Source organism: Lactuca serriola, chromosome 6, assembly GCF_051521515.1.
Source record: "Lactuca serriola cultivar US96UC23 chromosome 6, Lser_US96UC23_V15, whole genome shotgun sequence".
Lineage (NCBI taxonomy): Eukaryota > Viridiplantae > Streptophyta > Magnoliopsida > Asterales > Asteraceae > Lactuca > Lactuca serriola.
Window position 1 is genome coordinate 191813269 of NC_136413.1, and position 72089 is coordinate 191885357.

General features: G+C 38.3%; 1 protein-coding gene and 1 pseudogene across 1 annotated transcript; one reads left to right on the forward strand and one right to left on the reverse strand.

Annotated features, from left to right (window-relative positions):
• Positions 1 to 7939: 7939 nt before the first annotated feature.
• LOC145059314 (uncharacterized) lies at positions 7940 to 13334 on the reverse strand. Its single transcript, XM_079007169.1, has 11 exons — positions 13150 to 13334; positions 12934 to 13037; positions 12700 to 12783; positions 12461 to 12577; positions 11075 to 11386; positions 10646 to 10998; positions 10464 to 10563; positions 10310 to 10369; positions 9941 to 10024; positions 9732 to 9848; positions 7940 to 8398 (listed from the first exon to the last, which is right to left on the reverse strand). The coding sequence occupies exons 2-11, from the start codon at positions 12991 to 12993 to the stop codon at positions 8093 to 8095; spliced, it is 1593 nt and encodes a 530-aa protein (XP_078863295.1). The 5' UTR covers positions 12994 to 13037; positions 13150 to 13334; the 3' UTR covers positions 7940 to 8092.
• Positions 13335 to 35714: 22380 nt separating this feature from the next.
• LOC145060512 (dolichyl-diphosphooligosaccharide--protein glycosyltransferase subunit STT3A-like) lies at positions 35715 to 37764 on the forward strand (annotated as a pseudogene).
• The last annotated feature ends 34325 nt before the right edge of the window (positions 37765 to 72089 follow it).

The following is a 72089-nucleotide window of genomic DNA, read 5'->3' on the forward strand; positions in this document are numbered from 1 at the left end:
CGTTTGATTGGGATTCCGCACCATCAAACGGATTTGATTGATACACAGGGAAATTAGGGACTTACACCACCCCATAGCCTTATAACTGTCCTCATTGATGTATTCAGGCGCTAGAGTTCATAAAAATGGAGTCTTGGTTGTCAAGACCTTTCTATTTAAGAGATATGTGGATTTTTATGGTTAATAAGTGAGATTATATGAGATCTATACTTATACAATCGTGATGGGGCTTAAGTTCACCAACTTTATGTTATACGAGACTTTATTTGACCAAGATCTGAGACGGTAGCCTTTGTCTTAATGAGTTAAGACTAATAGAGTGGAATAAGCAAGACTGGGACGTACGTTGAGCGTACTCCCAGTGACCCGCAACGTAGCACTAAGCCACCCTCGGTGCATGCATGGCTAGACGTACGCCTATCATAGTGAGACGCACGCCCAACGTACGCGCCGTGTGCTGATCCTCTCGTTGACTTTTAGGGTTTCGAGAAAATCTGGACTTTTGAGGGGCAAAAGGGTCTTTTTACCCTCTTGGGACTTAGTACAGAAGTTGACCTAACATTATGGGATATTAATGTCATGTGTTAATTGGTGGGAATTGTGACATATGTTAGGCGGGGATTAGATTAGCAAGTCGGGTGCATGAGTTGCTTACTCTAGTTGCGAGGTGAGTCTTCTCACTATACTTACCTTGAGTGGTAATTTTTATGTGTGACCAGAGGGTCTTATGTGCATGAGCTGTGTAATGAGATATCCTGCTATTTTCTTTGTGCTATGCTTTCTGGGTATTATATTGAGATGTTGAGTTGAGGGACCGGAGGGTCCATCTGAGTTGTAGGACCGGAGGGTCCCACTGAGACACATTGACCGGAGGGTCTTACTGAGTTATATCCTCGAGTGGTTGATGAGTTGTATGTAGTATTTTGGGGAACTCACTAAGCTTCGGGCTTACCGTGTTATGTGTTATGTGTTTAAGGTTTTCTTAGAATCGCGGGAAGGCACCGGCTCGATTGTACACACGAGAGAAGGAGTTGTGATTTGAGGATCCTGGATTATTATTATTAAAAATATTGAGTTGTGTTTTGTAAATAAATTAAAAGGAATTTTCGTGAAACGTGATATGAGAATTGTGTGATTTTTTAAAAGAAAATGTTGTTTGAAAATTTACGGTGTTACAGGCCACAACATCAGGTGTTGCGCAGACCTCCTCTGCTGTCCGCTGAAAGGCTCTCCCTCGAACCCTTAGTACCTCGGCCTTCACTGGCCGGCTCTCTGTAGATCGTATAGCAATAGTGGCAGATCCCTGTGCTGATCCCTGTAGCATCTGTGGGCACCCGACCTTCCGATGGCCAGTCTGGTTGCAGTGAAAACAAACTGCAAACCCCTTACGGAAATACCTCGTGATATGCCTCTTTTTGCCACACTTGTAGCAAACACCCGCTCGACACACCCGCCCATGACTCTTGCCGCACTTCCCACAAGTGCGGCCCTTCTAGCCTCCAGATCACAAATCAGCGGGCTTTGCCTGCTTGGTTGCCGACCGAGACTGAGCCGGTCACCAATCCCTCCCCTAAGACTCTTCCTCCTCCCTATCCTCAGTCTCCATCTCAATCTCCCTCTTTCAGTCATTTACATGAAGCTTAGCAAATGACCGATAAGTCGAGTTCGCCACGAAATCTCGAATATCACTCATCAGAATGCTCAAATATCGGCTCATACGTGCCTGCTCGGTAGACACGTGCTCAGGGCAGAACATCGCTCTCTCATCGAACATCCTCGTGATCATTGTCACTGACTCTGTCCTCTACTTGAGGGACAGAAACTCCTGGGCCAACCGTTCCCTCTCCACCGAGGGAACATACTCATCTCGAAACATTACGGTAAACCTCTCCCATGACTCTGCAGTGAGCTCTGCAGAAGTGTAACTGGTTGTCACAAACTTCCACCATTCCTTCGCCCCCAAGCGAAGCTTGTTCAGCGTGAACCATAGCCTCAAATGTTCCAGACAGGAACATGTGTACAAACACCCCTCGATGTCAGAGATCCATCTCATCGTGGTAATCAGATTCTGACTTAGACTGCTTACCGATCGGGTGCATCCAGTAGTATGGGCCCAATACTACCTTCCACACCACATCTGTATTCACCTCATGTCCTCCTCCTAGGATCCCAGATTACAAGGACTCTATATCTCGCCAAACACATACTATGCTTATAAGCTTATTTCTGCTACATACTCATACTCAAAGCAAATCACAGTTAGTAGTAACTCACAGGCTAAGGCATCACAGATCAGGCCACTCTAGTCCTAAAATATGAAATACCTAGCCTACTCTCTAGCATGCATAGCATATCTCATAACACAAAAAGTAAGGGTATTTTGGGAAAAGCACCGTTCGGGCATTGGCTGATTGTACACACTGCTCTTTCGCATTTTTCTCTTAGAAACTCTTACTCGTTTTTAGAAAAATCGTTTCTCTTGAATGTTTTTTTTTCAAATCCTCAGTTTGAGTCCAGACATACATGAAGGTGCATCTGAATCTCTCAAACCAAGGCTCTGATACCAACTTGTTAAATTTTCAAACCAAAATTTTCATTTTTCCAAACACAATAAAACACATGTCACATTTCTCCAAAAACCTCAAGTATCAAATATCAGTACATTTTTCAAAAATCGTTTATCACGAATCCAGGATCCAAAATAAATATAACTCCAGCTCAGATGTGTGTGTGCAATCAAGTCGGTGCCTTCCTGCGATCCTCGAAAGTACCTGAAACACATAACACATAACACGGTAAGCACGAAGCTTAGTGAGTTCCCCAAAATACCACATACAACACATTAGCCACTTGAGGCTATAACTCTGTAAGACCTTCCGGTCTGTGTGTCTCAATGGACCCTCCAGTCACATGGCTTGCTAGACCTTTTGGTCCGGTCTCAGTGAGGAACCTCTGGTCTCACAGCTCGTTGGACCCTCCGGTCCGGTCTCGGTAACACATAACATATCATATATATATATATATATATATATATATATATATATATATATATATATATCACACAAGCAAATGCACAACTCATGTAAGCACATAAGACCCTCTGGTCACACATAATTACCACTCTAAGTAAAGTACAGTCAGATGACTTACCTATTAAGCTAGCAAGTAAAAATCTCGTACTCGAAATCCTCGATCTAGCCTCTGCCTACCACATAGGATAATTATCTCTAATTAATACTCTACTAGAACTCAAATACATTAAAAGTTGCTCTCTCTTTCACTCTAGCCCTAGGAATGGGTAAAAGACAATTTTCACCCTCCCTAATCTCAATTGCTCCATTTGACCAAAGCTTAAAGTCAATAGAAGTCAAACTTGAGTCAACAACCCTAGTTGACCTGACTCGCCAAGTATACTCGAGCGACTCATCGAGTCCCAACGTTCCTCAATAGTCTCTTGAAAGACCACCTCGTCGAGTTAAACCCTAACTCGTCGAGCTATTGCATGGTCCATCTCATCGGGACAAACCCTAACCGGCTCGTCGATTTGGCTCATCACTCGGCGAGTCCATTTAGACTCAATTGTATTCAGACGATTTTAAGGTACAAAACTCCCTCACACCGTAGATCTAAGCTCTTAAGGCTTGAAAAACACGTAAAGCCACGAGCTTTACGTTCATGCATGGCACATTAGGGCTAGAAATGCCAAGAACATGCTTGAGAAGGAGTTTCTCATTCAAGGAGCTAACATGGCTGAATAAAGCAGGGGACTTTTGACTCAAGGGACCTCACAAGTTCCAGATTTGATGTCTAACTCTAAAAAGGTTTTCAAAACCTTCAAAGTCCCAAAATAAGATGGAAGTCAAGCCGTAACTCTAAAATCATGATATCTACTCATACTAATGGAAAAGATACGAACTTTTACCTTAAACAGAAGCTCCTTTATGTTTAGCAGCATATCTAACAGCCTCTTTCACGATCCTTGCTTGAAATCCTCCTCTTCACAACCAAAAATGCACCAAGGTTCTCAAATAATGACTCAATACTCTCTCAAAAGCTTAAGGGGTGATTAGGGTTTCTCTTCGTGAAGGGAAGCAGATGAGGAGCCGCAAATGAATCTATAAGTATCCTTATATAGGCCCCAAACCCGGGGAGTTAGGGTTTCCACTCACAGTGCCTACTCAGTGAGTCGACTCTCAGACTCGTCGAGTAGATCATTAAACCCACATGGCCACACCCGCCTCTACTTGTCGAGTTGTAGCACCAACTCGTCGAGTAGATCAATAAACCTCAAAAATAAATAATTATAATAATATACCATGGAATCCGGATGTTACATGAGGGAGACTAGTACTATGGGCTCGGTAGTATTTCAGATATGAGTTGAGGCAGACTTGTACTGTGGGCTTGGTGGCAATCTAGATGTGAGTTTTGGGCCCGGAAGGCAATCTAGACTCACACTGTGGGTCCAGGGGTAATCCAGTCTGTAAAGGTGTGGACCAGTACATGCCATTATTTGTATATGTGTTATGTGAAGTGTATCGGTATTTTGGGGTAACTCACTAAGCCTCGGACATACAGTTTTCAGTTTATTGTTTCAGGTACATCAGGGGATCGAGGAAAGGCAAAGGCATGATCGTACAACTCCTCATATTTATGTTTATGTTTCTGGGATACTCTAATATTATACATTTTGAAAACAAGTTTTGTAATGATCAATGGATTTGAAATGTTTTTAAAAGTTTAAATTTGGCATGATTTTTATGGATGTTACAAATATGATTTTATATGTGTTTACTTTCTGATTTTGGGATTCAAAACTCTTTTTCTTTGTGTTAGACTAAATGAATCCCTGAAATTACGAATTAATTGCATTTCGGATTATTTTTTTTCTTATTCAATTTATTATGGTTTCTTGATAAAAGATTCTTATGTGTTCAAGTTTCAATCTTTTATGTTTATTGTTGAGCATTGTTAGGTTTAGATGAACAATCTAGCTTGATGTGCTTGAAGTATTTTTGTCTAACCAAAGTACCTAAAGAGAATCGTTTTCAGTCAGTTTTATCGAGATTAGTTGTTTATTTAATTGAGAATTTTAGAATCATAATCCCCCACTTTTATTTCTTTATGTTATTTAGTGTAACTTATAATCATAAATTTCAAATTAATTCACTACCATTCCCCAAGTGTTCGGCATCTAGTCTTACAACAACTATACTATTGCACGATTAGGTTTACTGCCTAGTGCGTGTATTAGTCCGGTTGCGATAAAATCAGTTTCATAAATTTAAAACTTGAACAATTAATATTAATATATATATATATATATATATATATATATATATATATATATATATATATATATATAATACATCAATAATCATCGGAGAGGAGAATGTATCAGGATGTGGAGATTTCACTATGCGATTATGCTCTTTATTCATTGATCATTCTTCAAGAGTTAGCATGGACCGCATCTCCAAGAATGTCAAAAAGGGTTTTTGGTGGCGGATCGTTGTAACAATGTGAGCAAATTTCGAAGACAAGCTACTTAAAGCATAGATGATAAGACTTCGTTCATTAACCGGGGAAACAAATATTTGCAAGCAAGTTAGATATAGATTTAATCTTAGTGCAGTATTCCATGACAGTTGAGTCTCCAATGGCTAGAAAGCAAAGTTTAATCCAGTTCCATGGCTTTGCTTTCTTTATTCTAATGAAAGAGATCTTCGATAGCTTTCCAGACATTGGTAACAGTGACATCGGGTACACGAATGGATTGAAGGACCAATTAAGTAAGAGTCCCATATAACCATTGTTTGACTATGTTGTCAACCTTTTCCCATGACGCATCCGCAGGCTGTTTTGATGAAGACGAAGATGACCCATCTAGGTGGTCATACATAGAGTACCCAATGCAATGAGTTTTGAACAGTACTTTCCAAGAATCGTAATTTAACCGATCAAGATTGAGCGAGAGGGGAATGTAAGATTTGATGTTCATTATTCCATAGATCTTATCTCAGGGGTCAGAGAAATGAGTGGAAGAACATGAGACTAACATGATGGTTGAACAAAAGACGATGATAAAGATGAACAAGAAAGAAGAAGCTTCGAAAAAAATGATTAGGGGTAGTCGACAGGATCGACAAGCTAGGGTTAGCATATATTGCTCAATACCATGTTGACATAATTAATTCCCATGAATCAAGCTTAGGCCATGCATTCCAATATAAATATATATATATATATATATATATATATATATATACACACACACACACACACACATACATACATAAGATACAATATGGGCTTATTATGAGTACATGGGCTGAATACAAATAATCCTAACTAACAATATGGGCTACATAACACATACAAAGATATGCTAACACCATTTTTTTAGCATTTCCCCAAAGTCAATGTCTATTCATCATGATTACCGTGATACAAAAGAAGATTTCGACCCAATAATTTATTTTTGATTGATTGATCCTTATTCGACACTAGAAGTTTCTTGATTTTCCCCCAATAACCAAATACTTTTGTATGTAAACAGTATACTTGATTCCATCCATCATGATGTGGTTCTGTACATCTTTCCTTCTTATTTGTAATCTCCTCCAATAATGGTATAAATTAATGTGATCATTTACATTCTATTTGATTTGTGCCAAGTTAATCACACTATTACGATTAACGTGAGAGTAGAGGTTTTGCACAAGGGATATTAATATCCAAATTGATAACGATAGTGCTTGTTAAATGATGATTTTTATACTGATTTTGGATTTTGAACGGAGAAGGATTAGTGTTTGTTAAAACAAGAAGGGAAAATGACTCTTGAGAGTAACTAACTGTTGCGTTTGTTCTCATTTGGTCCTTTTCCTTTTTTTGTACTCAATATATCATCGAACTTTATGTTTGTATTCACCATAACCCTTTTGACCAACTTTTGACCTGTGATAGCCAATCAAAGGGTAATAGTGAACACAAACAACAAGTTCGATGGTATATTGAGTACAAAAAAAAAAAGGAAAGGGACCAGATGAGAACAAACAGTTGGTTACCCGCTTGATTCATTTTCCCTTTACTCGTTTACAGCAAATCCTACGTCATCTCCTACTGATATTAATGACTTTATGAGATTCATTCTTGCTTCTCTTCAAAACATAACCCACGAAAGAACATTATTCATTCATGTACAACTTTGTAATGCACTTGAATATTTATTGGGAGAATCTTGACTAAGCAGGTGCATTTCATGACTACATTTAAATTTCCAATCAAATGATTTATTGTATCATGGATTCTAGACAAGTCTACAAACTAGTGGAATCACAAGTGCTGTGATTTTTGAGTTTACTTAGCTTTAAGATCGAATTAATGAGATAAGATACAACATCAATATGTACAATATCATGCAGCTTTTGCAGACACATCACCATAATATACCTTGAGGTAAACGTTTATGTTGATAAATATACATCTCATACACAATCATATCCTTTTGCAGAGAGGTGTTGACAGCTAACTACAGTAAGCATAGCATATATCATGTTTTAATGAAGTTACCCCTCCGAAACGCTCTTCATATACGTTGTGGCTAAAGAAGGTTACAGTCTTTGATAACTTTGCAACTTTAATTTCATTTTAACTTTTCGGGGAAAATGACTCAGGATGGTAATCAACTGTTGAGTTTGTTCTCATTTGGTCCCTTTCCTTTTTTTTTCCTACTGAATATACCATCGAACTTGTTGTTTATGTTCACTATAACCCTTTGACCAGCTATCACCGGTCAAAAGTCGGTCAAAAGGGTTATAGTGAACACAAAAACAAGTTTGATGGTATATTGAATACAAAAAAAAAAATCAAATGAAAACAAATGTAACACTTAGTTACCTTCAAGAGTTATTTTCCCAAAAAAAAAAAAGGAAAATCAAATCAATAATGTCACCTTTTATTAATCGGAAGCTTTTAAGGATAACCATGTACGCTTTATGAAATCAGTAATGTTGCATTTTATATCCTTCCACTTTCTATTAAATTATCTATACAAATATGTAACTCAAAAAAACTCTAACAAAAGGTTTTATTTGTACAAAAGGTACCTAAATCGAAACTCATAAGGGCTAACTTTAACATAATTTGAAATGGGTTCACTAAATGTTCTTTCTACGGACTTGATTGCTACTTGACCAATATCACTTGGTAATTGAAGGCATACCCAATCAAGAAATGACTCCATGTCTTTAGCAAAATCAAGCATATACCAATCCAACAGTTTTGGTATTGATAACAGGTTCTTTGATGTTGAAATCCCAACAGCAGCCTGTAAGTAATCTCTTTTTGCAACTTCAAGTTCTTTTTCAACTTCTGAACCACTATACACTCTTACCTTCATTTTAGAAAATCAAGAAAAGTATATTAAATAATGAACCTTACCCATTATTACGTTTTTCCAACAGTTAATAATACAGTTAGCTATTCAAGTGTTTTGCATTATTGGAAATTAAAGATGTTGTTTTATGTCATTTTTATTAACCACTTATTACTTAGTACATGTTTTTTAATTTTTAATTTTTTAATTTTTTATTATTTTTTTTGTATGATTAACCACCTTCATTCAATAATATCTCATTTTAGTATCCTCTTTATGTTTGAAGAGGGAATGTTTATTATTTTTTACTAATTACTTTATTTTATTAAATATCTAACTATATTTTATACAATCTCCAAATCAAATATTGAATTCATAACAGTAGGAGTGTTCTTTGAATGGATCATTTCGATCCAATCCAATTAACTAAATTCCAATTGTTTTCGGTTTTCAAAATATGGATCCGGATAATACAAATTAAATTCAAATCCGATCCGATCTGATCAAAAATCTCAATTTGGTTGGATCGGTTTTTATAATTTGATTTTAAAAAATCAAAACATTTTAAAATGACATATAATTATAATATTATCCAATTTTTACAAAAATAGCAAATACAAATTATTTAGATGTGATTTGAAATTTATAAACAACTACTAAGAAGATATATTATTGTTTAATATTTAATAGATAAAAAACTTTTGAAGAAAAAATCATATTAATGTTTTATCAGGTGAAACTTTTTGAATTTATTTGTAAAACTAAATTATATAACTAATAAATAAATATAGAAATTTTAAAATAAATAAATAAATAAATGTTATTCAGTTTTTTTTGGACTATTCGGTTACTATATTATAAATCAAAACCAATTCGAAATTCAAAATAATAATTCAGTTTTATTGAAAACCAATCCAAAAATTTAAATATCTAAACCAAATAATCAAATCGAAATTGTCAAATTGGACAATTCGGTTTTATCCAAATTGTGAACGACGTGTATAACAGCTATATAATATTACATATCATCGCAAGTTGTGCGAGGAGATAAAGTCAAAAACTTTAAATCTGTATTTAGTATTACTTTTTTCTAGTTTTCCATTTAATATATTTAATTATTTAATTGTTGTTGTCAAGTAATATCTTTTTTTTATTATATGACTCACATGTACTTAAAACATGACAATTTAACTATATAAGGACAATTTATAAATCATTTTATTTTATATAGATAAAAATAAATTAGTTAATTTGGAAACAAAAGCTATTGAAAAAGGTAAAGATTTATGATAATACGTTTTGTTAAATAAAGTGAATGTATATATATACTGATGAAGCATTGATAACTTACAGCAGGTGATGACCAACTACCACAAGACAATGCAAATGTCACTAGTGGTTCAGACAACTCCAAACCAGATATGTTTCTTGCAGTTTCTTCATTGTTCTTGAAACCTTTTTCAAAACCCTGAACAAATTAAACATGTAATTAATTGCAAATACATTAGCTTTTTTCATGCCACGAACATGAAAACATGAAAGATGCAACAGTTGACTTACATGATTTGCATGATATGGTAATCGCAGTATGAAATGCTCGATGCTAAATGCATTTAAAAGATGGCCTCCAACATTTATTGTTGCCTGATCATGAGAATGATACTCTTATTCATTATGGGGAAAAATGAAAGATATAGCAACATACTTCGGTTATAAAATTCTATTTTTTGTGTTATCCTTATTAATGAATTGCAGTGTGAAAATTATTAATGCATGATATAGAAACATATTTTCATGTATTTGTATATTATAGCGTCCAATTTTCTTTCTTTCGAGTTACAACATTAAACTTTCATTTTCTTCTATAGAAGGCACTTTAGTGTGAAAAATCTAAAAAGTTATAATGTTGTATTTTAGATTTGTTATTACCTCCTGCATTAATCGAACAATCCTCTCGGGTGTCTCTGGTATTCCATGGTCAAGAAACGCCTGATAGTTTAATGCACCAGAGATAATGAATTGATTTTATAAACTTGTAGATTACAAATAAATGAAATAAAGAAAATTAAGAAAATTTTAATACATTCATCATGCACGAATTATATGTATTGATCCAGAAAGCAAGCTTCTCTTGATGTGTAAGGCTTGCTAAGTTAACCAACTCAAGTTTCCCTAGCAGGACCCTAAAAAATCAAAAAATAACATCAAATATTGATTTATATTTTGTACTATGAAAATAAAAAAGAATAACTATCAAGTATTTACTTTAGTCTTTGAGCTAGGAACGTAGAGATTGTAGTACGGTTTTTATTAATAGTAGTTGCTTCAACTTCGTATAAATACTTATATGGACCTATATCTGTGTTCTCAAATTCATAAAAGATACCATAAGGATCTTTAAAATCCATTGCCCATGGATTCTCACATGATTGTAATGAAGGTAGCATTTCTGCCATTCTCAAGGGCGAAGTTGAGCTCATTCGTGCAAAAACAAACATTAAACATTTCAGGATACTTTCTGAAATCTTATTTGGACTATCATCTCCCAATATTCCCTTTTCTTGAATATAAAAACTACTTTTTCCCACATCTCCACTCTCTATCCCTTTACCTTCAAACTACCAAAAAAAAATTCCATATAAAAAGCTTAAATTGAAACCAAATTCACTATCAATACGATAAATTAACACTTACACGTTGTTTTTGTGGACTTGGACATTTTTCTGCTGAAATATGTTTGTGTAGAGATCGTTTTAATAAAGCTTTGACCCTTTCGGTTTTTGGATTTGGGGATTTCTTAGTAATGGGTGTTGATACATTGGTTTCAATTTTACGATCTCTTGCATGGCAATTTTCTTGAAAATCAGTTAAGTTTTCAAGATTCCTATTAAAGAAAGAAACGTAGATAGCTTCTTCATATAAATCTTGTCTAAATTGAACCATCTGGTGTTCTAGCCTAACAACTTCTTCTTCCAAAACAGCCACTTCAGCTAGGAGCTCCAACGTCTGCAAACATCCATGCATTGTTAGAAGCATTAAATAATAGTGCAATCACATTTGCATGAGTCCTAAATAAGTTGTGTATGTTAGAATTCTAAATGTAATATGGACTTGATGTTCGTGTACATGTTAGGGGTTGTTTCTTTTTCTTGATCGGCTTAATGGGCTAAGTACTTAATCAAGACAACTATGAATGGTTGTTTTTTTTATTTAATCCAGATAGAATGACTAAATAGGTTAAGCCAAAAAAATTTGGCTTAATGTGTTAACACACTAACCCTTTATCTATGTGTCTTTCTTCTCTTTTCATCAACAACAATACTCTTCTCAAGTTAAAATTGAAGAATATTATGAATCTTTATTTGGAACGTAAGCCTTATCCAAGATCATTACACATTATCTACCTATGGACCAAAAAAAATAGTTCCTTACTCTAATTGTGGGTCGGTAATATTATGATTATAGCCGGTACATCAAAGGTGGGTCATTTCATCCACTTATTTATTTATTTATTTATAATTTTTATAAAAGATTACATAGAAATATAAACTATGAATTATCTTAAATATTTGACCAACTTATTTATTTATTTATTTATTTATTACTTTTATAAAAGATTATATAGAAATATAAACTATGAACTACCTTAAATATTTTTAAACGAACCACCTAAATGTTTTTGACAAAAAAATATATATTTATAAATCAAAATTTTTAAAGCTTATCTTTTATTTCTTTTTTATCGGTTTTATTTAAATAGTAAACATATGGTTTTCCATTCTATTAGACTACTTATGCTTAATTACCAATTGGTCCATACACAATCTTGATGGACATTTATATGGATCTCAACCAACTGTTAAAATGTAGTGTAGATCACAGTAAACAACATAGACTTTCATTTCATTTTTAATTTGTTCATTGAAAAATAGTAACTAAAACAATCCACCATCACAAAACCATTATCAAAGTCATTCAACCACATCTTTTACGATTTTTTCTAATAAAAAATTACCCAAAATAATAATTAAAATGAAAATTGGACTACTATGAACATCGAAGGGGAAAAAGGTGTCCTACCAGTGGAGGGAGATACGGAGGAAGGCGAGGAAGAGCCCCTAACGGGCGGGTTAGAGCCCGTTCTAAAGCACTATGAACATTTTGTTCATGTTTAAGCCTCTTTTTAAGCTTTTCTACCTGAAAAAGGAATTGATATATTATATATAATTAAATATAATTGCACTAAATGAGAGAACGTCAAGACACCTCAACTAATACCAACAAACATAAATAAAAAGTCAAAGGTGACAGCAATGTACTTCTTGTTGCAATGCCATTTTTGTCCCTTTCCCAGAACCTTCACCACTTTTTCTACTCTTCTGAGTCTCTATTTGCATATCAACCTTTTCCAAAATGCATCAAAGTTAATGACAAAGATTTTCATAAGCACCTCATGTGCATTAGATTTAAGATGATTAGGTTCTTCACACAACTAGTTCGTAAAAATGAATTCTGAAATCTAATCGAGCTGGCAAAGCAAAGAGTTCTATTACCTTAGAATCTTTGAGTGAAGTTGTCTTGGATTGTGGATTAGCCTTTAAACTGATATTCATCTTAACATTTACAGATGCTTACAGCAATTTAACACAAATGAATGCTGCAACATGGGATGAAATACGAAGGTTCGAAGAAACAAAATCAATCTATCAGCAAAGAGAAAAAAGAACAACATTAACTGAGATTAATGTGAGAAAAAAGGTGAATGAGACCTGAGCTTTTCTTCTATCGTTGTCGGTTTCATTGTGTCTGGTGATATTAACTTCAACTACGTACTCTGTAATCAAATCGACAAATTACACGCGGGAACAAAAGCTGAAAGATGTAGTTCTTATCTCTGAGCAAGTCGATCTTTACCGACAGAGTGCTTGCCTCGATTATTGTCCATGGGGTCCTTCTTGCTTCCTGATTGAGCTCTGGTTTATTAAAACGAAGAACGTGAATGCATATAAAAGATTTTATAATGGAACAACGTGGCTGCTTCTCTTTTTATAATGCAAGTATCACCTCTTTCTATATCTTGGTTCAGATATATTAATATTAGGCTAAACTATAGATTTTACTAGAGGTGGCAATCGTGTCGTGTCGTGTTGGGTTCGTGTCGTGTGGTGTCGAAACACTAAATGGGTTGAAAGTGATCGACCCTAACCCGACCCATTTAATTAACGTGTCGTGTTGTATCAACCCGTTTATTTTCGTGTCGGGTTTCGGGTTAGGGCTATGCCTTGAAATATGTCGTGTCATGTGAGGTTAAAAGATTGAGCATGTTGAAAAAGTAAAAGTTGGATAGGCGGAAAGAAAAACTAATAGTTTGAAAGCAGAATAGATGAAGTCATAGTAAGTTCATATGACAAAATTAAAAGACTGAGAGTTGGGGAGGCGGATGATAAGGTCATGAGGATGTGAGAGTGGTAAAAGAGACTGGGTAGTTTGGGAGAGAGTGGAAAAACTGAAATGATGTCTTGATCTAGACGGCTAAATCATTTCAATGTTACAAAACAATTCAATTCAAAGGTTTTATTTTTCTTATGGTTTTGGTTTTGTATCTTTCTAGATTATTTAAATAATTCAAAAAACATGTATATAAATAAACGGGTCATTTTCGAGTCATATTTGAGTTGAAATTCTCAACCCTAACCTTACCCATTTAACTTTCGTGTCGTGTCGTGTCAACCCGTTTATTTAAACAGGTTGAAATATATTACCCAAACCCGTTTATTTCGTGTCGGATTCGTGTCGAGTTTCGTATCGTGTTATTTTTTGCCACCTCTAAATTTTACATATATTGTATGCTCAAAATTATCGACATAGTATCTCCAAAGTGTTAGAAAAAAAAAGTGTAAAAATAGGGTGTAGTAATAATTAAATATTTGGATAAATTGAGAATCTTGTAGTCATTTTCTTGAAATTATTTGATTTTATGTCGGTTAACACAAATACTTTCGTAAAATAATCCAAAGCAGAAGATCTATAACCAAGTATTATGTTCGTATAGGTATTGTTTGTATTCTTAGGAATGTCAAATGTGGAGTATACCGAGTACCCATAATAACCATAAAATAAGGATGACGAAAGTATGATTTTTTAGAATTTAATTTCCGTTAAGGCCGTCAATATTAATTTTCCAAAGCTCATGATCTTTTAAGGTCTCTTCCATATTTAAGCTAACAAATTCAAAGTTCAGGGCATCTTCTTCGGACTCCAACCCTTCCAAGCAAAACCCTAGCCTACATGAAGAATTTAGAGCTTGTTCCTTTAGGTTAAAGCTTATTTCTTGGATTTTGGTGGAGCTTGAGAAAGAAGGAAGTCACAAGGAAATAAGGGAGAAAAGTGCAAGCTTGGATCCATCATCGTCTTCAGAAATCTGAGTTGTTGAGTGCAATGTCCGCAAATTCTAAGTAAAAAATATGTCGGTAACATGCGATGGGTCCCGCTTAACACATTCATCCGGCCCCGCTCAGTACAAATCTGTTAGTAACATGTGATGGGTCCCGCCTAACACATTCATCCGGCTTCGCCTGGTATACATACAAACACATACAATACATGCAAGACTCACACAGGCAGCTAGCATCCCTTAATCATAATCAATGGGCCGACATTGGTGCCTTTGACCCGTAAATACTATGAGGAGACTCACCTTTATTTGATGCCAAAAATTCACACTCGAGCTGCTGCTACCATAACTTCTCACACAAATCCAAGATCAATCCTAATCAATAATTAGGGTAAGTGGTAACTGATGGGTTTTGGTCATAAGAACATCCTATGTGCTCATACAAACCCTAATGCTTGGATCTAGGTTTCTCTATTGTACATGCAATTTATCCAAGACTATAAACCCTAGATCTAGAATATGATAATCAATATAACATATAATTAGTGTTTAGATCATACCTTGATTGTTATGTAGCAATAACAATCTCAAATCCTTCTTGTATTGACTTTAGAAAGCTTAGAGTCACAAATGTCACTCCTCTAATGGTTCACAAACACCAAGAACAAGAGGATGAAGAAGATAAGAGAAGGAGGCTGACCAAAACATGTGGAAACCCTAGAAGGAAGCTTGTCCACGTTTTTGGGGCATAAGGGCTCTATATATAGTGAGGCTATTAGGGTTATCTAACAAGGAAACCCTAATTTGGATGCTTAAGCCCTCAGCAACCCATGGACTCCTTTCCTTACAGGCCTTTGTAAAGCCCGAAAACGGATCTACCAATGATCAAAGACAAATAACAGAAGCAAAAGATGAAACAATAAGCAAATAACAAACAAACCAAGCTTGCATACGCCTTAAAGCAATAAAATGTCAGATACAACTTGAAGAAAACACAAAGGCATCAACAACCTTTAAAGTCTGACACAATGCCCTATTTATAGACCTGACTTACAACCGTGAGGTGTTTACGGCCGCAAGGAGTTTACGGCCGTAAACACATAACAACCGTAAATCGGTTTTTCCTACACAATCACTACCACTAACTAGTATGCCTAGACCAAACCATTACACAGGGTCTTTCAATCTCCCCCTTGGTTTGGACTAGCTCGAACCCATTCCTTTGTTAACAATCATCACGTCCATCTGGCCCATCCCTCCATTCCACATTCTCTTGCTTAGAATCTCCGCGACCATTGTTGTGTACACCTTGGCTCCTTCCTCGTATATGTCTTCAACAACCTTAATTTGAAAGTTGCTAAGATAATGAATATCCCACTTCTTGAATTGCAGCAAGTCTCTACGGTCATACAAACGGATACACCCATTTTTAAGTTTTATGACCGCTCCAGAAGTATTTTCATCATAGACCCAACATTTTAAAGAACTAAGAGATCCATCTTGATAGCCCTGAGGAATTGGAAATCGCTTGACCTGCTTCGTAGGAGGCCACATAACCACCTGTAATGGCTTGTCGGTAGATTCTTCAAAGACATCTGGATGTTCAAAGATAACTGACTCTACCGTCGGCATCGATGGAAAACCTTTCTTAACTTGATCATCCAGAAAGTGCTTAAACTGTGTAACCTGAGGATTATTCAAGAGATTGATAAACGGAGCTTGTGACAACTCCGTTAGATCAATTCTTGTTAAATACCTAAAAGCATAGACATCCTTGTACAGTTCTGAATTACCACTCTTATGAATGATAATCCACAGTCTGAGAGGGTCATGAAATCCCCATGCAGCCACTCCGGATCTATCTCCAAATGTGTCTCGAAATCAAACAACTTCAAGATCAGTGACCTTTATTAAGGGTTCACCCCGAGATGCATTTCGAGTAGTATTCCGTTTAAACAATAATTTTCCTCTCTGAACATCGTCTTCTTGACCTCGTCGGATAATCTCTTGAATATACGGAGCCACTGGAGGATCAACTGTAACACGTTCAGTAGTACCAGAAGACTGACGGACCGGCAAGTCTACTGGAAAAGCCTGCACGTGAAGATTAATTCTCTATTCTTCAACAGTCGTCTGATATCTATCACCAAGATCAACCTCCAGTTTCTTCTTCAACTCAAAATAGCTCGAAGTCAGCAGATTAAAATGATCTTGTAAATCGGAGATCTGCTTGCTTTTCAGCTTCTTATCCTTCTTGAGTTCAGCTAGTTGTCCGCCAAGACTAGACTTATCTGATTGTAGCTTGGATACTTGCATACGAAGATCGACATTCTCGGCACGAAGCTCTGCCACCTGAATATTGAGTTCAATGTTTTTCTGGCTAAGAACCGAAATTTCTTTCTGCAGACCAGTAAGAGTAAGATTATCACCCCTAGCACCCCCTTCATCAATAGAGACACCCTTTCCTCGAGGACCAGGTGACAAAAGTTGTTCTTCTGCCATGTGTAGCACCAGCCTTTCGGAAGCAGCATTCCGATTAAATCTAGGAACCGAGAAACTGGGTGGTGCTGAGGGACCAGCAACATCAAATGTTGAACTAGGACCAGTAAGAAACATCTTTGTAGTGGTGAGTCTTGTAGTAGTAGCAGTGATAGGTGGGGTAGGAAGACCGCTAACCAAACTTGCGATCAGTTCAAATTGTCTTGCATCAAGTCTTCTTCTTTTAGATTGTGGTTGGTCAGCTTCTGGAGAAAACACACTCACAAACGGTTCGGAAGTAGGAGAAACAGACACAGGAGGGGAACATCCCATAACCATCTCCATAGGAATAGAAGTCGACACAATTTGCTTGGAAGTAGGAGTTCGCGTTTCAAACGTCTCGCTCGATTTCCTTGTCTCGGTTGTTTGTAAAACAACATCATCGACATTGTGGAAAATTGTGTCAAGATTTTCATGAGACACAATATTGGCACTGCTTGTCAAAGAAGCGGCTATATCATCACGATCAAAACCAGTTAGGTCAAGATCATCAAAAGAATCATTTCGCTCTTCACCGACATTCATCTCTCCACCAGCTTGATCTTCACTTAACTCTTGCTCACGTTCTGAGACAATTTGAGCTTTGGTAGTTGGTGAGTCTTCTTTCTCGGTTTCTTCATCTTCGGACACATCTATAACAATGTTGGTTGGAGTTGACTTTTTAGCAGATGTCTGCTCCGAGGAAGTTTGCTTGGACGACTCATATGACTCTGGTGGTTAATCCAGTTCAATAAACTTGCCGAACTTTTCCAAAGGATATAGTCCTTGAAATATAACTTTGCCTTTTCTATTCTGTTTGATGAGTCCCACAGTGTGCGGACCCAAGGACTTCATATACAACGTCTCTCCCGTCCTCCTCGCTTCAGGAAACTGAATGTTAATAAACATTTGCACAAAACGGGGATACAACAGGAAAGTATCCCGAGTAGAAGCTCTGATGTTGATAACAAATTCCTCAAGAATGAACTTTGAGAAATTAAAGCGAAACCCTGCAGCAAGAGATACCAAAGCACAAGTTGTGCGTTGAGAAATCTCATCTGCCCCAGACCTCCTTCCCGAGATGCAGCTTACAAAAACATGGGCCAAGAACCTCAAGTATGGATGTAACAACTTTTTCAGCGTCGGCGGAAAGGTTCCCTCGTAACTCATTCTTCGTAGAACTCTTTGAGCATTCTCGATTCCAATCTCTTTCGGGAAGCTGGGTTGATCATCAATTAACAATGCTTCACGAACAAAGCCTTCATTAACAACAATCTCTCGACCCTGTACTTTCGCCTTCACTGTAAAATTACCGTCATTATCCATGTGTGTCTGTGAAGTCGCCCAAAACTCGCATATTAAATTTTGATAGACCACCGGATTAACTGTGATTGCGGATGCTAAGCAGCATTCACGCAATCGATGAATCATTGATCGCATATCCGAATGAACAACCGGAGGATCCGCGAGTACAATTGCTAAGTTGTGCATATCTACAAAATTTAGATTCGCCATTGTCTGCACTCAAACACAACTGTAAGAAACCTTAAAAAAATTTATTTTGACCCAAAAAAAATATTCTAATTAAAATATGACCAAAATAAAATTTCATTCTATAAAAACGAGTGATAACATCAAGTTCACTGCCAAGAAATTAAAGGAAATCGCGACATATAATTTTAAATAAAAGGAACTGGAAAAATTTGTTCTTGGGCCGTAAACTCGAGGTTTACGACCTAAGAATTGTTTTTGAAAATCAACCCACGATATTACTTTAATTATTTTATTTGAAACGTAAGCAGTAAACACATGGTTCCTGGGCCGTAAACTCGGAGTTTACGGCCTAAGAACCTTCAGCCGAAAAACCACCAAAAATCGATCCTACACTACGAGTTAACGCACAAGACTTGAAAATTCGTAAATGTAAAAATCAATAGTACCAATATAAATTAAAAACAAGTCCAAAATTCGAGTGCTTGGAGTTTACGGCCTAAGCTTACGGCCGTAAGCTCCGACGAATCGTTTTTCGTGATTTCTGGCATAATGACACGGTGAAACACGAAACAAATTACATATTTATGATCTAGAAGTGATTACCTTTGTGATGATGTATACATTTTTCCGAAAATTAACAAAAAAATTTGAGCCTTTGAGAGGGTTTGAGAAGTGGTTTGCGGCCGGAATCTCATGAATGAGGAGATTCCGGCAGCGAACTCTCTTTTACCCTTTCTTACCTTCCCTTACCCTCTTACCTGATAACTACCCAGTATTTCCAACTTCCAACAATTAAAATTAAATTAAAAAAATTTTTGAGGATTAATTTAATTTTGAAAATAAAAATAAAATAAAATAAAACCTAACAAAATACAATTTAAATGCTAGAAAGATAAAACGAAATAAGAATAAAACTAAAACAGTAAAAATAATAAAAATAAAATTAAAAATTAAAAATAACATTTTAAGAAATTAAAAAAAATTAAAAAATAAAATTGAGAAAAAAATATTTTAACTAAAAATAATTTTACACAACAAAACTTAACCACTATAACTTCTGTGATGCTTGGATCAAAGTTGTTGGACGGCCTTATTCCACTTGTCGGTACCCTTATCTTCACATCTTTGTCTGACCGATTGCCAGTATTGTGGTCCACTTAAACACGAAAGATTTGTGACAGATTTTGACATTTTACCAATGACATGATTCAGGCATATATCTAATTGTAAATTTCTGTAATTATGATAACTCCTAAATCTTAAATAAATTCACCTTATGACCATTCAACTAACTACAACCAGGGATATTGTTGTCCACCTAAATCGAGCAACGAGATCTACAGACAATTTGTGTGAGTTCAATTTTAAGTTTACTGGAACGTGTTTCCCGCTTCCTGATATGCCCCATCCATCAACAACTTCCAGAGTACTCCTTACACCGGGTGAGCAGACAACCATTCAGAGAGAGAAGAGACTCAGAATTCTATTGCTAACTACTTCAGAGGGGTTGAGAAGAAGAAGGTTGCATATGCTGTGTACCAGGTCGGATTAGAAGTCACGCAAAGGAGACAACATATGGCTAACAGATAAGAAGTATTTCACACACACACACACACACACACACACACACACACACATATATATATATATATATATATATATATATATATATATAGCCTACAGAGAAATAGAGTTGCATATGTTGTGTACCAGGTCGGATTAGAAGTCACGCAAATGAGACAACATATGGCTAACAGACGGAAAGAAAGAAAATGATATTCTACAGACCTAATTTATCAGAATTTACCAGTCGCCCCATCCAACCGGAATTAAGGACAGAATCCGCACAACAAGGAAAAGTTAAGCCACGGTTCCAAGTACGGGTTCAATTAATGTGACTGGTAGATTCTCATGTATATCTCCCTGCTCAACCTATCCGAGCGTCATGACATCAGGTTAAACGAATCTAACTAGGTCAAAGTTCGTCAAGTCCTTAAATTCATTAGGTTCAACTTTCTTAGTCAAGTCCATTTAAAATCTTTCGTGCCTACCATCACATCGAGTACAGAGCGTAGACGATTCAACTTAGGTACGTTACGCCAATTCAGGTTGCCCTTTATCACTTGTTAATTTCATTTCCCATCACAGTACTTACAACCGAAGTTGTCAATAATAAATTTTAAAAATACTGAACAGAAATGACACTATTTTTGGATTTTTTTTATTTTTTTATTTTTTTTGTTGTTTTTGGATTTTTATTTCTCCCCCTAAATTTGTGCATGGGTGAGAATACGAAACAAAATAATGCGCAAATTTTAAACTATCCTAAAACAAAAAATGAAAATGTAAACTAAGAAAACCAAAAATAAATTGAGAAAAGAAAAATAAAAAGAAAAAAACTTAATCCTCAAAACGTATCATTTTCAGAAATCCGACAAGCACATCGAAACGAGCTTTGTTAAATGGCTTTGTGAACAAGTCTGCCACATTGTTATCAGTGTGGACTTGTTCGATTCGAATTAAAGATCGTTCATAAAAGTCTCTGATAAAGTGAATTTTAATGTCGATGTGCTTGGTTTTAGAGTGTTGGACTGGGTTTTTAGCTATTTGAATTGCCGCTTCATTATCACAATAGATAGGGGTTTCGAAGTAATTCAAACCGTAGTCCAACAGCTGATGATGGATCCAGATAACTTGAGAACAACAAGCTGATGCAGCAACGTATTCCGCCTCTGCTGTTGAAGTCGAGACAGTGTGCTGTTTCTTGCATTGTCATGAAACTAATCTGTCACCTAGGTATTGACATCCTCCTGAAGTTGATTTCCTATCAAGCTCACAGCCTCCATAATTACTGTCAGTAAAAGCATAAAGATCAAATTCAGAATTCTTCGGATACCAAAGACCTAATTTAGGGCTTCCTTTGATATACCGAAAAATTCTTTTAACAGCAATAACATGAGAAAGTTTAGGATTAGCCTGATATCGTGCGCATTGACAGATTACAAACATAATGTCAGGTCGACTTGCAGTAAGATACATCAGCAATCCGATCTTCGATCGATAGAGAGTTTGATCTACGGACTCGCCTTCAGGATCTGGAGTCATGAGAGGTCGTTCAGCCATCGGTGTAGAAGCAGATTTAGCATCGTGAAGCGCAAACTTCTCAAGAATATCCTCCACCTACTTGGCTTGATGTAGCAGGATTCCGGTTGAATTCTGTTTAACCTGAAGCCCCAAAAACATGGTCATTTCTCCCAACGAACTCATTTCAAATTTTTTCTTCATTACACTTTCGAACTCCTTGCAAAGGTTTTTGGCTAGTTGATCCAAAGATTATGTCATCGATGTATATTTGTACGAGTATCTGGTCCTTGTCGACATGCTTTATGAACAGTGTTTGATCGATAGTGCCGCGAGTGTAACCATGTTCGAGCAAATGCTTTGTAAGGGTTGCATACCATGCTCTAGGAGCTTGATGCAGCCCATATAACGCTTTGTCCAACTTGTAGACATGATTAGGATACTTCGAGTCGACAAACCCTGGAGGTTGATCAACATAGATTTCTTCCTTCGCCTTGCCATACAAGAAGGCAGTCTTGACATCCATTTGAAAAACAGTAAAGTTCATATACAAAGCATACGCTAGGAAGATACGAATAGCCTCCAGGCGAGCTACTGGAGCATAAACTTCAGTGTAGTCAAGACCCTCGACTTGTCGAAACCCACGAATTACCAGTCTAGCTTTTTTTCGCACAATAACCCCTGAATCGTCCTGCTTGTTACGATAGATCCATTGTGTGTCAAGAGACTTTTTGCCCTTCGGTAACTCAAATAACTTCTAAACACCAAGTTTTTCAAATTGGTGCAATTCCTCATGCATTGCATCCACCCAGCTAGGTTCGTTTAGAGCCATTTCTACATTCTTGGGTTCAATTTGAGAAATAAAGCAAGAGTACAGACATTCATTTACGTCCCCACTCTAACTTCTAGTTTTAACACCATCATCTAGCTGGCCAATGACATTTTCGATCGGATGATCGTGCTGAACTCATGAAGGTAATTCTTGGCTGATATCATTTAGAGAAACAGGAAGAGTGTGAATGTTGATACCTCCTTCATTTGCTAGTTGGGCAGCACCAGATGGTTCTGTGACATACTCATCTACAATAAGATCAGGAAAGAGTAATTCCATAAATGTTGAGGAGACAGTGGAAGCATCGTTTGGAATGAATTCTTTCTCTATAGATATATGAGGTGTCTTTCCAGCATCAAAAGAATAAGTATGGACTGATTTAGGACTATCACTGGAGGAGTAGAAAAAGACTCTTCCGAGAATGTAGAAGAAGACTCCCCCTCAGGTGCAGCAGAAGGCTCCCCCTCAGATGCAGCAGGAGATCCTCCCTTATGCGAACCATAGGTCTCTCCCTCAAGTGAAGCTTTGGCTTTTCCTTTTGATGAAGCAGAGGATTTAGATACAGGCTTGTACACGACTTCTTCGTCTTCATCTTCAGAGATACTCTTCCAACGCGAACCAGTTCTAGATACATCATTTGAATACACGTTTAAGGATTTGAAAAGTGACGTATAATCAAACAACCAATCTGGACCCACTCTTGCGTCTGTCTCATTCTCTTCCAACCAACGCACGTCATAGGATTCCACAATCTGTTTGGTTTTCTTATTGTAGACTCTATAAGCGGTGCGAGCAGCATACCCTACAAAATAGCAGTCATCGGCTTTGGCATTAAACTTCGGGTTGGCATCTAGGTGAAGAAGGGTGCAAGGACAACTAAATACTCGGAAATGACTGACTGACGGCTTGTGTCCATAGTAAATTTCATACGGAGTTTTCATTTGAGCTTTGTTGATAAGCACTCGATTCTGAACATAACAGGCAGTGTTTATCGCCTCCGCCTAAAAGAAAACAGGCAGCTTTGAGTCACACAACATCGTTCTTGCAGCGTCTTTGAGTGTTCTATTCCGCCTTTCAGCAACACCATTTTGTTGAGGTGTATGAGCTGAATTAAATTGACGCAGGATACCCTTTTCAGCGCAGAAGTGATTGAGAACAGAATTCTTAAACTCTGTTCCATTATCGGTACGAAGCGCCTTCACCCTATGATTGGTCTGATTCTCAACAAGTACAATGAACTTCTTGATCAATTCAGTGACGCCAGCTTTGTTGGATAGAAAGAAAACCCACGTAAATCGAGAGAAATCGTCAATCTCAACTAAACAGTAAGAACTTATGTTGATGCTTAGCACGTTCACTGGACCAAACAAATCCATGTGAAGTAATTGAAGAACCTGACTAATTGAGTTAACCTGTTTTGGCAAGTGCGGCTTTCGATGATGCTTTCCTTGAGCGCACGACACACACTTTTCAAACGTAATAAAGTCCTTGACGGGCAACCCACGGACCATCTCATTCTTGGCAAGACGGTTTAGATTCTTGGCGTTGGCATGACCTAATCTTCGGTGCCACAGCATTGCAGTTTGCTCGGAGATTTTGGAGAATAAACAAGTAACTTGTTCTGGGAGATTGCTATTCATATCAATGATATAGGCGTTCCCATCCCTTTTTGATTTTACGAGAATCCATTCTTTTGGAATGACAAAGCCTGGCTTTAATATCATGCATTCTTTGTCAGTGAAATGCGTAGAATAGCCCTTGTCACAGATCTGAGAAACGCTTAACAGACTGTGTTTCAACTCGGGAGCGAAATTCACGTTTTCGAAACTTAGAACTGCATTTGACACGGTTTCCCTTTGAGTGATTTTCCTTCCATCCCCACCCGCAAAAGAGACATATCCCCCATTAAATGATTGAATGTTGTGCAGTTGGGCGATATCTCCCGTCATATGCCGGGAACAGCTGCTGTCGACGAACCAAGGTCTAACGACATTTCCCCGCAACTGTCCCTGCAAGATGTGCGTGTTTAATTAGATTTGGGCACCCAGGTCATGATCTTCCTGGGTGATCCTGATGCCTTTTCAGATTTATCATATTTAAAATTTTCTGAGGACACAAATGATGTATTGGGAGTAGGTTTGGGCAACCATTTATAATTAGGTTTTCTAAGTGTCCCAGTTGATTTAGTCATTGAGTGTTTGACAGTCTACTCAAAATATGTGTGACTTCTACCAGAGTTGGTTGAAGATCCACTGCTGCTTCGTGACGAGCTTGACCTTGGCTTGGCTTTGCTCGTTTTCGGCAGACTGTCTGGGACAGGGTGATTAAAAACCTTTTTATGTCTTTGAAAAACAGCCCGTTTTCTATTTTGTTCATCTTCCCAATCATCATTTCGAGAACGACTTCTAGAGGAGTTTCTATTTAAAGACCTTCCTCTGAACTCGTTCTCCCCTCTTGGAAGGCTATAACTCACAAACATACGATTTAGACAATTTCTAGCAATATGACCACTAGTGCCACAATTAAAACAAATCTGCTTGTTATTTTTAGAACTTGTACTGCATTGATCATATTTGTTTTCCCTATCTGCACCCTTGCTTTTCTCACAAGAACAAGCAACATTATTAGGTTGAGAAGAAAGTGAGGGTGCGTTAGATGGGGAGGGTTGTGAAACTAGCGGTGTTTCAATCTTTATCACAAACATTAAAATTTTGAACCACAAAGTTCAAACCAGACTTCTTCAAAACATTCAAACTAGTGTCAGAAGTCATAAAAACACCATCACAAAAAACATTGTCTTTAGAAATATTAAAAAACGTATTGTCTTTATTAAAAACTAAAGCTTCAGATTTAGACTCGATTTTATTATCAGAAACACATCCTTCAACTTCGTTCTTTGACTGATTCAAGGATTGATCTACATGAGAAGTAGAAATGTTAGTACTTTCAACATTAATAAATCCTGCCGAAATAAAACCGGAGCGCTTTCCATAAACCATAAATGATTCATTGGCAATCTCTTCTTTGGACAAAGGCTTGGACACGTATGAATGATTGAAAAGAGGGGGTACATGGTTATACCCTAGACCTTTCGATTGATTCCTTTTAAACTGCATGCTTTGGTCTATCATGTTTGCAACCACCTCACTTGAGAAATCATATTTTCTTACATCAAGTTTGGCGGTTTCAAACTTTCCTTTCAAAGATTCAACTTCAGCCACTAGCTCATCATTTTGTTTGACTACATAATCATAGTTTTCACATTTGTTACTATAGTCTTCCTGGAGTCTCCTAAAGTCCTTAATTTTCGATTCCAGTTGAGCTTTAAGTGGTTTTTGTCCTTTTCGAAGTTGATACCCTTCATATCTAAGGTCTTCTACGTCTCTTATTAATTTTTCATTAAGTTCACAAAGAATCCTAAGATTTTCTACTTCATTGCCTAATGTCTCAATTTTGTCATGTAGAGCTTTTACATAATCTATACAAGCCTTAGAGCATGATGGGAGACTTATCTTGGACGAATTAGGTTCATGAGAAGAGGATACCATCAAAGAAAACTGTAGCTCCATCACATTGTCTTCTGCTGCTACAATCCCTGCTGGAGCATCATCCCTTACCTGTGCCAGATGAGCATTTTCAGGTCCAGATAAGTTGAGAGCTTGTATTTCATCATCCCAGTCGAAAGATTGCGCAACCATAGCCTTTTCATTGTTTTCTTGACCACTACTTCGGCTGTTCCCAACTGCAACCATCGTTCTGTCATTATTAACTCTTCTATCGGGATGTGGGCAATCACGAGCAAAATGCCCTGGCTCGTGGCAATTGAAGCACCGAAGTTTTCCCTTGTTGAATCGAACCTTCTTATCAGCGCTCATTCCCCAATTATTCTTCCCTATCTTTTTGGCAAACTGTTTTGCCCTACATACTGTCATGGCAATTTGCCATGTGATGTCCATTTCCTCAACGTCCTCCAGATGGATTTGATCAAGATCTGCAAAAGACAATTGAGGTGGAAGCTCCCTAGCTACAAGTACATTGTAGCAATTAACTAGCCCTGCTGCAAAGACAAGGTTTTCATCACCCTCCTTTCCTTTTGAAAAAAGGCCACATTTGAAGATGGAGCGGTTTGAGTAGACAGAAATGATTGACTTTGTGGGTAGGGCGTGACTGGTGCAGAGGAAGATAAACCTGCAGAGGAATAGGAGAGAGAAGAAAGAGCATTGTTAGATGAGATGCCAAGGTTTACAGTCGAGTATGAGTTGACATGATTTATCTCTCTTTGCTTGTCATCAATATCACATGCTTTGATGACAGCCATCACTTCAGCTAGGGTAAGGCGATTGAGATCTTTAGTCTTTTTAATTACAGCCACATTCATGTCCCAAGATGTTGGGAGAGCATTCAGTAGCTTCTTGTTAATCTCAGACTTTGTATAGAAGATCCCTGCTACAGTCATTTCTGTGTTGAGAGTTGTAAATTGCTGCAGCTGGGCTTCAAGAGTCTCTCCGGGCACATAGTTGAACATGTTAAACCGTTTCCTTAACATGTCTTGGCGACTTTCTCGCATGTCCTCGTTTCCCTCATACACCTCTATAAGGGCTTCCCACAGAGCCTTAGTAGAAGTATACGCTCTGAACCCTTGAGCAATATCTGGAGATAGGGCCATAGTCAAAATGGCCAATGCCTTTTCTTGTTCTTCTACACTCTCAAAATCTTCATCAGTGTAGTTTTCGATTTTCTTGTCAACCACCTACCCCCCAACTGTAGTGGTGATTCTGACTGGATCCTTTATGACACAATTCCAAATCATGAAGTCCTTCATCTTTATATATTTCTCAATTCTATATTTCCACTCGGGGAAACCATCAGCGGACATGAGTCTTGGAATACGCGTGGTTGTTCCCATCACAGCATCGAGTTCTTGATATTGATTAGGATTTTGTGATTCCATTTTTTATTTAAATTAAAGTTAATTAATTATTAAATAAAACTTAATTTTCAATTTAAAAAGGATTTAATTAATTTTTTTTTAAAAAAAAGTTTACTGTTTATTGTGAATTCCGAAAATTAATTAACTAAGCTTCAAGACAAGTTTACTGCCGAGAGATGTTTACGGCCGTAAACTCCTTGTTTACGGACCGTGAATTTTTTCGAATTCTGAAACAGAAAATTAAAGACGCAATTTATCTAAAATCGATTATCAGATAATCGATTTACGGCCAATGATTGTCTGTTAAAAGTTTATTTTATTTTTAAGAATTAAATGCAGTGAAATATGATTATTTAAGCCTTAAATCAGGAACTCGATTTACTGGAGAAGAAAATCGTTTGCGGTGATTGAGCCTTGAATAGCTTGCGGCCGTGAACTTGGTGTTTACGGCCGTAAGCTAGGACCGTGAATTTCTGAACACACGAAATTCGACTGGAATAAAACCCTTCTTTCGCTGTGAATATCGTTTTGAACAAAATCGCAACTGTAGGACGTCTTGGACACTGGTCCCGCTCTGATACCAATTGTAAAGCCCGAAAACGGATCTACCAATGATCAAAGACAAATAACAAAAGCAAAAGATGAAACAATGAGCAAATAACAAACAAACCAAGCTTGCATACGCCTTAAAGCAATAAAACGCCAGATACAACTTGGAGAAAACACAAAGGCATCAACAACCTTTAAAGTCTGACACAATGCCCTATTTATAGACCTGACTTACAACCGTGAGGTGTTTACGGCCGCAAGGAGTTTACGGCCGTAAACACATAACAACCGTAAACTAGACAAAATCGGTTTTTCCTACACAATCACTACCACTAACTAGTATGCCTAGACCAAACCATTACACAGGGTCTTTCAGCCTTGGACGATTTCTAATGGGTTTCCCCATAGAATTCATCCACTCCTTAATATAAGGCAATCCATAGCCCAAATTGCAATCATCTTATAATTACAATTCCAGTCCCTTAAGTTTAATTAATCTCTTTTAGCCACAAACTTAATTCTTATTAATTCTTGACTAATATTAATTAAACAATATGATTTCTCCTTTAATATATTATTCTCATAATATATTAATAAATTATATTTAATCCTTTCTCTCCATAATTCATCCTATCAAGTTGTTTTGGTGAAGGCAACCCAAAAGGACCATGCACCATCGGGTCAAGTGCATACCAAAATAGTTATGGACTTAGACACTAATCCAACAGTCTCCCACTTGGATAAGTCTAATAACTATTATGCGTATGACTTCAGATCCTGATCTACAATCGTAGCTTTCCAAAGCCGCTGTCAACTCTGATCCTATCAGATACGCGTGTCCTTTAGATAAGGGATCATATATTCCTCCATTCTAGATATCGTAAGACATGATTTCTAATCATTCTCTATGTACTATTTCTCGACTTTCGATTTATGATGACTGACTAATTGAACAAATCAAATTAGCCCTAGCCCGGCCGAGCATTTACGTTTGTGATCACTAAATCATCGAGGGGCCCAAAGATATCGCTTTTATCCTACTTTGGATAAAAGGAACGGATAAACTTTGATTCAATGCTCGCTTGAACTCACTCACCGAATCACACACAACAATATGTTTTATGATAGCAAGTTACTGGTGCGTTTACATATTATCAATGTGCAACCGATTTGCAAGATACAACTCATACATCTCGGTTTCAAGAATATAAGATGTTATCGTCTCATCAATCACTCGTGATACAATTCATGGAGTGATCCAAGTGAGCATGGGTTTAATCCAATGCTCAAATCATATTCATAAGCACTCATGAACGTTGCAGCAAACATTTGCTTATGTCTAATACTCTTTAGACAATCCACACACCAATTCATGACAGTCTTTATTCATACCTACTTCCAACATATGAAGGACTGTGGCCCGTTCGAATAATTTGACTGTTCTAAACCAATTAAATTATTCAGGAAGTCAAAACATGCAAAGTGAAACACAAGAATAATACTAATCCCATATGGCCTCAAACCTTTGAGCATAAATAAAACACCTTTTATTTACCACCATATCGATTACTCATTATTTGTTGTTTCGGGTAATCAACTTTTTACTTGAATTATTACACTTGTCCCATGCTCCTAGCATGCACACAATGTTTACCTATGGTTCTTACTTTGTGAAATAGATCAAATGAACACATTTCCAATCATACTCATTTCACAACTCCCAATCCTTTTCACAAGTGAAAGAATATCAAATTCTTGTCACTTATGGAATATGCTAGATTCTAACATTTTATGCAATGATCCTTTTGTAATATCACTGCACTAAAGTGACAATGACTATTGCCAATGAAATTACAAAGTCCTCTATCGGAGATTGTTACAAGACAATTTCTTAGATATGATGTCTCTCACTCAAAGTACATTCCTTTGAACATCCTTTTGCATAAAAGTTTCTAATCTAGACATAGATTTTCAATATTCAATTCCCAATATGAAAAACTTTCCATACTTACCATATGACAACTCATTCTCAATAGAATCTTATCTATTCATAATAATAATACTATACTTCCAACTACTCACAAGCGACCAATCCTCGACGAACTTTGGATCGTCCTTTGATAGTTGTTTAATTATCTTAGTCAAAACCGATTCTTGTCCTTTTTCCCTCTAAATGCGCTAGACATTTGGAAAATTTTAGAATGGTCAAATATTATAGCATTTGCAATCGATTCTATACCCGAAGCGTATGGGACACGATGCATAATGTCTTACATGAAGATTCGATACTTTATCAATCTTCTGCCATAATATTTTATGTGCTATGTTCTCAAAATTCGAACTATGAAGAGGAATGTCGTGATCATAATCGAAATTTGAGAACATACTATGTTTCCTTGACTAAATTTATTAGCATTCCACAACCTAAGCCTTTAGATTTGAAATGAAGCATAATATTCTCTCCCTTAATTATAGCAAAACAACTATTCAATCCTTACAACTTTGCAAAGCAAGACTCTTGTTTTCTATAATTAATATTGCTAACTTGAAATACTTGCCTTAATAATCATGCAATCATAACATTTATGCTCCCACTATCACGATGATTATTATAAACATAACACTTATGCTCCTACTAGCTTTGACATGTATTCAGAAACAACTTAACTTACAGAAAAACAATACTTATTGAATTTCTTAAGTTCATGTTATTACCTAATGCTTTGATAAACCTTTATCTAACCTTATACACCTTTCCTTTAGATAGCTCATATGTGTGTCTAAACAATTTAGACTAATTGCCAAATCTCACATTTCGAATCATGGAAAGGGATACCGTAAACATAATCGAATTCGAGAATACAATTTCACAATCACTATCTTCTTAAAATCTCTATTAGTGAAAGCATTTCCTCATAGTCATTTTCATGAAGGAGGTAATCTTATGACACTTAGATTTTAATGGTGTATGTGTTCCTATCCATGTGAATTTGTCAAAACAAAGTTCACGACAAATTCAAACTCATATGGACCGAACTTTCTTAATCTTGACTTCTTGCCTTTTGGTAATACAGTTGCCCACCATGTCTTCAAAGTAGTTAAGCAGCTCACCCTTTCCTATCAATGTACTTTCCATTGATCAAGGTGCCTGCCTTTTATGCGTTCAAATGAGAACTCATAGAACTCACATGCATAATTAACTCAATTGGAATGGCACATAAACAAAATAGTGTCAACACGATAGGTTGTAAACCTCAACTCGTGTGCTAGTGATGATCGATAAGGTTTATTTTGATTTGTTCTTGAAACCTTTCAAGACCATTAAGACTCCCACTGACTCCTTGACATATAAGATTCTCTTGTCAATAAACATTTCTTGACAAACAAATATTCAAGAGTTAGTGTAGTTTTTATCAAAACACTTCATAAATTGGTCCTAGTTGGTCTTTGTCTTATCCAAGACATCACAGCTTTCCACATTTGATGAATGTTATATGATGGGTTTTGGTCATAAGACATCATATGTGCTCATACAAACCCTAATGCTTGGATCTAGGTTCCTCTATTGTACATGCTTTGAATCCAAGACTATAAACCCTAATTCTAGCATATGGAAATCGATATTAACATATAATTAGCTTTAAGATATTACCTTGATTGTTATGTAGTAATAACAATCTCAATTCCTCCTTGAATTGACTTTGGAAGGCTTAGAGTCACAAGTGTCACTCCTCTAATGGCTTACAAACACCAAGAGCAAATGGAGAAGGTATAAAGAGAGAGGAGAGGTATAAGAATTCGTCTCTAGGACCTCTTGGGAAGGCATGCCCGAATTCATGAGCCTTAGGGGTCTTTATATAGGTGTAGAGATTAGGGTTTTAGTCCTTATCCTTATCTAGTTGCTTGCCCACCAAGTAACCATAAGATAAGCCTTGAAAACCCTTATCCTAGTCGAATTCTAAGGCCTTATCACCTTAAATTCGTCCAACCTATTAATAAGATAATCCTTACCTTATTTTGTAACTATCACATAATTACAATTCAGCCCCTCTAGTTTAATTAATTACACTTGATCACAAAATTAATTCTTAATTAATTATTGACCAATATTAAATTAAACAAATATGATTTCTCCTTTAATATATTATTCTTATAACATATTAATAAATCATAATAACCTCTCTCTTTATTTATTTCTCCAATCAAGTTGCTTTGGTGAAGGCAACCCAAAAGGACCATGCACCATCAGGTCAAGTACATACCAAAATAGTTATGGACTTAGACACTAATCCAACAGTCTCTCACTTGGATAAGTCTAACAACTATTTTGCGTATGACTTCAGATCCTGATCTGCAATCGTAGCTTTCCAAAGTCGCTGCCAACTCTGATCCTATCAGATACGCGTGTCCTTAGATAAGGGATCATATATTCCTCCGTTCTAGATATCATATGAGATATGATTTCAAATCATTCTCTTTGTACTATATCTCGATTCTGATTTATGACGACTGACTAATTGAACAAATCAAATTAGCCCTAGCCCGGCTGAGCATTTACGTTTGTCATCACCAAACCATCGAGGGGCCCAAAGATATGGCTTTTATCCTACTTTGGATAAAAGGAACGGATAAACTTTGATACAATGCTTGCTTGCACTCACTCACCGAATCACACACAACAATATGTTTTATAACACCAAGTTACTAGTGCGTTTACATATTATCAATGTGCAACCGATTTGCAAGATACAACTCACACATCTCGGTTTCAAGAATATAAGATGTTATCGTCTCACCAATCACTCGTGATACAATTCATGGAGCGATCCAAGTGAGCGTGGATTTAATCCAATGCTCAAATCATATTCATAAGCACTCATGAACGTTGCAACAAACATTTGCTTACGTCTAATGCTCTTTAGACAATCCGCACACCAATTCACGACAGTCTTCATTCATATCTACTTCCAACATATGAATGACTGTGGCCCGTTTGAATAATTCGATTATTCTTAATAAACTCAATTATTCTGGAAGTCAAAACATGCAAAGTGAAACACAAGAATAATACTAATCCCATATGGCCTCAACCCTTTGAGCATAAATAAAACACCATTTATTTATCACCATATCGATTACTCATTATTTGTCGTTTCGAATAATCAACTTTTTACTTGAATTATTACACTTGTCCCATGCTCCTAGCATGCACACAATGTTTACTCATGGTTCTTACTTTGTGAAATAGATCACATTGGACACATTTCCAATCATTCTCATTTCACAACTCCAAATCCGTTTTTCATAAGTTTAAGAATATCAAATTCTTGCCACTTATAGAATATGCTTGATTCTAACATTCTATGCAACTATCCTTTCATAATGTCACTGCACCAAAGTCACAAAGACTATTGCCAATGATATTACAAAGTCCTCTATCGGAGATTGTTACAAGACAATTCCTTAGATATGATGTCTCTCACTCAAAGTACGTTCCTTTGAACATCCTTTTGCATAAAAGTTTCTAATCTAGTCATAGATTTTTCAATATTCAATTCCCAATATGGATACATTTCCATATTTTCCATATGACAACTTATTCTTAATAGAATCTTGTCTATTCATAATAATGTTGATATGGTCCATCCAATACGGAAACATTTCCATATTTTCCAATACTATACTTCCAACTACTCACAAGCGACCATTCCTCGTCGAACTTTGGATTGTCCTTTGATAGTTGTTTAATTATTTTGGTCAAAACCGATTCTAGTCCTTTTTCCCTCTAAATGAGCTAGTCATTTGGAAAAATTTAGAATGGCCAAACATTAAAGCATTTGCAATCGATCCTCTACCCGAAGCGTATGGGACACGACGCATAATGTTTTATTTGCTATCACTACTAGAAAAATAGCCTTTTACGACGCGCAAATTACGACACTCATTAATTTATGTTTCGCAAATGAGAGTGACATTAAAAAAGTGTCATCTCTTCAGAAAATTTAAGGATTTAGGTCACGCATTATTGCGTGCCTTTAAATTAGTGTCAAAAGAAAAAAAAAATTAAAAACACGGAGGGCGCTGCACCTTAAATGCACGCCCTCTATATGTGTCGCTTTATAATTTTAATGAACGCGCGTTCCTTAGTTACAAGCGGGAAAAGAAAAGCCAAAAAATTAGAAAAGCCCGCTACCCTCCCTGCCCTAAGCATTTTCACGCCTCTTTCATTCTCCTCACACTGTTGTGCAACTTCTCAATCAAAGATCGAAGGTTACGATTTCATCTCCATCTCTCGACTTCATCATCTCAATCAAGAAAAAGGGCTTCTGATTTCCATTCATCTACTTCATCGTTGCTGTAATTTCACCTTTTTCATATCTCTGCTGTTATTGAGAATACTCGCCAATAGTTTTCTTGCACTATTCCTTGACCTGCTTCCTTCTAGATACGCTTCTGATCGAGAGATTCAGGTTAGGGATTTCAAGGCGCCGTGGAAACTGTAATGGTGTTCATTGTGGCGGAGGGATTAGGGTTTCTAGAGTGAGAGACGAAAGGGGAAATTGGGGTAAATGTCCGCAGAAGGAAGCATGTAATGTTGTTCTCTATTAACTGACGACTTAGGGTTTTAACTTTCACCATTGCTGCTGCTTCGCCACCTAAGCGAATCGACACTCATAACGCACCTTCCACTTCAACTCTTTTCACAGATTTCTTCCCAGCTGATTTTATGATTTCTGATTTCTTCCATCTGATTTTAATTTTAGATTGAGATTTCTAAATGTCAGTCGCCAGCAGCCTATCACCGAAACCAAACTGAGACTCGCTCAATCGCTAAAAGCCTGGGATTTGCTAAAAATCTATTACTCAAATGTGGGATTGACTGAAAGTCTAATACTCGTTGAAAAACGAATGCCTGATTTCCAATTAGGATTTCGTATTTATGGAATCCAAGTTCTTGATTCCTGAATTTGATTTCCCTTGACCCTCCTTACAGATCCGTAGAAAATTCAGAAGAGCCGCCACATATCTCAAGCACACGGTACCATCTCTCTCTCTCTCTCTCTCTCTCTCTCTCTCTCTCACACACACACACATGGTTATAGATACTGAATCTTTTGGGGGAACTGCGTGTTTCTTGGTTTTCTGCATTTGTGTGCATGCCTACAACGTGTTTGTGGAAATGTTTAACAGGTTGTGGTGAACACATGGCAGACCATTGAAAGAAGAATACACGTCAACTCTACTCTTTGTGATGGTACTCCGGGGACCGCTTTCTTGCTCTTGAAATTTTTTCCAGTGAATGGCAACAAGAATGATCTGAACACCTCTACTTGCATTATTGAAGCTTGTGACTCTGCTTCTGCAAGCTTTGGGTACCCTCTATAGTACTCTAATCTCATTATCTTGATATATAAATCCATATTTAACATATTGTTGAAATCGATAATGATAGGGATGTAACCTTTTTACGCGGAAGTGCTGGAGCTTGTGCTCTTGGTGCTGTTATGTCAAAGTACCAAGAAAATACACAACACAGATGATTGAATACTATTTGACCCGATTCGAAGAGGTAATATAGTAATTTATATTGATTTTCTTGCTTAATAAGCATAATGCTCATTTATATAACATTGATTTTGCCTAATTTTGGAACAGATTGAAGTAAAGGAACATTGGGGAGATGGAATGTTACACGGGAGTGTTGAACACTCATGATGTTGCAGGCATGCTTTTCACCTCTATTTGATGCAAGTTCCTTTTTGATCCTTTTTATAGTAATGTTTGTATACTTTTGTAGTGCCATGGTAAGGATTCTACTCATTTTACATTTTTACCTTTTTTTCATATGTTTAATTTCCCGTCAACTTAAACTTTTTTGTCTAACGATATGACAGGTACAACTAATGCTTGTGCTTGCTCCAACTGCATGCATATTATCCGAAATTGCTCTTTCTGAAGCCTTTGATGTTTTCGCAAGATCAAATAAATTCTATGTTTTTAGTTTATTTGAAAATACCCAAAATGAAGTAAGTATTTGCAATCACACACACACACACTTCTTTAGTCCTCAAAATTATTTTATTGACTTTTTTGTTGACTTTGACCACTAAGGTTTGGGATGAAGTATCTGCTAGTACTGTTTCCATGGAAAATAGTGACAAAAAAAGAAGATTTGTTGAAGAAAAGACCTTCCAAGAAAACCAAAAAAGAGGTGGTTGTGGAAGAGACTTCCAAGAAGAAGATTGAAAAGTGGCCCTTAGTCTTGCATGTTGACACATCGATTTTTGCTCTTTTCTTAATTGTGTTGATGGGTGCCTTCTATGTGGTAACCATACTTTCTTCCATTAAAGTAGGTTTTTTTAATCAAGTAAAAAAGAAACACCCATGCACAGCTTACCAGATTAGGGTTTGTTTCTTTCTTTTCCATTAAGTGATGAATGGTGTCTGTTGTATGTACAAGGACTTTTTCTTATTTGCACCTAACGAACCATCTGAATGACAAAGTAAATGACGATTTTACCCTTTGTTTAGGTTCATAGTGTGCAGGATGCAACAGAAGCATATTCAGCTCTTTAAATTGTGCTCACTTCTCATCCACCTGAAGGTCTTCATGTTTTTGATGATTTCAGAGAGGCTTACACATGGTTAAGCCATAACACTGAAGTAGATGATAAAGTAAGCAACTCACTGTATTCAATCAGCATTTATATAAGGTTTTATCCATGCTTAGGACTTAGGACTTAATGCACTCATTCACACACACACACACACACACACACACACTTCATGTTACCAAACAACAACAATGGCTAGCAGGACAGTTATAGTTGATAATACAACATGGAACAACACACATTGCTACTGTTGGTACTGCCATGTCATTACCCAAAAAAGCTGCTTGAGAATTTTTCAACTGTTTGGATGTCTAGTTTTATTTTTTATTTTTAAGTAATAATAAAGAATTGAAAATAAGAAATTAATTATTTGAAGTTTTCATCATTGTCAAGTGTCGTGGGATACTCTAGTGATGATATAAAAAAGTTCCTATGAATGGGTTTGTATAGGAGGAGGCATCTTCCCACATATGAAGGAGCCTGATTATCTTGTATGTTTAAGTACTTCAAGTAATGTACTTTCATTTTTTTAATTAGTTATAGCATTGTACTTTCAAATAGTTTCTAATTAGGGCATTGTAGTTTTAAAAAATGGAAAATAAATTACTTCTATTTCATTGTTATTTCTTCTATTTCATTTTTGTTTATCTATTCTAATAAATTACTTCTTTTTCATTGTTATTTCTTATCAGGTCAATACCAAATTGGTTCACATGCGACTCCAACCATGCTAAACCCCCTTATGTACAAACTATCATATTTCAAGTAATCAGTAATCGAATACTTTTTTCTTGTTTTGTTTAACAACATAAGTAAGTCTTATTTTATTTTATTTATTTATGTAGATTTGTGGAGACTGATGGTGGTAGAGGATATGATAGAGTTAGGAAAACTGTAATAGGAAAAAAGCATTTCAAATTGACTCATTTTATTCCTGCTTTTGAATATATTTTTCATCTGCCTCATCAATGAAATGGATGCCTCTGTTAACAATGTGTACTTCCATTGGTTTAATTATATATACATATAATACGGTTCTAAATGGGTGTACTATATATGGGCAGATGCAATGGGAAAGCTAGAAGATATGGAGAGTTCCAACCGTGAACGCCTTTGGCCCCAACTTGTTAAGGGTTTCAAAGATCTTTCTAAGCGCTTGAAGGTATTTGATATGACTACATTCTTAATCAAAATACATGTCAAAACCTTTATTCTTTTAGCAATTAGTGTTAGTTTAATGTGCACACAATAATAGATGTGATTATGACTTATGAGCTTGTATTCATTGATATTTATTTTATGCAGCTTCAAGACGAAGTCATACTTTCAAATTCAAAGAGATTGCAGATCACTCAAACCAATGTGAACAATTTACCCTCGACATTTTCCTTGATAGTAAATCCTCCCCTGAATACTTAATCCATACCATAGGTGTAGTATGTAAACTATTTATTAACAAATAAATAAATCAATATGAAAACCTCTCAAATATAAGTAAAATGTTGGTTGATAGTTTTTTTTTCTTGTTTACAGGGAGTGGGTTGACCTTTTGTTTTTTTGTTAAATATTAATCGTTACTGAAAGCAAAAAGAATCAAAATTTAATTTTGATTTATTTGATGTCTCGTGTCTTGCAGGTTCATGGTGGTCGGCAGTCCATGTAAGTTTCTTGATTTGTAACATCTTGTATTCAAGAAATAGCAATGTACTTTCCATAAAAATTATAAATTATATTCTTTGAAAAATTTGCTAGATTGGTAGGTTTAAAAGCAGAATGTCCTGATAAGAATTAATTTTAAAAGTAGAATGAAAATGACAAGTGATTTTGTGTTGTGTTTATAGGGTTGATGAAAGCGAATAGCTTTGGAGTTAGAAGAGGAAAAGAAAGCTCAAGCCGAAAGAGATAAGATGCTGCAAATGCAAGTGTTGCATTCTTCATTTCAATTGTTAGTATGAAACACATAGTAGATGGGCCAATGTACAACTTCTTATCCATATAACATCTTTTTGGAGCATTAGTCTTAAAGAATTATGAAAGGCAAGATGCAACTTTACTTAGTTGGAATTTGATGTAGAGAGTAGATTAGATGCAAATTTAGATATTGTAAAAAATAGAATTGTATGACATTAAATTTTATGCAATGGATTGTATTTTTTGTATATGATATTTTATTTCTATTATGAGACATTAAATGCAAATTTAATTTAAAAATTAATAAATATATAAATATTTTTTTAGAACATTTAAAATTATGATACGCAAAAATGTGTGTCATCTTCATTTATGACATGGCCTTTCTTGACAGGGGCTTCCTTGATACGCATTGCGTGTCATAAACACGCGCGTCGTAAGGTTACGACACGCAAATGCGTGTCGTCTTCCTTTATGACAGGGCCTTCCTTGATACGCATTGCGTGTCATAACCGCACGTCGTAAATGCGCGTCGTCTCTCTTTATGACAGGGCCTTCCTTGACACGCATTTGCGCGTCGTCTGAGCATTTTACGACACGCAATGAGCGTCGTAAAAGGCCTTTTTTCTAGTAGTGTATGTTCTCAAAATTCGAATTGTGAAGAGGAATGTCGTAATCATAATCGAAATTTTAAGAACACACTATGTACCTTTGACTACATTTATTAACATTCCACAACCTAAGCCTTTAGATTTGAAATTAAGCATAATATTCTCTCCCTTAATTATAGCAAAACAACCTTTCAACTCTTACAACTTTGCAAAGTATGACTCTTGTTTTCTATAATTAATATTGCCAACTTGCAATCCATGCCTTAATAATCATACAATCATAACATTTATGCTCCCACTATCATGATGATTATTATAAAACATAACACTTATGCTTCCACTAGCTTCGAAATGTATTCATAAACATCTTAACTTTCAGAAAAACAATGCTTATTGAATTTCTTAAGTTCATGTTTCTAATACTTAGTGCTTTGATAATCTTTTATGAAGGTTTCTTGATCTTATACACCTTTGCCTTCAATAGTTCATATGTGTGTCTAAACAATTAAGACTAATTGCCAAACCTCACAATTCAAATTATGGAAAGGGATACCGTAACCATAATCGAATTCGAGAATGCAATTTTACAATCACTATCTTCTTAAAATCTGTAACAGCCTGGAATTTCAAGTATTGTAATAATTATGTTTCTAGGGTGTTTTAAGAGGGGACTCGGCGAGTTGGAGCCTAGACTCGCCGAGTAGGATCGCTGACCGGGTCGCGGGTTCGCGACTGGACTCGACGAGTCCAGATATGGACTCGGCGAGTCTGCGTTGTTTAGCGAAAACCCTAACCGTTCAGGTTTGGGACGTATAAGAGGCACTCATTGGCCATCATTGTTCATTTTAGCCTTCTGAGAAGAACCCTAAATCGATTGTGTGCATCTGGAGCAAGGATTATAGGCCATTGTTGATTATAGAAGAGTGGTTGTGCAAGGAAGAGAAGGGATTGGCTAAAGGAACAGCAAGGGAGTCACATTCTGAGGATTGGGGACACAGAGAATACATCATCCAGGTAAGAATTCGAGTATACTCTGCTATGTTGAGGTGTTTATGGAATTAGAGTTTGTGGAACCCTTTTGTGATTAGATTGAATGCTACCCTAGTCCCCTAAGTGATTGTAACCCTGTATTGGGACCTTTGGAGGTCCAGAATGTCCCATGCCTGTGCATTTTGGGAATTGATGAAGGCTTTGGATTGGAATCCTTATGCCTTAGGTCAAAATGTGAATTATGAATCATGGGGTGTATCATGAGCACTGAAATGAGGACCTTATGTGATGAATCAGATTAGAAAGGCCAGACCTATGAGTGGTCGGAGCAGTTCTGGCCTTAGGAAGAAGTTTGAGTGGTTGCATGGAATGGACTCGCCGAGTCCGATGAACAGACTCGACGAGTAGTTTGAAGATTTACTGGGACTCGTCGAGTCGTTCTTCAGACTCGGCGAGTTGAGTCGGGGTGGCCCCGCGATTCTTCCAGGAGGAACTCGTCGAGTAAAAAAAAGGGATACTCGACGTGTAGAAAGGGAATCTTAAGGAATCGGTGAGTCAAGGGCGAGTGGACTTAGAGTCGTTGAACTCGGCGAGTCTTGGGGTGACTCGGCGAGTTAGGTCGCGGGTTAAGTGAAGTTCTGAGTATGGGGACTCGGCGAGTCATGGGGTTGACTCGGCGAGTAGGGTCAGTCAGGGGTTGACTTTGACCTTGTCTTTGACCAAGGATTGACCAGTGGTTCCAGGGGTATTTTGGTAATTGTTGTTTATTGTTTGAGTTCAGTGCATTGGTGACTGTCCAGAGGTGGAGATCATATCAGTGATCAGAGCAGCTTGAGCTATCTGTTCAGTCGGCAGTTTCGAGGTGAGTTATCCTCACTATATCGCTAGGGTTTATGGCACCAAGGCCGACCCTTTTTACCGGATGGAAATCCGGGTAGTTGTCATTATATGTTACAGGCCGGAAGGCATTACTATGTGGACCGGAAGGTCAGGGCCTGGAAAGGCGTATATGTGGTTGGTATTCTGGGGGTATCTCACTAAGCTTTCGGGCTTACAGTTGTGGTTTTATGTTTCAGGTTCTCAAGAGTCTATGGCAAGGCAAAGGCATGATCGTACCGTTCCACGCGTTGGTGTTTTATGATATGAACCTGGGAAATTACTCTGTTTAATAATGTATTGAAAACCTTTTTGCAACAATGTTAATAAAATGGGTGATTTTGAAAAGTTTTAATTGTTTTGAAATTTTGGATGTTACAAGTTGGTATCAGAGCCTTGGTTTGAGTGAATTGGGGAAACATTCGTGTGACTCCAGTCTCAAATCGAGGAGGATTTTAAAAAGAGAAATTAAAATGGTTTTCAAATTTAGTAAAAGGAGGACGCGGAGGTACGATCAGCCGGAGCCAGTAAGTAACCCCAAGATACCATACGTGATATTTGTTTTATTGAGCTTGATAGAACAGCATGCTAGAGTTAGGCTAGGGATCTTCAGGAATTCATGATAATGTTGCCTGATTTGTGATGCCTGTAGCCTAGGGTCCCTTATGGGATATTCTCAGTGTTCCTCTAGTGGTGAGGGTTGATAGTTGTTATGCATGTTCCCTAGGGTATTGTGGTAGTACTTCATACAAATATGGGTAGGTGTGGAAGGTAGTATGGGCCCGTACTACTGAAAGCACAGGACCCATACGCGTATCAGGGAAACCATGGTCTCTAGGGTAGGGTTGCGAGAGTTGGATCCCAGGATTGTGGGAAGTGTCTGAGATTGGTAGGGTGCCTTCAGTATGGAGATTTCGAGGCATGATGATAGTGGATCCGGATCAGGATCGGGAGCGGGGGAGCGAGTTCCGGGTGAATCGGTGCCGTCGGAGGTTATCGATCGGACGAGCACGAGCGAGCGGGATGCGAGGATTCGCGAGATCCTGCGTGATGAGGTTGCTGCATTGTTGCGGACTGAGTCGCCAGAATTGTTTGGGTTGATCAGGACCGCCATGGTTGAGTAGTTTGATGAGCGATATGCGGCTCTCGCAGAGACGGCTGTCGCGGCAGTTACAGCGGCTGTAGCAACGGCAAAGAGAGGAGCTAGTCGGGGTTTTCAGTATCGGGACTTCTATTATACGAAGCCTCCCACATTCGATGGAGTTCAGGACCCGATTGTTGCTATGAGATGGTTATCAGACGTGGAGGGGTGTTTCCCCACGAGTTTATGCCCTGCTGATCAGAGGGCGAGGTGTGCCCTGGACCTATTGGTGGAGATTGACCATGGGGTCATATTCCGACGCGCAGAGGGCTGCGGTTTCAGGGGATCAGCTAGAGAGATGTTCAGTACTCGCTATGTTCCGCGAGATGAGAGGGAGAGATTTGCTCGGGAGTTCCTTGAGCTGAAGCAGGATTCGGAGTCGGTGACTAAGATCACCAGGATGTTTATTGAGAGGGCGTTTCGGAGCAGGCTTAGATGTCCTGATATCTGAGTATGCTCAAGAGGGATATCAGACAGTTCGTGTCTACGCAGAGGTGTGAGACCTTGTTGGAGTTGCAGGAGGCCACCATGTGGCGTGAGTTAGAGGTTGAGTTGCAGTTGCATGAGCTGAGGCAGGCCCCGATGCAGTCGCAGTCGGCGCCAAAACGGTCCAGGACCGTAGATGTTAGAATGGGGGATCGGAGCGGCCACACTTGTGGGAAGTGTGGGAGGGGTTACACCGGAGCTTGCTGGTCCGGTGGTGCATGCCGCAAGTGCGGAAAGGAGGGGCACGGTGCACGGGATTGTCGGCAGTCAGTGCCAATTCGGGATTTGAGGATTTGTTATCAGTGTCGGCAGGTTGGACATTTGAGGGTCAACTATCCACAGCTTTCTGCAGGACCGGTGCAGGCTCTAGCACCGGCCACCTTGAGGAGTTCAGGAGGAGGACAGGATGGAGCGGAGCCCCAAGGGCTCAGGGTCGTGCTTATCGGCTTGCGGCAGAGGGAGACGGAGCAGTGCCGGAGGCAGCTGTGGGTATGATGCTTTCTTGATGTCTTGATTGTCTTGCATTGATTGTGGCGTATTGTTTGTGCTGGTATCTTGTGTGGATTTCGATGCGGTATTCGTTGTTTCGCGGGTTTAGCATGGTTATGGATTGGTGCTTCAGGTTTTCGCTTTGGCATTCGTTGTTCCCTGATGGTTTGGTATGGTTATAGTTTGGTGTTTTGGTGCCGGCAGCCTTGTGCGGTTTTCGATGTGGTATTCATCCTTTGGCAGGTTGTGGGTTGGTTACGGGTTATTGTTGGGTATTCCGTTGGTTATCGTTCGTGAGGGTTGTTAGTAGAGATGCGGCACTGGGTTGAATGTCGGGTGGCATCTGCAGTCGTAGAGTGGATAATTGAAAGATCGGATTCTTTGAGTGGATTGATCAGGGAGGAGATGTGTTTTGCTGAGGGTTGCTTATGCTTGTGGGAAGCAGTCAGTGGGTAAATGTTCTCTTTGTGCAGGATTGTTCTGAAAGGTCGTTAATGACGATCGGTGGCAGTTAGTCAGTGCTTTAGTGGGGGAGAATTGGAGAATTCTCCGGGAGATCAATGAGTATGTGAGGGTGCTTAGCTGTTGGGATTCAGCAGTGTTTGTTAGCTCAGAGTATAGGCCGACGAGAGCGAGTGTTGGGTATGCGGGGCGGGATACAGACCTAGGGCATTTGATTGTGGAGGCCTGAGAGAAGGTCGGGATCAAACTTGAGTAAGTAACCGGGGTTATGCGATCAGAGTATTGGTATGTTTGAGGTACGTGATGGGTTGTACTGCATTAATCCCACGGGATTATGTTGTGCATGTTTCTAGAGCTGGAACCGGAAGGTTCCCAGAGTTAGAACCTGAGGGTTCGCAGAGTTTGGGTGTACGGACCCACAGAGATATAGCCTCGAGTGGCTAGTATGTGTTATGAGAGTCGGTCCAGTCATGCTGGAGACTCTGTTGGTATTGCTGGATCAGTTTGAGATTGCGGATCGTGTATGTTGCAATGTGATTGCATTGGAAGGTCTGGCCCCGGGTTAGTGATCTTGTTTAGCTGAGGCAGTGATTTTGATGAGTGGAGAGAGTGCATGGGATTGAGAGCCCCTGCAATGAGAACCAGAATATGTGAATAGCGGTTACGCAAAAAGGGGTGGTGTCGCTTGGGGCAAGCACCGTAGCACCGGTTGGAGTGGCATTATGGCCAAGAGGGTCCCTTGGAAGGAAAAGAGAAAGGTGTGTAACTCCGAAAGGGAGTGCAAGTTCACGAGAATGAAAGCTGCAGAGCAGAGTTATGGTTAGAGTATTTCGAGTATGCCTTCGAGCATCGTGTTCGCAGCAGCGAAGTAGGAACCCATCTGGTTTGGGATGTCTGTTGAGGCTCAGAAGGGATGCAGGGAGAGAGAGAATCTTAAATTCTCAGTGTGATTCTGATCAGAGTGTAGGGTGGATGTAGTGGTTTATCTTGGGAGATGTTCGAGGATATCATCAGTGTATCAGGTCTTCCAACCTGCGGGTGTTGGGACTAGTTCAGTATGTGTATGTGATGGCAAGAGGAGAACTTGTGAGAGTTGCTCTGAGAGTGAGAATGGATCTCTCAGTCGGTCCGGAATGGACAAAGTGGGCTTTGGATCGGGGATCCGGTGGTTCATGGTTTCCTAACCCTTATGGGTCGAGTGATCGTTGGGATTTAGAGCAGAGTTGCATCTTGGGTAATTTTCGGTTACAGAGAGTGATGTGCAGTACAGAGATCGTGCTTCAGTCGACAGAGCAGATTCGACAGAGCCGACAGGGAAAGTTATGCAGACAGACGCCGGTCCGAGCTTGAGTTTCAGGTCGGCGACCTCGTACTCCTGAAGGCCTCTCCTTGGAAAGGAGTGATTCGCTTCAGGAAGAGAGGCAAGTTGGGGCCCCGGTACATTGGGCCATTGCGGGTGATTGCAAGGATAGGCCGGGTAGCCTATCGATTGGAGTTGCCAGCGGAGTTGGGACAGATCCACGACACCTTTCATGTGTCGCAATTGAGGAAGTGCTTAGCCGATGAGTCGGCAGTGGTTCCATTAGAGGATATTCAGGTGGATGCGAGCCGGAATTATGCTGAGAGACCAGTGGCCATCAGGGATCGGAAGATCAAGGTTCGAAGGAACAAGGAGGTACCTCTGGTGTTGGTTTAGTGGCAACATCGGAAGGGGATCGGAAATAACCTGTGAGCTGGAACGTGAGATGCGGGAGCAGCATCCAGAACTATTTTCAGAGTGAGACTTCGAGGGCGAAGTCTAATCCTAGTGGGGGAGAATTGTAACAGCCTGGAATTTCAAGTATTGTAATAATTATGTTTCTGGGGTGTTTTAAGAGGGGACTCGGCGAGTTGGAGCCTAGACTCACCGAGTAGGATCGCAGACCGGGTCGCGGGTTCGCGACTGGACTCGACGAGTCCAGATATGGACTCGGCGAGTCTGCACTGTTTAGCGAAAACCCTAACCTTTCAGGTTTGGGACGTATAAGAGGCACTCATTGGCCGTCATTGTTCATTTTAGCCTTCTGAGAAGAACCCTAAATCGATTGTGTGCATCTGGAGCAAGGATTATAGGCCATTGTTGATTATAGAAGAGTGGTTGTGCAAGGAAGAGAAGGGATTGGCTAAAGGAGCAGCAAGGGAGTCACATTCTGAGGATTGGGGACACAGAGAATACATCATCCAGGTAAGAATTCGAGTATACTCTGCTATGTTGAGGTGGTTATGGAATTAGAGTTTGTGGAACCCTTTTGTGATTAGATTGAATGCTACCCTAGTCCCCTAAGCGATTGTAACCCTGTATTGGGACCTTTGGAGGTCCAGAATGTCCCATGCCTGTGCATTTCGGGAATTGATGAAGGCTTTGGATTGGAATCCTTATGCCTTAGGTCAAAATGTGAATTATGAATCATGGGGTGTATCATGAGCACTGAAATAAGGACCTTATGTGATGAATCAGATTAGAAAGGCCAGACCTATGAGTGGTCGGAGCAGTTCTGGCCTTAGGAAGCAGTTTGAGTGGTTGCATGGCATGGACTCGCCGAGTCCGATGAACAGACTCGGCGAGTAGTTTGAAGATTTACTGGGACTCGTCGAGTCGTTCTTCAGACTCGGCGAGTTGAGTCGGGGTGGCCCCGTGATTCTTCCAGGAGGAACTCGTCGAGTAAAAAAAAGGGATACTCGACGTGTAGAAAGGGAATCTTAAGGAATCGGTGAGTCAAGGGCGAGTGGACTTAGAGTCGTTGAACTCGGCGAGTCTTGGGGTGACTCGGCGAGTTAGGTCGCGGGTTAAGTGAAGTTCTGAGTATGGGGACTCGGCGAGTCATGGGGTTGACTCGGTGAGTAGGGTCAGTCAGGGGTTGACTTTGACCTTGTCTTTGACCAAGGATTGACCAGTGGTTCCAGGGGTATTTTGGTAATGGTTGTTTATTGTTTGAGTTCAGTGCATTGGTGACTGTCCAGAGGTGGAGATCGTATCAGTGATCGGAGCAGCTTGAGCTATCTGTTCAGTCGGCAGTTTCGAGGTGAGTTATCATCACTATATCGCTAGGGTTTATGGCACCAAGGCCGACCCTTTTTACCGGATGGAAATCCGGGTAGTTGTCATTATATGTTATAGGCCGGAAGGCATTACTATGTGGACCGGAAGGTCAGGGCCTGGAAAGGCGTATATGTGGTTGGTATTCTGGGGATATCTCACTAAGCTTTCGGGCTTACGGTTGTGGTTTTATGTTTCAGGTTCTCAAGAGTCTGTGGCAAGGCAAAGGCGTGATCGTACTGTTCCACGCGTTGGTGTTTTATGATATGAACCTGGGAAATTACTCTGTTTAATAATGTATTGAAAACCTTTTTGCAACAATGTTAATAAAATGGGTGATTTTGAAAAGTTTTAATTGTTTTGAAATTTTGGATGTTACAAAATCTTTCTTAGTGAAAGCATTTCCTCACAATCATTTTCATGAAGGAGGAAATCTTATGACACTTAGATTTAAACGGCGTATGTGTTCCTATCCATGTGAATTTGTTAAAACCAAGGTTTACGACAAATTCAAACTCATATGGACCGAACTTTCTTAATCTTGATTTCTTGCCTTATGGTAGCACAGCTGCCCACCACGTCTTCCAAGCAGTTAAGCAGCTCGCCTTTTCCTATCAATGTACTTTCCATTGATCAATGTCCTTGCCTTTTATGCATTCATATGAGAATCATCGTGCAACCAAGTTGCATGATTCCAAGTTTCTGTCCAATTGAAACTTGGGCGATGAGAAACTCTCCCTATTTGGTAAATTCTCGACATTTCCACAAACAACATAATTAAGAATCAAATCCATTATTGCTAATAATAGAAACATTCAAACATCAATTTTTCATAGACGCCATTGCAAAGATAAATAAATAATATAAAAATCAAAATTTATTTTATTGTGGAAAAATTTATCCTTACAATGCAATTCATTGAAAAACTATGCTAATACATCTTTCTTAGCAATCTAATTCTAACTCTAAGTAGCAGCTCGAGAATCTAATCTTCAAAATGTGATCGAAATCCATTCCTTCACGGTTAGATTCTGCTCACTTCTTCCCTTAAGCTTCCTCTCTTTTCTTCAATCCTACAAAACATCAATTGTAATCTTATCACATTATGTATTAAGAATCTAGAATAGGAGCTTAAAAGAATTAGTCAATGGATTTTACCTAAATCAGAGCCATACGTTTTGACTCTCCCATCTCTTAGATCTCTTAGGTAAATAGGGTAGCTTCGTCTCCAATGCCCCTTCTCTTGGCAATAAAAGCAAATCGACTCTTTTGGAACATCACATGGGACTACTCCAGATATTGCCTTTCTCTTATGATCAAACTCTTCGATCATGGCATGTGTTTCGTTGCCATTTCCTATATCCATTGAGGTCTGGAAGGCAGATTCACCAATCAACTTTGCTTTTCCATTGCGCCAAACCATTGCTGATTTAGCAGCAATAAGCATGTAAGTGAGATCTATAAGGGTCACGTCGTGGTTCATCATATAGTACTCTCTTACGAACTCACTATACGAGTTAGGAAGTGACTGAAGAACCCAATCAACAGCCATCTCCTCACAGAAAACAGATCCCAACATTCTTATCCTATCAATGTGTGACTTCATCCCTAGGATGTGTGCACACACGGACTTTCCTTGTTTATGTTTACTTGCCAAAAAGGCTTGAGTGAGCTTGAACTTTTCAAGCCTTCGATCTTGTGGATTAGGGAGAATAATTGGAGGAGGTGGAGGAAGTGAAGCATGATCTCTTGTTCCTTGATCGAATCGTGGAATATCATCTTCATGTGGAATGCTTGTTCCATGGGATTTGGGAAGACCATAGTTGTCATACTTTGACATCTACAAAACGGGAGAAAATGAATTCAAGTTAGTTGATGATTGAGTCCTTAGTAAATCACCCAAATGAGATACTAAGGCTAGGACCCAACACAATACGCTACAACCTAGAAAAGAGATGTCGTAATCTAGTTGCAGAATATTTGAAGGTAAGTGAATGACGATTCACTAATTTCCACCATTAAAAAAACGAAAAAAGAAATTTAAGTTTTAAATCTATGAAAACTCCTAGATCCTTTGAGATTCATTGAACATTTCAATGGCATGTTTAAATCTCGATATGCCCCTCTAGTTTGTGATTGGGATGCCGAGGATCATAAAGCGGGTGTGAATAACCATGCAAACTTACATGGTGCCCTCACATGTTACATTCACCTATTCGATGTGCCGGTAAACCACACATGCTCCACCGTACTATGACAAACATTGAGTCACCCTTTGCTACCTTTGCTTAGAACCATTTAGTGTGCCGGTTAACCACACACGCTCCACTAACATCTTCGCAAGGGCACAAAGTGTAATTTCATGGAATTGCATCAATTCACTTTTTCCTAAGTAACTAAGATTGGGAATTTGTAAAACATTTAGTTACTTTTGTACTTCATTATACTTATAATGGGAGGTTTTGTCCTATCCTACCCGTTCGGCTAACGACTCTCCACTAGTCAAGAGTGTGGTGGGTAAGAGTGGATACCCATTCAATCGCCATTTTATAGGAAATTTCCTTAAACACCCCTTATAGACCAGCTTCGTGAATGAGGTCTACTAACGGTAAGACTGACTTTTACTCATATATATATATATATATATATATATATATATATATATATATATATATATATATATATATATATATATAATGTTAGAATTTTAATGTTATATATAGTATAGGGTGTATTTTACCCTTTTAAAATACTAGGAGGTCAAATTTAACAATTATACTTTTAATTCAATTAAATTGAAAACCTAAACTTTTATGGATTTATTAAACCTCTTTTAATTATACACCTTAATTAATTAATAAAACCATAAGGGTGTGATTTGAACTTTTCAAAACAATACTAGGGTTTTAGAATTTAACATTCCTAAATTAAACCTTTTAATCAACTTTTAAATTCCAAAACTTGAGGGCATGTTTTGAAACATTTCAAAACATTTAGGTTTAGAATTTAAATATACATCAAAATTAAACTTTTAATCAAAATTTAAATTCCAAAACTTGAGGGCAAGTTTTGAAACCTTTTCAAAACATTAGGGTTTCAACTATTTAAATTTCAAAACTAAACTTTTGAGTTCAAATTTAAACTATAACACCTAAAGGGGAAAATTGAAACTTTTCATAACACAAGGATCAAATAACAAATAATATAAATTAAACAATTAAATTCATCATTATCTATATTTGACCTAATTTCAATTTCTTGCAAAATAAGTTACCCAATTAATACAAATAATCCAATCTTTATCATATAAGGAAGTTATTATCTAATCAATTGGTAATTATCTTGTGTTTTGGCAAGGATATTCATTAAGAAACAATAAAATTCGTATTTAATAGGTTTAAAACGAATATGGTAATAATCCTTAAGCAAAACAGCAACAAAATCCGAAGTTTCCTCTGTCTGACGCTCCGACTTGCCGAGTCACACTTTGGAACTCGCCGAGTAGGGCTGACTCGCCGAGTCCAGGTAGTGACTCGCCGAGTCAGGTCGAACAGAAGGCCAAAAAACGATTTTCAGCAACATAAAGCATCAATACAATAGAAACCAATCTAGGCTCTGATACCACTGATGGGTTTTGGTCATAAGAACATCCTATGTGCTCATACAAACCCTAATGCTTGGATCTAGGTTTCTCTATTATACATGCAATTTATCCAAGACTATAAACCCTAGATCTAGAATATGATAATCAATATAACATATAATTGGGGTTTAGATCATACCTTGATTGTTATGTAGCAATAACAATCTCAAATCCTTCTTGTATTGACTTTAGAAAGCTTAGAGTCACAAATGTCACTCCTCTAATGGTTCACAAACACCAAGAGCAAGAGGATGAAGAAGAGAAGAGAAGGAGGCTGCCCAAAACATGTGGAAACCCTAGAAGGAAGCTTGTCCACGTTTTTGGGGCATAAGGGCTCTATATATAGTGAGGTTATTAGGGTTATCTAACAAGGAAACCCTAATTTGGATGCTTAAGCCCTAAGCAACCCATGGACTCCTTTCCTTAAAGGCCTTGGACGATTTCTAATGGGTTTCCCCATAGAATTCGTCCACTCCTTAATATAAGGCAATCCATAGCCCAAATTGCAATTATCTTATAATTACAATTCCAGTCCCTTAAGTTTAATTAATCTCTTTTAGCCACAAACTTAATTCTTATTAATTCTTGACTAATATTAATTAAACAATATGATTTCTCCTTTAATATATTATTCTCATAATATATTAATAAATCATATTTAATCCTTTCTCTCCATAATTCATCCTATCAAGTTGTTTTGGTAAAGGCAACCCAAAAGGACCATGCACCATCGGGTCAAGTACATACCAAAATAGTTATGGACTTAGACACTAATCCAACAGTAACAACCCATAATCTAGGGTCCAATCATTTTCTATAATGCTAAGGAGTAAAAGATTATTTTACCCTTCCCATACTTGGCCCAACAAAGCATGACCCAAACCCAAAATGATCCAAAGCCCAAAAACGGCCCACAAGGACATTCTTGTTGGGTTTTCTACGCATCAAATACACTCTAAAACTAGGCAGCGGAAAAATCAAAACAACGATATACCTAAGTGTACATGCATCCTATGGATCTATGGCTTCATGCTAATTACATCAACCATATAAAACTAAAACATAGGTAAGAAAACATACCTCTTATGTAGCCCTTGATCTCCATGCTTGAGATCTTGAACATCCATGAAGTTGCTTTGATGAAAGGATCCAAACCAGAATCCCTCTAATGGTATCACACCCAATGATAGCAAAGAGTAGAATAAAAATAATTAGGAGAAGGGTCGATTTCACAAACCCAAAGGGGTTAGAAATCGTCCCTAAGAGGGGGAGGAAGAAGGGTTGGCGAATACTTCAAGCCAATGTGCAAGGAGGAATGAAATCCCTAAGGCCCTATTTATAGCCTTGGATGCCTCCTAGGGTTTAGTACTCCTTCCCATGTGGGATGGAGGCCTAACCACGAAATTTCACTCATTTCCCATGTGAGATGGAGTGATTTTCATCCAACCCTAATTTCATAACGGTTCTGGAACATTCCTGATTAACCAACTATCGATTAATGAACATTCATCCCTTTAATTAATTAAACTGTTAATTAATTCCTAAAATATATTTCCAAAATATATTTCCAATTAGTTTCTAATTAATTATTAACCATAATAATTAATAAACTAATTTCTCCTTTATTTATTCAACTTAATTTGCGTCTTGAGGACAACCCAAAAGGACCTTGCTATTATAAGAAATATTACCAATAGTTAATGACTTTGGACACTATTCCAATAATCTCCCACTTAGACAAGTCATCAACTATACGAGGACTAATATTTGTCCAATAATTAAAAAAGAGTTAGCCATCCAATGCAACTACTGAACTCTTGATCTAATCAAGATTCAGCCCTTAGATAAGTGATCAACTATTCCTTCGTTCTATGAAATCTGTATGAATTCGAGACATGGATAATGGTCAATCTCAAGAATTCAAGATTATGTTTCCCGATATAGATTTGTGACGACTGCATCTCACTACTAAATTGAACACATCAATTCCAGTCAGGGCTCGGCCAAGCACTTTAGATGTCAGCACCAAATCATCGAGGGGCCCATAGATATCGCTTCTCCTATTAAGGCAGAAGGAACGAATAACCTTCGACTACATAGATTCTATCTATTTCATCATGTCACACATGGACATATCATTTATAACTTCCTGTTACGGTTAGGATTAATTTAGGAGTAGTATAGTTTGTTTTATTTAAAAGTAAAATAGTTTAGTTTGACCCTCTTCACGTCCCTAGTTCCAAGATTAGAAAAAGTCTTAATGGACCATTTCATTTGACATCACTAATATTCCAAGGTTAGAAAAAAGTCTTGTAAGTACAATGGGACCATTTCGTTTTGGAGAACGCACCTTGCTTTAGGTTGTGTTCCACATGGCTCCTTTGATTCGTACCATGTTTTTTCTTATTTCTAATCAAATTTATATAGTTATTAATTATAATTTACTATTAATAAAAAAAATATTATTGATGTACGTTTTTTCTCCTATAAGTAAAAAAAAGCAATATTTTAATATTTTGATTACTTTAATTTTTCTAATAATAGGTTCGTTGGATTGGTTGCTAGTAACAGAGAAAAATTTAATTAAGTTGGGTTGTCATTTGTGAATGTAAAAGAAACATAAATTAATTTTTTTAAAAAGAGATGTTGAGTTGGTTTGGATTCTGTTAAATATAATCTTACATGTCAAACCAGCCTATGAATCGCAGCTATCATCAATTTCAAGTTGTTCCATAAAATTGCTAATCTCCTTTCCTGTCGCACTCCACATAATCTTAATATTTGCTAGTTAAACACATGCATGATCATATACATAAGGAAATATAGAATTTCTTGGACGAAATAGTGTAAAACTGAAACCACAATTACTTTTCTTTATAATCCTATAATGCTAAAGTACAAATAAAGTAGCAACATGAGACTATAATACAAACAATACAAAGGGATATACAAGTCACCTATTTTAGTTAATTAGACATTCTAATATCAATAATTGGATAAAAACAAAGTAAAAAGAACAATCGACAAGACCAAGCTATATGCACCCCACTTGATCCTTAGAATGTCATTTTGTGGCTTGTCCTTGATACCTCTTGTCCCTTTTATCGCCTAATTAACCATAACCACCTACAAACAAAGATTTGCATGCATGCAAACAATATATGAAATGAAGCAACAACAATAATAGAAGGAACATTAAGACATATGTATTTTTCAAGGCTGAGGATCAAAGGTTGCAGTAGGGCCAACTGAGTGGCCAGCTCCGGGGCTATGTCCTGGAGTTGTAGGACGGAAATCTCCCTCGTTTATGACTACAAAACCAGAATCTTGTCCATGGTAATGATTGTTTGTAGAAATGGTTGTCTCTGTACTTGTTGCACCTTTGTTGCTCTTCAAGCTTACTGCTCTTCCTTCACTTGAAGCGAATAAGAATAATGTTAGTAGTAGTATTAGAAGTGCAAAAAATTTCATGTTTATGGTCTTGAAACCAGTCATGCCAATAATCATATTTATGTATATATAATAGAAGGCAAAACGAGGAGATTGATGGGGATAGGTGTGAAGGTGGTGTATATTTCTTGCAAGTAAGATATGCCATTAATCACAGGTATATATAGGCAAGGAGAGTTGAACCAGTTAGCCTTTAGTGGGTTAATCAATTCACCTATGCAAATACAAACGACTTGGTGGACATTGCAGTCAGCTTTACTAGCAATTCTTGTACATCAACAACATTATAATGCACATACATGTACCTACCCACATAAGTTCTCCCTTGTTCATTCTTAGGCCTCGGTGCACAATCATATGTCATTCGAACAATATTCCAAAGGACATGTTATTAACGGGTTAATTTTTCATTACCAACTATCTGAAATTTCCGTTATTGAAGTAGACAAATCTACAACTATTTGATTTTTTTACCAATATTAATATCATTAAGATGTGAGTGTAAGACACGTCGAGTTTAAGATTATCTCTCCAAAATAACACTTAGTGAGAGATGGTGACTCAGCTCTGACATATATAGACACTTAGGAAAATGTTGTACCGATATGTGATAAACTAAAACTCCTCCTTAAAGACGGATGCTTGATGAGAATATACAAGGATGTGCCAAGGAACGGAAGTGTTCTGATACCATGTAAGATATATGTGGAGTACTACTCCACAATTATGTTGCCAAAAAAAACTCTTATATATGGAGAGAATCGGCGATGATGACTCCAACATATATGTTAAAGAGACAAATTTTGCTCCCTTGGACACATCTTTTGTCCATCTTCATGGAGCCTCCATTTGTGATGGGTTGTTAATGTATCCAATGCAATGAGATAGTCATATACAGTGGCAGAGGCAGTGGGGGGACTACCGGATGTCCTGTCCCTGCCAATGGTTTAATAAACTCAATTATATTTTTGATAAAATGAATATGAATCAAATATTTAGCCCATAGTTTATTAATAATGTCCATCCCCTCCTAATTATATATATTAATTTGTAGGGTGTTTGTGAGATTCTTACTGTTCATTTGCTTTCACCATGAGCAAACTACAAAAAATCCAGCTCTATTTTTACAGATTATTTTCATATCTATTTTGCTGAATATTACATTTTATACCCTTTAGCTTTGCAACAACTTATAATTCATATCATAATACTTAGGTTCACGTCCACTTCAACTTAATATATAGGTTATTTATTAAAAAACAAATGTTAGAGTGAAAAAACAATGAGTGCAATAGCATATAAGAGATAATCAAAATTGAGCCCTACGTAATCATATCATCTCCATCACATTTATTTTTATTTTAATTACTGATTTATAGCCTATCGTTTCATCAAATTTTGTTCATAGCCCCTCCTAATTATTTAATAACTTTCGATTGTCAAAGCCCCCTTATCTTAAAATCCTGCCTCCGCCCCTGGTCATATAAGTGTTTATATATGTTAGAGTTGTCTCGAATTCGTACTCTATTTTTAAAAAAAAAACAATATTAGACTTCACAAAGGTCTTCCATCGAGTAATATATGTTTATACATGTAATATGCCTCTTTATGGTTACAATGGATCTAGGATTTAATGGCAGTCGTAGATTCAATAATAGCTTTTTAAAGTGGCAGCATATATCTTTTATCTAAAGGTAGTGATTAATGTTTGAAAATGAATCCTAGAGTAACGGAGAATTGACAAAATGCAAATGGGTCTATAAGAGTCGATGAGATGTACCTGTTCACCATGTTATACGAAGTGGTACATAGAGAAGCAATGAAATCTTCTATATCGTTGACTAAAGCTTATGGAGACTATTTCCAACAGAGAGAAGCACTACAAAATGCTCTTTCGATGATACGCTCTTTCGATGATTAATTGTAGTGCCTGCATCAATATTTGTACCACATGTAGAAACTCACAAGAATGATGTTGCTAAATTAGTTTGTTGGTGTACATCAAAAGGAGGTCCTTTCTGATAAATGCAAGTTGCAATCGATAAGATCCCACGTTGTGGGATAGATATAAAATTTCATTCCGAGATCTAATATCTAATAATATAATATTCATACGTAATTATCAATTTCATTCCAAGATCTAATATCTAATAATATAATATTGATACATAATTATATGTTAATTGTTCGGATCAAATTAAAAACAATAACAAATTACTTTCAAAATCATGATATATAAAAAATTTATCAATTTTTATAATAACTTTCAAACTAAGTTACTATTTAATAATCTTAAAAATCGTCATAATTACCAAATCTAACTTTTAAATATCATATTTATTTTTTATAATATCTTAAAGCTATAATATTTGATCAAATTATTTGTTTTTAATATTTTTAACATTTTAAATTTCTATTTATCAATTGACTATTACATATTTATATAAAACACATTTTTTTTAATTAGTAGGGCCGAATGTATATCAATCTTTAACCTTTTGTTTTTTATGTATCACATCGTTACCATTTTTTCCATAATTTTCATTTCATTCTTCAAAACCCAATAAATGATCTTATTTCATTTTTCTTTCATTTTTTCAGAATAAATTTAATTTAATATTAATAACTATAACTTCAAAAATAAATATAATTAATTAAAGATAATTAATAAACACAAAAACTAATAAAAATAAAAATATTTTATTAGTTAAAAATAAAAATTACATAATAAAACTAAGAAAATATAATTAAAAATTACATAATAAAACATTATTATAAACTACATCACTCTGAATCGTTGTTTGAATCATCTATCGAATCTTGAATGAACATATGTGAATCTTGATCTGATTCGTGAAACATATCATCGTGCCACTCCTCGACCTTGGACTGTATGTTAGTTGGAACGTCCCGATTTTTAACCCAATTTTTTTTATAAAACAACATTTCATTTATTTGTGGCAAATACCAATGTTTTATATTCAAAAGTCATTTATCTTATTTCAAAGTATATGCGGAAATATGTTGTGAATGTGTGTGTACGGTCGAGCTTCGCCCTTCTTATTATCTGATAGAGTACTTGAAAACATTGAATATCAACTGGGTAAGCGCTAGGATTAATGAGTTACCCAAAATATCATCCCACAATACATGTACAATGCATACCCATAACGGCTCACAGCCTCATTGTCGATCCACCAATAAAATATATAACGGCCTTCAACATAAAGCTGGTCCGCCCCTTGCTTTCAGCATATAGCTGGTACGCACTCCGACCTTTAGCATAATGCTAGTCCGCACGAGTCTATTGACCTTCAGAACAAAGCTTGGTTGCCCTTAACTTCCCATATAATATATCCTCTCTCTCTCTCTCTCACACACACACACACGCACACACACACACACACACATATATATATATATATATATATATATATATATATATATATATAACAAATAAACAGCTCAACACGACTTGCAACTAACTAAAATAGTCTAATGGCCTAATTGCATGCTACATGGAAATTATATCCTCACATACGGAGGATATATATTGGAGCACATAATATAGTGAGAAAACTCACATTAACAATGAATCGAGAGATTAGCAACTATTTGAGCGATTATATTGACGATCCAACTGAAGGATAACGAGTCAAACGAGTATTAACGTATAATACTTTAACCTATTAATCTATATGACAAGTTGGTAATGAAAACTAGATCTTTTACTAATCCCAATGAATATTGAGAGTTCTATCAAATAATGATCCGCCAGGAAGGACAGTTGGGAGGCAGGACCATTTTGACATATACCCTTTCTTAAAGCAGCAACCAAGCCACGATGCCCATTCTAGACACCTCTCCCGTAAGTAGATCAACCAGCATTATAACTAGAATTAATGATAAATCTTATTTATAGGTTCATAATTGTCACACCCCCGAACCGGGAAGGCGGAAACGTCCGGAGGCCGGTGACTTCATTTTGTAATATCATAACAGTTGATTATAAATGAGACATAGCAACCAAGTATCATACATTACAGATACCAACATGCATTGTTTACAACTTTGTATTTGTTCATGAAATTACATCCAAAAATAACACAATGTATGATGTTTCAAAATACAACAATTATCCAAAATCCATAGCTACAAAACCTGCTTACTGAGCCCCTGAGAATACAAGTTGTTTTGAAAAGCATTAACATAGAATATTGGTGAGTTCATAAGCATATTTTTTAAGAAAACTTTGTAATAGTTCGTAAAACTCCAGAAAATCCAATATTTTCTGTAGCAATAGTTTGAGAGTCTTGTTCCAAATCATGTATAATTGCATGCATGTTTAAAATCCTATATTTTATGTTATACGAAAAGTCATGGTCTTAAAGACCCTAAGACCAGAGAAGTGAAATTATGTAACATCCGGATTTTCAGATATATATATATATATATATATATATATATATATATATATATATATATTAATGAATGCTTAACCTTGAGATTTAGAGAGTGACTCGATGAGCCGTGAGTCCAACTCGTCGAATGGAATAGAGTTGCTCGCGAGGATTTAATGAATGGACTCGACGAGTCGGAGAGCTGACTCGTCGAGTAGGTGTTGGGCAGAGAAACCCTAAATCTTCGGGTTTGTGGCCTATTTAAGGGGATTTAGGCCATCATTTCCGTCTCCACTCACCCTTGAGAGCCTGAGAGAAACCCTAAAACCGTTCTATCCTTTGTGGAGTGAGTGTATGATCATTGTGGGTAATCTTGGTGCACTTCTATGAAGGAGGATGAAGAGCTACGTGATTTGGATCAAAGAAAGGTTGTAGATCTGTGGTTTCGAGTGCATTAGCTGCTGTGTGAAGGTACAAAATTCTCATTTTGTCCATTCCTTGTGCGTGATCTCATTTTTGGGATATTTAGGGCTTGTTCTCCCATTATTTTGTACCTATGAGTTAAATGAAACATGGTTAGAGGTTGAAACATGATATCTGGAATGTAGGAGGTCTTGTGTTCCCTAGGACCTGAGCTTTCTTGGGTTAGAAGTGAGATCTTGTGTGTCCAACCCTTGTGAGAGCATGCAGTTGATTTTATGGAGCTATTATGCCACACATAAACGTAAAGATCGAAGCTTTACGTGACATTCAAACCCTTAGAGGTTGGATAGGGAGTTTAGGAAGGTTTTCTGTCTGGAAATCGTTTGAATGAGAAATTAGTTGGGATGGATTCGTCGAGTGGATGAGCCGATTCGACGAGTTGGTTAGGGTTTGTCCCGAAGAGCTGAACCATATGATCACTCGGCGAGTTGGGGGTCAACTTGTCGAGCTGAGTTGTACTTTCACGAGACTTTTGAGGAAATGAGTGGACTCGACGAGTCACAAGGGTGCACTTGGCGAGTCAGGTAAAAAATGGAATGTTGACTTGAGTTTGACTTTGGTTTACTATAGGGTTGGGTTAACCATGAGTAATGAAGACCATGGAGGGGTAAAATGGTCTTTTATCGACTTCATGAATTAGACAAAGAGAGAGAATAGCCTTTGGTGTATTTGATTATGAATAGAGTATTAATTAGAGATGTTTACCCTATGTGTTAGGCGGAGGCTAGTTCAAGATTTCCGCGTACGAGACTGTTACTAGCTTGCTTGTGAGGTGAGTCTTCTCACTATACTTACCATGAGTGGTATTTTGTGTGACTGAGATGTCTTATGTGTTTATATTGTGTATTGTGATATCATGCATTATTTCTTTGTGATTGTGTTGTATATTACTCGGAGTCATTAGAGCTAGGACCGAAGGGTCCATCAGAGTACGAGACCGGAGGGTCCTCACTTAGACCGGACTGGAGGCTCCATCGAGTAGTGAGACTGGAAGGTTCTCACTTAGACCGGACCGGGGGGTCTAAAGAGTTGTGAGATCGGAGGGTCCCACTGAGACACATTGCCTGGAGGGTCTTTCAGAGCTATAGTCTCGAGTGGCTAATTATTTGTGCATGGTATTTTTTGGAACTCACTAAGCTTTGTGCTTACCGTGTTATGTGTTATGTGTTTCAGGTTTTTCTCACGATCACGGGAAGGCACCGGCTTGATTGTACACACCAGTGGAAGAGTTATGCTTTGAGGATCCTGGATTTATAACTGAATAATTGTGGAGACGCGACGTGTAAATTAAATTAATGAGATTTTTATGAAATGTGTTACGAGGATTAAGTGATTTTAAATGAAAATTTTGTTTTGAAAATTTACGGTGTTACAAGTTGGTATCAGAGCCTTAGTTTGAGTAATTCAGATACACCTTCGGGCAAGTCTAGACTCCATCTGAGGATTTGAGGATATATTTTTAAAAGAAATGATTTTCTAAAATGTGCAAGAGTTCCTAAGAGAAAAATGCGAAAGAGCAGTGTGTACAATCAACCAGAGCCCGAACGGTGATTTCCCAAAATACCATTATTTATTTGTGTTATTAGTTATTATTGAGATATTAGTGTTGCATGCTAGAAGTTAGGCTAGGTATTTCATATATTAGGGCTTGAGTTGCCTGATTTGTGATGCCTTAGCCTAGGAGTTGTTGCTATTTATGATGTGCTTTGAGTATGCACGGTGTAAGAGTATCTAGCAGGAATCTTTTAGAGAGAGTTCTGAGTAGCTGAGTAATCTAGGAGAGATACCTAGACGAGCATTACAGGAGCCTACTGAGAGAGTAGTTAGATACTTGCATGGAGTAGAGTTGTTTGAGTTCGGTGACACCTTTGAGTGTGTGAAGAGAAAGTGGAGTTGTATCCTAGAGTGGTTTACGTGCTAGTTGAGATTATTCGATGCCCGAATGTTGTTTGCTTCGTGCTTTGTGGAATTCTTGATGATGGGAGTCAGCTACCAAGTGAATATGACGATATTCAAGAGGTAGACAGTTGGCGTCATAAGGAGTTCTTCAAAAGCTGATGGCAGAGGAATGTGAGAACCTAGTAAGAGTCTAGAGAGTGACCTTTGTTAGATGAGTATGCTGATAGAGGAGAGTATTCGTAGGGAGCGACTAGGTATGACTAGATTGGTGATTGAGGAGGTGGAGCAGCTATTTAGGAAATAGGGGATGATTCGTGTGGAAAGTATGAGTAGATGTGGCAGGTAGTATGGGTCCGTACTATTGAAAGCAGAGGACCCATACTCGATACAGGGAGAATTCTAGAGGTTCTAAGTAATAGATTGGGAGGTGATCACATGGTTTGAGTATCATCATTCATAGCAGATTGAGAGGAGATAACATGGTTCAAGTACCATGATTCGTGGTGGATAGTGTTTCTGGTTTTACCAAGTTATCCCATTGAGATTGATTAGTCTGGGATCAGATGTGATAGAGTGTGGGGCCAGAAGGCCATGTTGAACGGGTTTCAATGGAGCGTACCTTAAAGGGGAAATCGAGTTGGTTTCCGAGAAGATTTTGTGAGAGGTCAGTTGGAGTCAAAAGACTCAGGGATGAGTAGAGGTGGTGCTTTATGGAGGATTACGGTCTGAGCTGAGCAGTCGGCTGATAGCGGAGATGTCACTTTCTGTTACCAGACTTGTGCTATTTTCGGTGAGAAGCAAAAGGGATATTTGATTTTCCAGTTCCAGAGTTGGAGGTAAATCTGGTGGGTTTACAAGGGGTTGCGACCTTTTCACCGCAATATTTGGGCAGTATGTTTGCTGCAAGGTACTCCTATCCCATGAGTGAGTCATTAGTGGGACTAAGATGGATGAGAACAAGGAAGTTCCTTTTTGAGGAAGGCGGACTGTTGTTAGTATTTCCAGGTGGGAAAGAGGAGTATATCGGGGAGGTGGCCCTCTTGGTCTATGTTGTGTACCGACAATGAGAGTGAGGTCTATTGCTTTCATGATTATTCCCAAATTGGGAAGCTGGTCGAGGAGTCAAAGTTGAAGTGGGTGATAGTGAACTATTTTCGGACCGAGAGCCAGAACTAATTTGGAACAGTGGGGTACCCAATGGTGTTCCGGTCTGAGGCTTCGATATGATTAAAGGCAGTCACGTGGGGAGAATTCCAGGATTTTGGACAGGGACAGGATATTTGGAGATTGCTCGGTTCCTTCGAGAAGCGCCTTGAGTGATTCTATAGTATGTTTCAATAGTCAAGTGTAATATGCATGGTGAAGCGGTCTATGGAGGAGATTGTGGGTATGCCAATTGGTGATGGTTCAAACCCTAAGTGAGGGAGAACTGGGCATTCTAGTGAGGGGATCAGTGATCCATTCAAGTACGGTTAAAGAAACGGTCATAGGGATCCACGGTAAGTGGACGTTGGTCGCATAATTTATTGTGGCCAGGGATTTTTTGGGCTGTGAATGTTGAGTTCAAGTGCGGATGGATCGCTGAATTTAGGGTGCAATAGTAGGAATTTACAGATATAGGTATAGATTGTGATCTATACTCCAGGAGGGGGCAGAAGTTGAATTGTCAACCAAATTCAGAGTCGGTATGAGTAGTTTCGTATGGGTGGTGATCAGCAGAGGGTGAAGCTTGAGGTTTTCTTCAACATGTTCTGAGCCATTGACGATGCCCCTATGTTTCAAATTGGGAGATGGAGTATACCGAGGTTACAAGTGGTACGAGATGAAGATCGGTTACGAGATTCCGAGAAGGCAATGCGGTATCTGAGCATGATGCCGTGAGTATAAGATTAGTGGTAGAGGCAAGAGTTTTGTGATGGTGTAATAAGGTATCCGAGTATGATGTCCTAGATTTCGGGTTATTTTGAGTTTTGAGTTAAGAGATGGCATGTGGTGTAGCAAGTATCTATGATTTCGGTGGGAGCCCTTTGGCTAATTGATATCAAGAGAGATTATTTAAGAATGTGAATTGTAGCAAGGAAAGGAGTTTTTTCATGGCGGTTGTTGTCAGGAGTAGTGATGCTTATTTTTGGATGGGTATGAGTGCACCTACCAATGTTGGGCCGCGGAACAAGAGTTAGTGAATCCATTATAGTGTCAATTTGAGGATGAGAATGTGGGGTGGTAAGAGAAAGTGTTGTAATACTGCGGGGAACTGCAGCATCCATGAGTTAGTGCGAGAGGGTGTGGTGATACTACAAGGAGCCATAGTATTCACTAGTCAGCGAGAAGGTGTGGTGATACTACAGGGAGCCGTAGTATTCACCAGTCAGCGAGAGGGTGTGGTGATACTATGGGGAGCCGTAGTATCCACCAGTCAGTGAGATGGTGTGGCGACACTGCAGGGAACCGCAGTATTCGCCAAGTAGTGGGAGAGCATTGTCAAACTACGGGGAGCCGTAGCTTTTACTGGTCAGTGAGAGAGCGTTGTGGAACTGCGGGGAGCCGTAGTTTCACTAGCCAGAATATGAAGCAGAGGAGTTCCTAGGCTTGAGTAGCCTTATCATTGAGATTGTGGGAACCTGGTGGACAGGCCCTGGGCAAGACTTGGATATCCCTAATGGTTGGGAGTTATCGTATTCTGAGTCAAGGTGTGGTTATCGCAATAAGAAGGAATTGGATGTAGAGATGTACGCAAAAGTTGCGAGTCATGGGTTATGAGTTGAGTGCTTCATTGGGACGAATGGTTCCAATTTCGCATCTGGCCAGACTCTCGAGTTTGAGTTGGCTCTAGTGGTGTATTATGAAGGCGAGATAAGATTCCGAGCATAGAGGTGGGTTTCTTTTTGAGGGGTATTGTGTGTCATCTGATGTCTTAGACATGTGTGGGTCAGTTCGTTTGTATAGGAAGGACCTCGAGACGCATGGAGCTAATGAGTATTAGAAGACAGAGGTCGAGGGTGAGACGAGTTCATTTGGGATTGTAGTATTCGCTTGTGGTAAAGCGAACTTCGTGACTAGTGTGTCACAATGGGCCAAGGTAGTTGTTGAGAGAGGGAAGTCAGTAAGAAATTTTGTGGCATGTTATGGGTAACCTTTGGAGGTTCAAATGTGGAGTCGAGAGTTGACTGGGTGCTTGGTGTGGAAGGGATATCTGGGATGGAGCGGAGGTTCATGATTGTAAGAAGTTAGAGGATATTGTTGAGCAAGCATGATTTTTCTCTTATGTCCAGGGACAAGGTGTTGAGAGTTCATTGTTCAGATGGGTTTTGATTACAGTTCAGTGGATCGGTCCATGGTGTGATATGATCCTTACATTTTGGAGTATGACCGGGATTGTTTAATATATCTGCTTTAAGTGATTGGAAGCCTATTTTTGGGGCATTCACTTGTTTATCAGTCGCGATGAAAGGATCAGCGGAGGTTGACCTTTTCTGGATTTGGAAGTTCCTGTTTAGATTCAGGTGTCCATGGGGAAACATATCTGAGTGGTGTGAGGTCTTTTCAGAAGTGCTTTTCGGGGTTTTGGGTTTGATCTATGTGATTTGAGGGGCGATTTCGAGGGCGAAATCAAATTCAAGTAGGGGAGAATTGTAACATCCGGATTTTCAGATATATATATATATATATATATATATATATATATATATATATATATATATATATATATATAACGAATGCTTAACCTTGAGATTTAGAGAGTGACTCAATGAGCCGTGAGTCCGACTCGCCGAGTCGAGTCGAGTTGCTTGTGAGGATTTAATGAATTTACTCAACGAGTTGGAGAGATGACTCGCCGAGTAGGTGTTGGGCAGTGAAACCCTAAATCTTCGGGTTTGTGACCTATTTAAGGGGCTTTAGGCCCTTATTTCCGCCTCCACTCACCCTTGAGAGCCTGAGAGAAACCCTAAAACCGTTCTATCCTTTGTGGAGTGAGTGTATGATTATTGTGGGCAATCTTGGTGCACTTCTATGAAGGAGGATTAAGAGCTACGTGATTTGGATCAAAGAGAGGCTGTAGATCTATGGTTTTGAGTGCATTAGCTGCTGTGTGAAGGTACAAAATTCTCATCTTGTCCATTCCTTGTGCGTAATCTCATTTTTGGGATATTTAGGGCTTTTTCTCCCATTCTTTTGTACCTATGAGTTAAATGAAACATGGTTTGAGGTTGAAACCTGATATCTGGAATGTAGGAGGTCTTGTGTGCCCTAGGACCTATGCTTTATTGGGTTAGAAGTGAGATCTTGTGTGTCCAACCCTTGTGAGAGCATGCAGTTAATTTTATGGAGCTATTATGCCATACATAAACGTAAAGATCGAAGGTTTACGTGACATTCGAGCCCTGGGAGGCTGGATCTGGAGTTTAGGAAGGTTTTCTACCTGTAAATCATTTGAATGAGAAATTAGTTGGGATGGATTCGTCGAGTCGATGAGCCGACTCGACAAGTTGGTTAGGGTTTGTCCCGAAGAGCTGAACCATACGATAACTCGACGAGTTGGGGGTCAACTCGTCGAGCTGAGTTGTACTTTCACGAGACTTTTGAGGAAATGAGTGGACTCGAAGAGTCACAAGGGTGCACTTGGCGAGTCGGGTCAAACATGGAATGTTGACTTGAGTTTGACTTTGGTTTACTATAGGGTTGGGTTAACCATGAGTAATGGAGACCATGGAGGGGTAAAATGGTCTTTTATCCACTTCAAGAATTAGACAAAGAGAGAGAATAGCCTTTGGTGTATTTGATTATGAATAAAGTATTAATTAGAGATGTTTACCCTATGTGTTAGGCGGAGGCTAGTTCAAGATTTCCACGTACGAGACTGTTACTAGCTTGCTTGTGAGGTGAGTCTTCTCACTATACTTACCATGAGTGGTATTTTGTGTGACTGAGATGTCTTATGTGTTTATATTGTCTATTGTGATATCATGCATTATTTCTTTGTGATTGTGTTGTATATTACTCGGAGTCATTAGAGCTAGGACCGAAGGGTCCATCAGAGTACGAGACCGGAGGGTCCTCACTTAGACCGGACCGGAGGCTCCATCGAGTAGTGAGACCGGAAGGTTCTCACTTAGACCGGACTGTGGGGTCCAATGGGCTGTGGGACTAGAGGGTCCCACTGAGACACATTGACCGGAGGGACTTTCAGAGCTATAGCCTCGAGTGGCTAATTATTTGTGCATGGTATTTTGGGGAACTCACTAAGCTTTGTGCTTACCGTGTTATGTGTTATGTGTTTCAGGTTTTTCTCACGATCACGGGAAGGCATCGGCTTGATTGTACACACCAATGGAAGAGTTATGTTTTAAGGATCCTGGATTTATAACTAAATAATTGTGGAGACGCAAAGTGTAAATTAAATTAATGAGATTTTTATGAAATGTGTTATGAGGATTAAGTGATTTTAAATGAAAATTTTGTTTTGAAAATTTACGGTGTTACAAATTAATTACAAATAGATGACACATAGTTTTGTACTTTAAAAAATGAGTAGAGTGTAAATTTCGCGTAAATTTTAAGATAATATTGTTATTAATGTGACTAGAGCGCCTGTCTTGACGTTCGTCAGACGTCGGTTTCTAATAAGATATTTATCACCCTAGACTGGCCTGTCTAGCTGTAGCGAATAGTTCAGGAGTGGGGGCGTCAACCCATATAGATTTATACACAATATCCCGCTCTCCCTCCAAGAGACTTTGGTTATAACTACAGAACTTACTGTGTACACTAAATAGGTACGGTGAAGGAGTGTCTCACAGGAGCCTTAACATCATTTACGCAAAATTTGAATCCCATTATTGAATATTGTAAATAACGTTCCTAGTGTATATTTACGACTACAGTTTTATGACATGCAATAGTTCCTGTCGTAAATTTACATAGTTTAGTAGGAGTGTTTACAAGCCTTTATGTCAGAATGTTTATGACATACGGCTTTTATGTCATAAAAGTCTAATCAGTTCACCATTTAGCTAGGTTTATTTATAAACTCTTTTTATAAATATTTAATTTTTGAAGTAATATGTTTATAACATTTTGTGTAAAAATAAAATATTACCATAAGTTATACACCATAATAATAATAATTTTTACATGTCTCGATTTTCCACAACGCACATAAAACTTAAAATTTTTCATTATATATTATATATTTATATATAGTTTTGTGGAAAAGTGAGTTTGTCCCATTTTTACTACAACTGTCATAAATAACGATTTTTACCACAAATATCATAAATGACCCATTTTTACAAGTATTTGTGGCAAAAAATTTATAAATTCAAATATTTACCATTTTGAGTGTAAATTTTCATATTTTACCATTTTTCAAGCTTTCATAAAATGGTTTTAACATTTTCCTTGGACATATTTTTGTGATTTTTAAACACACATCACGAGAAACCATTTTTCACCTACCAACTTGCTTCCATGTTTAACAAAACACCAAAATAAATGAAACAACACCAATATAATTATGTTCCAACAACTTGAGACGTAACAACATCTCGAGCTCTTAGAGTGTAAGCATGAAATATCAACATTTCATCACACATAAACATACATACACACAAACACATGCAATTATCCAAAGAGGTTACACAAGACTGGACTTGTATTCCCCCCCCCCCCCCTAAAAAAAAAAAAAAAACTCGAAAATAAGGGGTATGAAGCTCACCTTGGGGTTTTCAAGATGTCGCTGAAGAATGAGAGAGGTTTTTGGTCCTAGCTTGCTCTCTTGAGAGGATTTTCGAAGTGGTGGTTGTTCTAAGGAGTACTAAGCGTATATGATGAGATTTAAAACCTTTAAATCTATGAAGATCGATTAGATCTCAAACAGGCAAATAAATAAAACTGTAAGAACACGAAAATATAAACGAGACAAGTGTGAATCAAACGAGTCGAATGATTAAAACAAAATCCTCAGAAGAGCTCGATTAAGAACATCAACTATAGAGGATTGGTAGGTTACAAGAACGATTAAAGAAACCTGTAATGCCATCGTTAAGCTCTAGAATAATCGCTAAAAACGTTAACCTCTAAAATCGTTAACCTAATATGCATGCAAGCATATTCTTATATATAAAACATAAAAGGCTCTCGGTTGGACAGGCCCAAACCGGAATACAAAATAACTATACTATCGAGCCCAAAAGACGCAATCATCAAAATAATCTTCAGCCCAACAATCTCCCCCTTTACGTCAATTTGGAGCGAGACCTTCACTTGTTACTTGGGCCAGCAGCTGAAGCAGGTACCTTCTTCTTCACGGTGCTAAACAAACATTTGGTGATAGAGAGAATGGTCTGTCTAAACCGGATGTACCATTGGATCATGTCATTGAAGTACTTGACGTCATCAGCCGAATTCTCTTTACACCGTTTGATAATTGATAACACATGCTCCAGACAAGCAGTGGTGTAAAGGTGTTTGTTAGCTAAAGCGAAGAGACATTTCTGTCCTTTGGCTCTAGTGAACATAACCGAGTTTCGTCTCGGGTCGATCTTGCCCATTTTCATTTGGTTGAGATCACTGGCCGATCCCACAGGAGCAATCTTCGGCTTCTTCTTGAAGACTGTGGCGACCTCCTGATCCATAAGGGCAACCTCCATGATGTAGCAGGCTAACATCCTTTTGATATGGTCTATAATGGGACCATATTCGGCTTCATCAGTCAAAAGGATATTATACAGGACAATCCAATCATGAGGATTTAAATTCGGTAGATCTGCCAGGGAGATAAAATGAGCAGTTCTTGCAGATCCCCGAATCACCTTGAACCGAACGTTTATAAAACGACCTTCGGTGTAAGGCTTCAGCACACGAACGTTTACAATCTTCTGGGCGCTCCAAGTAAGGTATTGAGGACGAGCAGCCGCCAGATAGAAGTCAATGAGCTCCCTGTCAAGCTCAGCGTTCGGATGAGGGACTTCAAAGATGTTTGAGAAGGCGTGGAAGATAAACGCCTTTCGAGTCAGCGGCATGTCGAACTGTGAGTCGACAATATTGTTGCAGTCGAAAGATATAACCGGCTCGAGCCATAAGATGCTGGGAGTATCTATGGCCTCTTTAATCAAACGCTCCCTGGTCCAAGCAGGGAAGAGAGTCTTCCGGCTCTCAAGGAGATCGTGGGCTTCCTTTTGCTTGCGTTCGGCTTCTTCAGCCTCTCGCGCCACACGACTGGCATTATCGTCAGCATTGCGACTGTTCTTTCATTTTAACATGTCAGCAATGGTCTCCCTGTCTTCATCTTCATCTTCATCCTCAGCTATGTTTTTGCCTTTGTTCTTCACACCCGAACCCGAAGCTTGACCAGTCTGAGGTGGTTCGGTTGTGTGAGTAGCTTTGGAGGAAGGAGGTGGTTTCGATCCGTTCTTCTTCTCATCTCCCCCTTGTTTCGGAATGGACACGAAACTAGGAAGGCCTTCGATTTTGCTAAGAAGGTCCATGGCCGGAGAGAGCTTTTCAGCAAGGGTTCGCCTCACTGAGTGGTTGAGAATAGGATCGTGTGCTTCAAGGATGTTAGATAATGCTGCGTGGACATCCGAAACACAAGTTTTGATCACCTCCCTTTCGGATCGAAGAGCTTCCAGTTGTTGTTGTGAGTTGGAAAGCTCCGTGCTCTTGACCTTGAGGGCGGTTGTTTTCCTCGCCAGAACGTCCATCAATGAATTCTCGGCTGCGAGATCCTCCTGTAACTTAGCGAGGCGCGCATCGATGGAGGCACGAAGGGCCGAGTTGTCCTCGCTTATGTTTTGGCGAAGGGCTGCGAACGAAGTCAACTCCGTTGAGACGAACTTGGCCAATTGCTGAACAATCGGTTCCAAAGTTGTCTTAGTGGCGTCGGCGCTTTCCTGTAAAGATTTCAGCAGGACAGAAGCGTCGGAAAATAGTTTATCGACTTTTTCGGTCGCAACCTCACAAGCTCTGGTTGAGGCGTCAATAGCAGCAGTTGCGGAGGCCACCGAATCATGTTGAGCCCTGGAGAAGGCATCAACAATTTTCTGAAGGGCGGCTTCAGATAGAGAAGACTGCTGGTTGGAAGAGGAGGCGAGAAGTAGATCAACCTTCTCGTGAAGGTCTTTAAGATGCTTCTTTGTCACTGGAGCATCATCCTCCTCGTCACTCTGAACCTGAAACGGACTATAGTAGACCGAATCAAAGTTCATGTGTTCCCCGCCAAGGTAAGTGTCGTCGCCATCAGAGGCATTTTCTGGAGATGGAGGGGGTGGTGAAGCTGGGGGTGTTGTGGTTGGGGTATGTTGAGTTTGAGTATTGGGTGGAGTAGTTTTGGGTGGTGGTTGAGTGTGGGTAGGTTCGGTTGTATGGGTTTCGGTTTGTGGTGGTTCGGTTACGGGAGGGGTTTCGGTTACTGGTGGTGTTTCGGTGGCAGTGGTGAAAATGGGTGGTGGTATAGGAAAAGATGTTTGTGGAATTGTGGTAGTGGGGATTATGGTCAGAATGGAAGTAGGAATGGTTGGTGGAGGTGAAGGAACTGGTGAATTGTGAAGTTCCACCTCTGGGGTAGGTGACCGAGGTGGTGTGTTGCCTCGTTGAGGAGATTCGTCTCCTTGAGAGCCGTCAGAACCCGAACTCTCGCCCTCAGAATCACTTGAAGAAGAGGGAATAACGAGCTTGCGCTTCGGTTGTGTCTTCCTCCTCTTCGGCTGTGGGGACTGTGCAGCCTTTGTTTGTTTCCTATTTTTGGGAGAAGGACCCTTTGGAGCCTTGGTCGCTTGCTTCCCTTTGTCAGCCTTTTTGCCCCTGTTTACCGGTTTGTCTGCATCGTGGATAGACCTGAGCATATCCGGTGTCAGTTCCCGAGGACCAGCTGGCCTGAACTCCTTGATCGTCCGAATCAACCTGCTATCAGAGGGCACGCCGCCATACATTGTCTCCGGGATGGAGCCAATGAATGAAAATTTAGATGCATCTGAGACGATGATCTTCTTGGTATAAACGTACCAACAGAAGACATCGATGCACCGGCAACAGTGGGGATTTCGAACTTGTCCATCGCCCATTTTGTAATCAAAATCTAGAACCGGGCCAACGACACCTCAGAGTGTCGTGATGATGAAGAAAGGCTCTGGATGAGTTGTTGCCATAGGACCAACCCAAAGTCCAAGTTAATCCCGTTGTAGACCGCGTACATGATCGATAGGAAGAGGCGACTGACACCGTCGGATCCTGAACTTCGTTCCGACAAGCCCTTGAAAAGGACTGTAAATAAGCCGTTCCACTGAGGCGACAGGCAGGACTTTTTGAATTTAGCGACAGAGGTGAGGACCTCTGTGTACCCCATGTTGTAAAACATGCTAAATAGATGCCCAACCGGAATCGTCTCCGGATTTATTCTCGATGGCTCAACAGCCAACCCAAGCATGGTGCAGAAACGCTGTCGAGAAACAGATGTCTTGTGTTCAGCAATCTCGAAGAACACCCGGTCAACTGCCTTGTCGTAATAAGCAGTCGCGTAAACCTGCGATAGGGCCACCATGGGCACAGACTCGATCCTGGAGAGAGCGGTGGCGATTTGGGAGTACTTCAGGCACTCGATGATCGGCGACATGTAGGAGTCGTACACCAGAGGATTGAGATCGATCACCAGGCATTGTTGCGGACGAATGGGAAGGATTTGTGATGTAGCATGGACGGAAGAAGATTTTGCCATTGTTGAAGGTAGTCGAAGAAGAAGATGAACAGCGAAGCTTTTGGGAGGTTTTTTCTCTCTAGAAAATCCGGAAGCAGTAAAAAGGTAAATGGTGTTGTAGACTGCCTTTTATAGTGAGAGATTGGAGAGAGAAAAATCGTTTCATATCTTCTATACGATGATCACGTAGGAGAGATAGTGTTAGATTCCTAGGATCACGCTACCCAACAAGCGCCGTTTCAGAAGAAAAACTGTTCAAATCCACACGCGCCTTTAAATGCGAGAAGGATGTCGCTTGGATTTCGCACACGCGTCCTTAATGTCAGAAAAAGTAAGGTCGTTTCAAATTCACACGCGCCCACTTTTTACCGTCGTTTGAATTTTAATCCTTTGAACTCCCGCCGAGTCAGCAACCTTTTCGTCTTATCCTTTTAAATGACATCTTTTGAATGAAATACCCACGTGGATTGTTTTTGACCACAACTTTATAATTAACCACCAAGTAATAATACAGCCTGTAAAAAATTAGTAACGGAATATTGGAAAATCAAAGATTTCCGTGCAAAGAGTGTAAAAGAAAGAGAAATAAAGCAACTCTTTTAAGGATATACTGTGATGTCAATAATGACACGAAACGGATGATCCCGGGCACGAATCTCTTCCTTCAAGGTCAAGAGAGACCTTAAAGTG

Coding starts and splice junctions, on each gene's coding strand:
- LOC145059314 (XM_079007169.1), bottom strand. CDS start 12,993: ATGAATATCAGTTTAAAGGCTAATCCACAATCCAAGACAACTTCACTC. Junction 12,578..12,699: donor AAATGGCATTGCAACAAGAA/GTACATTGCTGT, acceptor TTCCTTTTTCAG/GTAGAAAAGCTTAAAAAGAG. Junction 10,999..11,074: donor CAAGTCCACAAAAACAACGT/GTAAGTGTTAAT, acceptor TTTTTTTGGTAG/TTTGAAGGTAAAGGGATAGA.